At 46.6% G+C, this 69,975-nt stretch overlaps 2 protein-coding genes across 4 annotated transcripts; both read left to right on the top strand.

Annotated features, from left to right (window-relative positions):
• Positions 1 to 8,411: 8,411 nt before the first annotated feature.
• Positions 8,412 to 25,989, top strand: C3H20orf96 (chromosome 3 C20orf96 homolog). Of its 2 annotated transcripts, none has more exons than XM_087928795.1 (11): positions 8,412 to 8,554; positions 9,626 to 9,753; positions 11,486 to 11,615; positions 13,324 to 13,439; positions 14,588 to 14,746; positions 16,579 to 16,678; positions 18,949 to 19,106; positions 19,255 to 19,356; positions 20,692 to 20,778; positions 23,797 to 23,915; positions 25,722 to 25,989. In XM_087928795.1, exons 2-11 carry the CDS (start codon positions 9,694 to 9,696, stop codon positions 25,780 to 25,782), a joined length of 1,092 nt encoding a protein of 363 aa, XP_087784921.1. In that variant the 5' UTR covers positions 8,412 to 8,554; positions 9,626 to 9,693; the 3' UTR covers positions 25,783 to 25,989. The 2 variants fall into 2 exon arrangements, with proteins under 2 accessions (XP_087784921.1, XP_087784922.1); XM_087928796.1 differs by lacking the exon at positions 8,412 to 8,554 and adding an exon at positions 8,576 to 8,674 and having other exon boundaries at positions 9,686 to 9,753.
• A 5,253-nt stretch (positions 25,990 to 31,242) lies between these two features.
• REM1 (RRAD and GEM like GTPase 1) lies at positions 31,243 to 50,799 on the top strand. Of its 2 annotated transcripts, none has more exons than XM_087928809.1 (5): positions 31,243 to 31,339; positions 38,668 to 39,076; positions 40,944 to 41,026; positions 44,396 to 44,606; positions 49,727 to 50,799. In XM_087928809.1, the coding sequence occupies exons 2-5, from the start codon at positions 38,746 to 38,748 to the stop codon at positions 50,002 to 50,004; spliced, it is 903 nt and encodes a 300-aa protein (XP_087784935.1). In that variant the 5' UTR covers positions 31,243 to 31,339; positions 38,668 to 38,745; the 3' UTR covers positions 50,005 to 50,799. The 2 variants fall into 2 exon arrangements, with proteins under 2 accessions (XP_087784935.1, XP_087784936.1); XM_087928810.1 differs by lacking the exon at positions 31,243 to 31,339 and adding an exon at positions 32,823 to 33,126.
• The last annotated feature ends 19,176 nt before the right edge of the window (positions 50,800 to 69,975 follow it).

Raw genomic sequence — 69,975 nt, 5'->3', positions numbered from 1 at the left:
CCCGGAGAAGGCCCTTCCTCTGGGTCCCACCAGATGGGCTTCCTTAAGAGAGGAGACCCATAACATTTATCTGCCTCCCGACTCGGCTGGGTCAGGGGGAGGTCACTGGGAAAAGAGGGTCCTTCAAAGAGCCACGGAGGGCTTTGAAGGTGACAACCAGCGACAGAATAACAGAAGGGACCACGGAGATCTTCTAGTCCAACCCTCTGCTCAGGCAGGAGAGGAGCCCCTGTACCATCGTGGACAAATAACTCTCCAATCTCTTCTTCAAAACCTCCAGGGATGAAGCATCCACAACTTCTGGTAGCAAGCAGTTCCACTGGTTAATTGTTGTCGCCGTCAGGAAATTTCTCCTTAGTTCTAGGTTGCGTCTCTCCTTGATCAGTTTCCATCCATTATTCCTTGTCTGGCCTTCAGGTGCTTTGGGACAACAAAGTTGACCCCCTCTTCTCAGTGGCACCCCTCAAATATTGGAAGACTGCTGTCATATTCTAACAGAATAACTGAAAAACATTGTTGGAAGGGACCTTGGAGGTCTTCTAGCCCAACCCTGCTCAAGCAGCAGACCCTATACCTTTTCAAACCAACGTTTTGTCACGTCTCTTCTTAGAAACCTCCAATGATGAAGCAGCCCTCACAACTTCTGAAGGCAAGCCCTTCCACTGAAGACACTGTTGTCTCTAGAACACAACAACAACAAGTTGCAGAAGTACAACTCAAAGGAGATTTACTCAGATGAACTATAAACCTTTAATACAATCTAGTTTCCTCCCCAGTTTTTTCATGCCCGTGCAGGGAAACCTGGAAAAACATGATATTTTTTAGTCTTTTGCTGTCTGGACCCCACTTTAAATCCACAAAAGATTCTCCGACATTCACCATCAGCCCATCTGGGTTTGCAGCCTTTCTGTTTCTTAATCGGCAGCCAGGGAGCGTCGGAAGGCGCTGAGCAGACAAGAAAAAGGGAAATTTCTCCCCTCCTTCCTATCTTTGTGCAACCCTGGGAGAAGCCGAGGGTTTTATTTATTTATTTCATTTATTTATGTTTCCTATTATCACACCGCCCACCTCCTTCCAAGGGGGAGATCTGGGCGACGCACAATGGAATAGAACCGATAAGTAAAACCAATGTAGAAAAATTAACATCAAAACTAAAAAATTAAATTAGAGTGAAACGTTTCACAATTGCAGGATAATGATAATTAAACATCCAAAAGGGAAAAATAGATATGCACATATTTGTTTTAAAAATTATTAATTGTAATTAATTTTTAATGTTTATTACCATTAATAAAGTTATTTATTGTTATATTTTACATATTTATAAATATGTTTTATTATATCTGTGCATACACATATATACATACACTATATACTAGTATATATATATATATACTATATACATACATATATACAGATATACATGTATATACACACATGTACACATACATACATACACACATGCGCACACAATACACACACACACACAAAATGTTAAATTAAAGCAATCTTTCTTTGGTTTTGGCTTAGAATGAAGACTGAATTCCACCTCAAAAAATATAAGATTTATTTAAGGTTTATTTTTTTTGCTACCAATCCAGGATTTGAAACCAGGGATGGTTTGTTGATGGTTTGCAAATCCTAGCTTATGTCAATTGTGGCTTTTAGGTAGATCTGAATCCTTGCTTATTCCTAGCTTATTACTGAACTATTTGTTCTGGATGTTAACAGAAGGAAAACAGAAATTATGAAAAAAATCTATTATTAATTTGTTCATCTGCAAAAGTGTTCTGAGTTATATATACAGCATATATACAATATACTCTCTGTATATAGATATACTATACACATGTATATAGATATATACACATGTATATAGATATACATGTGTGTGTGTGTGTATATAAATTACACTCAAATATAATGTATGTATGTACACACATAAATACACAAACACACACACATATATACTATATATATGTGCGTGTGTGCGTGTGCGTGTATATATATATATATATGTTATTCAGCTTTGTTCAGGTATTTTCCCATGTGATTGTACTTGTGCTTTTAAAGTTGTAGCAAGGTTTCGGCAGAATCTCATCTGCCATCATCAGGCTTCTGTATTGGGGAACCCTGTATACATATACGTATACATATACATATACATATACATATACATACACATACACATACACATACACACACACACACACACACACATATATATATATATATATACACACACACACAGAAGCCTAAATCTCATCTGCCATCATCAGGCTTCTGTATTGGGGAACCCAATATATATATACATACATACATACATACATACAGAAGCCTGATGATGGCAGATGAGATTCTGCTGAAACGTTGCTACTTTAAAACGTTGCTACTTTAAAAGCACAACTACAATGACATGGGAAAATACCCGAACAAAGCTGAATAACATACATGTAAGTACCCGCGAAAACTTAAGAAAACAAAGATGTATTTATGTATATACACTATATACATTATACAGATGTGTGTGTGTGTATATAGCACACACACACACACACACACACACACACACACACACACACAAAGATTATATAGTGTGTGTATTTTACACATACACACATCTGCAGAAGCAAATCCTCTTATGAAACGGGCCCAGCTGGCTGGCTGATGATCCAGCCAAGAGGCAGGGATTTTAATTTTAATTTTTTTTTTTTTACCCATCTCCAAAGGCATCTCTTCCCTTCCTCCCCCTCTCCTCCCCCTTCTCCCCCTGGCATCTCTCCTTTTGCCAAGGACCGCCTAGGCCCCCCCCTCCCTCTCCTTTACAACTCTTGTTGCCACGGAAACTGCCTCCGCAGGATGAGGTGCCAGGGCAACCCATCACTCAGCCCGCCAGCCAATCGGAAGCGCTTCTGCCCTGCCCTCCTCCCCGTCACCCGGGCGACCAATGAGCTTCTCACCTGTTCTGGGATGTGCTCAGTCACGCCGAGCAGCCAATCGGAGACTTCCTTGCCCCAGGAAGCTCCCAGTCGCTTTGGCAACATCAGCCGGGCATCAGGTTGGCCTTTCCTGCTTCTTGCCAGCTGGCTTGGATGCTCAGAAGGCATCGCCAGATTGGCTGAGGGGGCACCGCTGGGCACTTGGGATGGGCTCAGCATTCAAGTATTACAACAATTGCACAGGACGGAAAGCCACCCAATCACCTTGGATCCTCAACCCGTAAATTAAAATCCTCAATCTATAAAATAAAATCTCTTTTATAAAATTTAGCAAACGCTGAATCGCAATTTTACTGGGATTACAAATATTTTGTACACGCCACCCTGAGGGGGATGGGCAGTTAAGAAATGCAAAATGTAATTTATTTATTTTGCATAATTTTTATTGGCATCATCCTAATATACATGACAAATGCCCAGAAAGTTGAAGAGAGGGAAAAAAGGGGAAAAAGTATTAACTTCCAAGATTTTTTCAGCACCACAGTAGAAAAATAATTGTATATTTCTTATTTTATTTATTTTATTTGCAAGTAGTCCTAAAAAAATTAATCCAAGTATTTAAGGTATTGTTCAGGGATTAGAATAAAAATAATACATCAGCATTTATAAGAGTAATAAAGGTAGCCCTCAATTTACGAAGTTAATTGAGCCCGAAACATGTGTTGCTAAATGAGAAATTTCTTGAGTTTTGCCGCATTTTAGGACTTTTCTTGCCTTAAGTCAGAGTTCTCCAAACTTGGCAACTTTAAGATTTGTGGACTTCAACTCCCAGAAGGTCACAAAAGAGGATGATATGATCCCAGGATACTGTAACTGTCATAAATATGAACCGGTTGCCAGATGTTTGAATTTTGATCAAATGACTGTGGGAAGGCTGCAAAGATTGTAACTATGAAAACAGTCATAAATCATATTTTTTTCAGTGCCATTGTAACTTTGAACGGGCATTAAATGAACTGTGGGTCAAGGATTAGCTGTATAAAAATAAATGTTGAGTATTAATTTATTGTTCAGGGATTAGAATAATAATAATAATAGCAATAATACATTGTAAAAAGTATCTCAGCCACAGCAATATCAATAGATACAGATAAACTGATGAATTTCTTTTTTTTTTCTTTTTCCCTGAAATCGTGCAGGGTATTGCATGATTCTGAGAATGACAGGCTGGTGCTCAATTCATTTTCTTGCATACTAAGAAGAATTTTTGGATGCATGAATCCAATATATATGAACTGCCTTTAACTTTTTTTTTTTTTTGCAAGTGAGCTATAAACGTGGTTTAGGGTCATTAAGCAGGAAACAAGTAATTGATTTCATGAGACACATGTTATGGATTTTATCTGGATTTTTTTAACTGTTGAGAATTTTACTGTGCTGTTTTTTCCCACTGTATTCTCCCCACCCCTCACCCCCTTCTCTCCAGTAAATACTTTCTATTTAGGGAGATATATCTTTTATTCACTTAGGGAGGAAATTTGAAATGGTCACGATTTGCATAGCTGCCGTTGACTTAGGCTTCTAACCACAGTGGTACCAAAAATGACAATTTAACTTCAGCTTCTCTTTTCTGTTACCTTTTGCCGGCCTCTAGATATGGAATTCTGAACGTTTGCAGAGGTAGTCCTCAACTTATGACCACAGTTGAGCCCAGTGATGGAGTACCCACAACCTCCAGACACAAGCCATTCCATGGGTTAATTGTTCTCATTCTCAGGAAGTTTCTCCTTAGTTCTAGGTTGCTTCTCTCCTTGATTAGTGTAGTCTTAGTTTTATGGAAAAGGGGGAGGAGGAGGAGGAGGAGAAAAGGAGGAGGAGAAGAAGAAGAAATGAGAGGAGGAGAAGAGAGGAGGAGGAAAAGAGGAGGGGGGAGAGGAAAAGAAGAAGAAAGAAAAAAGAAGAAAGAAAGAAAGAAAGAAAGAAAGAAAGAAAGAAAGAAAGAAAGAAAGAAAGAAAGAAAGAAAGAAAGAAAGAAAGAAAGAAAGAAAGAAAGAGAAGGTAATTTATTCATCAAAATCTGATCTGCAAGATTCTTTTCTCAGAGCCAAACTCATCTTCTAACCTTCCTGTAGATCAGATTTTCTGGTCTGCTCTATCTCCTGGGCCTGTGATGTGAAGCTCCTCTTAGCTTTCGCTCCTGGGTGTATGTGTGGCATATAATGGGTGATGAGTGAGCAGACTTCTGCATCCTCCTATGGCTACCTTTGCTCTCTCTCTTCACCGAAGTTTTCTTTTCCACCCAAATAACCAGTTAGACTGACCCCCTCCACCCCAGCCCCAATCAGCAGGATCATCAACAGAAGGCCAAATTGATCTGCATAGCAATAGGGACCATCTGCGTTGGCTCCAGGCATGTTTGTAAGCAGATGGCTTAATGCTCCTGGCTTGCCCAAAAATCACCCTTAATATCTCAGTGCAAGGACCCCTCCTCAAACTCAAACTGCTTTAGGATCTCCAGTGCAAGGACCCTTCCTCTACTAAGGGGAATGGAGGCGAAACCATGTGACGAACAGTGGAAGGAATGGGGTCTGTCTAGTTTAATGAAGAGGAGTGCTAGGCTGACATCATAGCAGTGTTCCAATATTTGAGGGGCTGACCCAAAGAAGAGGGAGTCAAGCTACTCTCCAAACCACCAGACTGCAGCTGTCAGGATTTCAGTACTTAACCCCATTTAAATCATGAGTCTCCAGCCAAACTTCCAAACCTTACAAAGGATTCATTGGGAGTTAAAAGGTCCGGCACTACATGGGTGTAGCTGACTCTGAGACACATCATTCATTGTCACCCTTGACCCTGGTTTTCCCCCACCCTTCTGGGTGTATCATAATTCCTATTCTCCAATGGGACACATCCATAGCCCAGAGTCATCAATCATGCTCTCCAGTTAGAATTTTGCGCAGCAGAAACTTCGATCACCTAGTTACTATTTTTGAAAAGCTTTATGGAACACACTTTCGTTTTTGCAATGTTGAAAGGCTGGAAAATGCCTTTCTTTTGAGGATTCGGTTTTCCTGCTGGGAGGGCTCCAGTGCAAGGACACAGACAACTACTTGGAAGCGGGTTCCTTTAATTTTCAGGAAGGCAAGAGATAGCAAGAAGTCTGCGTTCCTGGGGCTAGCCATCTTTGTATAATAAACTCCTGATTTTTATACCTTTTCTCCTTTTGTGTGTGAGTGCTTGTGTTTGTATTTCTTAATGTTTTAAATCCTGTCAGGGGGTTGTCTTCATTTCCGCCAGAGGGTAAACTCTGCAGGGTGGTTTGATTGGATTATCAGTTTCATCCTAATGTTTTCTTATATTTGTTTGGTGGCAATCTCCTGTCTGCTATGGAATCTTTGCAATATATTTTGTCTATTTGTTTTGCTGATTTGGCATGACCTGTTGTTTGTAAGGGATTTCTTTTTCTTGTTTCCCTAGCTTTCTTAATTACTTGGCTTTTGTCTAGGGGGCTTCTTTCAATACCTTTTATTAAATCTCTTTTCCTATGCAAGTTTGTTTTATGGCTGGCCTGATGTTCCCTTTGGGCTTTTCCTGCTTGGGTATCACCACTGTCCTCATGAAGTTCCCTTTCCACAGCAAGCTGCTGCGCTGCTCCCTCCTCCCTTTCTGTTGACAACTCTAAAAAGACTAGAGAAATATTTAATGAGTTGACAGCAGGACAAGAAGCAATGGATGGAAACTAACCAGGGGGAGACCCAAACTTGAACTAAGGAGAAATTTTTTATGTGAACAATTAATCGATGGAACAGCTCTAGAAATTGTGGGTGCTCAATCACTGAAGGCTTTCAAGAAGAGACTGGACAGCCACTTGTCTGGAAGAGTGTAGTAGGATTTCCTGCTTTACCAGGGGCTGGACTAGAAGACCTCCAAGGTCCCTTCCAACTCTTATTATTCTATGTTCGTTAAAGCAAATGATTAAAAGGTTAAATCCTTTTCTTCCCATCTTATTTCCCATCTTTTCTTTATCACCGTAGGATCAATTTACCCTTCAATCATTCGAAAATTTCACATAAAACAGGATCACATTGTTACTTGAAATGTTAGGGTTCATTATTACTTAAAATTAAAGGATTACAGAATGGTAAAATGGGGATTTTTTTTAAAAAAAAAATCCTTTGAATAAAGGACATATTAGCATTTTAGCAAGTCATCCATGATTCTCTTATAAGTTCAGGAAATCGTGTTTTCTTTTTTTTTCAGCCAAAGGCATTTTCTCTCTTTAAATATGGAAAAACTAGCCTATTCATCAACTAAACAATGGGGGCTTAATTCTTGGGTCCTTCATAGATGTTAAAGAAAGAAGCCCAGATGGAAAAGGGAAAAATGGAAACTATTTTAAGTGTCTATATTTTCTTACACCTAATTGATGTATCTTAGTGTCTGATATGTTGCTTTCTAACTCAAAGCTTCTGCACCCTAAAGACTTATATTTTGCATGAATTATTTGGTGGTTTATATTGTGGTGTGGACGAATAAATCCCTTTGCAAAGGTGTCTCTTTCCAATTCAGTGATCCACCAGTCAGTGATGGGAGTTTGAAGTCAGTGAGCAAGGGATCATATAGGGCCTCCTGCTTGAGCAGGGGGTTGGACTAGAAGACCTCTGAGGTCCCTCCAAGCTCTATTCTGATTGATTGAAACTTAGTGGCTCCATGCCAAACTCAGGGGACATCTCAGCTTCAAGGCAAAAATTGGGGTTCCACTTTCGTTGATTTACTTAATTACTTACTGGTAATTAAGGGAGGGAGCAGGATGCACAGGTTTTTTTAAAAAAAGGATTTTCTCTTAATTCAGGAGTATCAAAATTTGATGACTTTAAGACTTGTGAACTTCAACTCCCAGAATTCCCCAGGCAACATTGCTGGCTGGGGAATTCTGGGAGTTGAAGTCCACAAGTCTTAAAATCACCAAGTTTGGAGACCCCTGTCTTAATTCATCAACCACCTCCACTTTTTTCCCAATATAAAGGTGAAGCTGGCGTTTTCCTTGATTCCAATGTGATGCTTGCTGATTCCATTTGGTTTTATTGGCAGCAGAAAATTTTTTTGTTCCTTTTTGAAAAGATTTCTGGACTTTGCACTCTGGATTTCCTCGTGGTCACCCGTCCAACTCTCTTTAGGTAGCTTCTTCACCCAAGATTGAGTAGATGTTGTTCCCTAAATGGGCCTTCTCTTTTTGGTAAATATATTATCCTATAACGGCAATCAATAATTCGGAAAACCACTGATAGGAAGCGCAAGTCAACTCATTTGGGGCGGGCGCCAGGTTGGCGATACAAACGGCGCGAGGCGGCAAGGATTGTCCCGCGAAAGATCGCCTGCGCACGCGCGGAAGCAGAGCCGGAAGTCGGGGCCTTCGCGGCATGGACGCAGCCAATAGAACGAAACGTTCGTTGAGGGTCGACCTCAAGGGGCGGGGACGACGACGATCAGCAGAGCGAAGGGAGGAGGTGCTTGAGCCTGCGAGGTTTCCGTAGGTTCTCCGAGTCGCCATGGAGATGAGGCGCGCGCTGCGTTGCTAGGAGACGAGAAGACACAACCGCGCGCGAGCGAAGCAGGTAAAGGAGACACCGGGGCCGGGTTGGCTCGTCTTAAATGGAGCCTCCAAGGACGGGCGCAGTCTATCCCTGGAAACCAAACGGCGGCGGTTTACGGGTTGTAGCTGCTGCGTCCCCCAGGTCCTAAGTGCGGGTGGGGGGGACCTAAATTGGGACCTACTCCTGGAATTATTTTATTTTATTATTTATTTGTTTTACTTATTTGTTTGTTTTACTTATTTATTTGTTTTATTTTTATTTTATTATTTATTTGTTTTATTTATTTGTTTGTTTTATTTTTATTTTATTATTTGTTTTATTTATTTGTTTGTTTTATTTATTTGTTTTATTTTTATTTTATTATTTGTTTTATTATTTGTTTTATTATATTTTATTATATTTTATTTTTATTTTATTTATTTTATTTTTATTATATTATATTTTATTATTTATTTGTTTTATTTTTATTTTATTTGTTTTATTTATTTGTTTTATTTATTTGTTTTATTTATTTTATTATTTGTTTTATTTATTTGTTTTATTATTATATTTTATTATATTTTTTAATTTTTAATTTTATTTATTTATTGCATTGCATTGCGTTTTATTATTTTATTTAGCGTATGGCATATCATACACGGACTAGCTAAGCATATTAACATTTCTTCTAGGTTAATGAAATAAATACAATAAAATGCTGGCTCACTTTTGTACTCCTGTCTTTCCCTTTGTGGGGGATGGTGGTGGCTTTTGCTTCCTCCCTTCCAAGGGTTTCTTAAATTTAAATGTAATGTCATTTATTTTAATTAGACATGACTTTGGGCAGCTTACAGAATCCATTCCTCACACACACACACACACACACACACTAAAATGAGCAGCGTACGAAAGGCAAAACCACATTTAATTTGCTATATTATTGAAAGCCTCTCTAAAGCTGGAAAGGCAGGGCAGCCTATAAATATTCCGTCACCAACAATATTAAGATAATAAAATAACTGTTTGAGGTCAGCAGGATATCTCACCCATTCCCAGAATATTACAGTATTTCAAATCATTTATTTTTCCTCTGAAAAATGTTTTGTTTTACAGACACACACAGTTCTTTGTCCCTCAAGGTGCTGACATTTCCTCTCGCACAGCTTTTCCTAGCTTCAAAAATGTGGTCCAAGAATCCAAGTTTGTTGCCCAAGAGTTTTATCAGTTCCTTAAACCAAACGGTGAGTTGCGCAAAGACTTATTTTGCAAAAGGAAACAGTATGGTTTAAAAGATCCAAATCGTACTTTTTGAATTCTTTACTGACCAGGTAATAAAATGGGACAGCTCTGCACGAATCCATATTATTATCGTTACATAAAAGGAAATATATGTATGTTTAAGCAGGAGATTGCTGGAGGGAATTGTGTTTCCAGGTCAAACTGAATATAGTATTTCCATGCTATGCTAGTATGTGGGAGGAGGACAAGGTTATTTTCACAGTTATTTTCAGAGATATAATAGGAATATAGACATGGGTGGTCCTTGGTGCTCTCTGAGCTTGGCTGTTTTCCTGCGGACATTTCACAACCCAACTAGGTAACATCATCAGTATTACTAGTTTGCGTAATCAAATGCCTGCTGCAAAAAAACAACCAAGCTCAGAGAACACCAAAGACCCCACATTCCTCCTCCTCTTCCTCCTCCTCCTCTTCTCCATAAACCACATTCCATTCTAGCACTGATGATATTCCCTAGTTGGGTCATGAAACGTCTGCAGGAAAACCACCAAGCTCAGAGAGCACCAAGGAGCCTTAATTTCAACCTTGAGCTAAAAATATTCTCCTTTATTAGGATAGACGTGATGTGGGCACATAATTGGGATCCTGATGGCATGTGTGTGTATAACAACATACTTTGTAGTGTGGGGGAAAGGTGTGGAGAAAGAGAGAGAGAAAGAGAAAGAGAGAGAGAGAGATGAAGTATCTAAAAATCAGTTGTCATTGTATAATTCTGAGTCAAATAGGGCGAAAAGATTTTAGTGGATGATGGTATTTTAGTAGGAGATGGGTCACATGGTGGCATGTATATGGGTTGGCACCTCCAGTTTTAAAAAGGCACTTTGGTCTGCTGGGTTAAGGGACCAGGTAGAAAGCAGGAGGCGGTGAGTTCTAGTCCCGCTTTAGGCATGAAAGCTAGCTGGGTGACTTTGGGCCAATCACCAGGAGACGGTGAGTTCTAGTCCCGCCTTAGGCATGAAAGACAGCTGGGTGACTTTGGACCAATCACCAGGAGACGGTGAGTTCTAGTCCCGCCTTAGGCATGAAAGAAGCTGGGTGACTTTGGGCCAATCACCAGGAGACAGTGAGTTCTAGTCCCGCTTTAGGCATGAAAGACAGCTGGGTAACTTGGGCCAATCACCAGGAGACGGTGAGTTCTAGTCCTGCCTTAGGCATGAAACCAAGCTGGGTGACCTTAGGCCAATCACCAGGAGACGGTGAGTTCTAGTCCCACCTTAGGCATGAAAGCCAGCTGGGTGACTTGGGCCAATCACCAGGAGACGGTGAGTTCTAGTCCTGCCTTAGGCATGAAACCAAGCTGGGTGACCTTAGGCCAATCACCAGGAGACGGTGAGTTCTAGTCCTGCCTTAGGCATGAAACCAAGCTGGGTGACCTTAGGCCAATCACCAGGAGACGGTGAGTTCTAGTCCTGCCTTAGGCATGAAACCAAGCTGGGTGACTTTGGGCCAACCCCACCAGGAGACTATGAGTTCTAATCCCGCTTTAGGCGTGAAACCAAGCTGGGTGACTTTGGGCCAATCCCACCAGGAGACAGTGAGCCAACTCCAAACCCATTGGGAAAATCAATATATGTCTGTCTCATTTGTTGTCTCTTCTCAAGTTTTCACCCCATTGTTTTAATGAAGATGCGTTGCTTGTCTGCCCTCTGGCCACTCCTCTCCTCTGTCCTTTAGGATTATAGCCAATGGGAAAGAGAAGAAGTGCCAAGAAGGCCCAAATTGCGACTGCTCCTGCCAGCTCCTGCGCCTCCTGGGATGAAAGAGGGAAAGAAATTCTCTCAGAAGATGCAACCCAAAAGACCAGGTGGGAAAAGAGATCGGCTGATGTAGTCTGGCCTCTGTGTGTCTGTGCGTGTGTGTGTTTGTTTGTGTGAGAATCATTTCCACGGTTTCCTTTTTAGTAGAATTTGTGTGGCTTAGTGAAAAAGAAGGCCACTCGGAGATACTCCCAAGAGACTGAAAGTCCAAAAAGAACTAGCAACGAGAGAATGTTCTGGGTACAAAGCATCTTCAAACTTTCCGAAGGAAGAAGGAAGAAAGGAAAGGAATGGGAAGCAAGGAGGAGAGGCTGAGAGAATGAATCCTCCTTCTAAGTAGGGGAAGTAGGGCCGCTTTTGGTTTGGTAGAAGAGAGGAACCTGAGTGCGAGTCCTGCCTTAAACCCCAAAGCCAGTTGGGTGGCTTCGGTCCAGTCGTTTTTTTCCTCACTTCAGAAAGAAGGGCAAGAGCCCCTGCACCCTTGACTCTCTACCTAGGAAACTGTGTGGCTTAATCCATATGCTTCTAAGCGGGAGAGAGGGAGAGGGAGAGAGAGAGAGAGAGAGAAAGGAGAGAAGAGAAGAGAGGGAAGGAAGGAAAAGAAAGATGGAGGAAGGAAGGAAAAAAAGAAAGAAAAATGGAAGGAAGGAAAAGAAAGAAGGAAGGTAGGGAGGAAAAGAAGGGAAGGAAGGAAGAGAAAGAGGTAGGAAAAAGAAAGGAAGGAAGGAAGGCAAAGAAAGAAAAAGAAAGTAAAGAAAGAAGGAAGAAAGAGATAGGAAGGAAAAGTAAGGAAGGAAGAAAGGAAAAGAGAAAAAGAAAGAAAAGAAAGAAGGAAGGAAGAGAAAGAAAAAGAAAGAAAGAAGGAAGGAAGAGAAAGAAAGAGGTAGGAAGGAAAAGAAAGGAAGGAAGGAAGGAAGGAAGGAAGGAAGGAAGGAAGGAAGGAAGGAAGGAAGGAAAAGAGAAAAGGAAAGAAGGAAGGAAGAGAAAGAAAGGTAGGAAGGAAAAGAAAGGAAGGACGGAAGGAAAAGAGAAAAGAAAGAAAAGGAAGAAGGAAGGAAGAGAAAGAAAGGGGTAGGAAGGAAAAGGAAGGAAGGAAAAGAAAGAAAAAGAAAGAAAAGAAGGAAGGAAGAGAAAGAAAGAGATAGGAAGGAAAAGAAAGGAAGGAAGGAAAAGAGAAAAAGAAAGAAGGAAGGAAGAGAAAGAAAGGTAGGAAGGAAAAGAAAGGAAGGAAGGAAGGAAAAGAGAAAAAGAAAGAAAAGAAAGAAGGAAGGAAGGAAGAGAAAGAAAGAGATAGGAAGGAAAAGAAAGGAAGGAAGGAAGGCAAAGAAAGAAAAAGAAAGAAAAGAAAGAAGGAAGGAGGAAGGAAGAGAAAGAAAGAGGTAGGAAGGAAAAGAAGGAAGGAAAAGGAAGAGAAGGAAGAAAGGAAGGAGGGAAGAGAGAAAGATGAAGGAAGGAGCGATGGAAGTAAGGAAGGGAGAGGGAGAGAAGGGGAGGAAGGAAAGGCAAGATGAAGAAGGAAGGAAAGGAAGGAAAGAAAAGGAAAGAAGAAGGAAGGAAAAAGACAGGCAGACAGAAACTACCTCGCGGTCTCCTGGTCAAAGTCACCCCCCTGGCCTCCAGACCCTAAAGCAGGACTAGAATCCCCCACCGCCTGGCTTCTAGCCCGGTGCCCTTCTCGGTCCAGCCTCTCCTGCGCCCACCTTCGTTGTCCGGCCGCCTCCGAGCCCCCCTGACCCCCCCTTGTTCTCTTTCCAGAGGAGCGGAAGGCCTGGAGCCTGGCCTTGAAGGCCACCCCCTCCCTGAGGCACAAGGTGGGGTGGCACCAGGCCCTGACGGAGGAGATGGCCAGGGCCAACGTCAAGATCCTGCAGGTACCGGAAGGGAAGGAGAGCCCCTGGGAAGCCAGGCCGGGGGGGGGGCCTCCCACGCCCCCCACCCACCCGGGTTTCCTGGCTGGGAGCCCCCGGATGAGATGGGCAGGTTGAGAAAAGGGAGGGAATGGGAGAAAGGAAAAGAAGGGAAGGTTGATCTTGAGGAAGGGAGGAAGGAAGGAAGGAGAAGAAGAAGGGAAGGAAAGGGGAAGGATTAGGGGAGAAAGAAGGAAGGAAGCTAGGTTGATCTTAAGGAAGGGAGGGAAAAAGGGGAGGGAGGAGGGAGAAGAAAGGGAGGGAGGGAAAGAGGAAGAAAAGAAAGAAGGGGAGGGACAAGGGGAGAAGGAAGCCAGGAAGGAAGGAGGAAACTAGGTAGGAAAGTTGATCTTCAGAAGGAGGAAGTAAGAAAGGAAAGAAGGAGAGAGAGGAGGGAAGGAAGGAAAGAAGGAAGGAAAAATAGATAAAATAGATAATAAGGAGGAGAGAGGAAAGAAGGCAGGCAGCCAGGAGGGAGGTGAAAAGGAAGGAAGGAAGGAAGGAAGGAAGGAAGGAAGGAAGGAAGGAAAAGTAGACAACCAGGAGGGAGAGAGGAAAGCAGGCAGGCAGGCAGCCAGGAGGGAGGGTGGGAGGTGAAAAGGAAGGAAGGAAGGAAGGAAGGAAGGAAGGAAGGAAAAGTAGATAAGCAGGAGGGAGAGAGGAAAGAAGGCAGCCAGGAGGGAGGGTGGGAGGTGAAAAGGAAGGAAGGAAGGAAGGAAGGAAGGAAGGAAGGAAAAGTAGATAAGCAGGAGGGAGAGAGGAAAGAAGGCAGCCAGGAGGGAGGGAGGGAGTGAAAAGGAAGGGAGGGAAGGAGGGAGGGAGGGAGGGAGGGAGGGAGGGAGGAAGGAAGGAAGGGAGGGATGGAGGGAGGGAGGAAAGAGGCAAGCCAGGTGGGATTGCACCATTTTAGGACTTGGGGGGTCTCCTTCCATCTGACTGCCAATCAGGACGGACTGGAGGCTTTCTTAACCTGGACAACATTTAAGGTGCCTGGATTCCCATTCCCAGATTCCCGGGAGTCGAAATCCAGGCATTTGTAAAGGGTCAGCGTCTCCCCCCACCCCCCCACCGCCCTTTTCCCCCACCCACCCCCCACCCCGAAAACCCCTTAGCGGCTTTCCAAGAGCAAGATGGCCAGCCTGGAAGAACTGAAGCGCCACTCCCTGGTCATCCTGGAGAAGAATAAGGACCTGATGGAGGCCATCCAGGCGACGGAAACCGACTCCGCCAACCAGGCCAGGGGCCTCCTGCAGCAGTACGACATGTTTGGGGTGAGGCGGCCTGGGAGGGGGCCGGTCGGGGCAGCAGAACCAGGCCTTGGGGCCGCGGCAACCCCCGCCCTTTGGGTCCACCCGAACTGTTTGTAGGTTGAGAAAAGGTGACCATTGGGCTGAAATGGTGTAGAGTCTCCTGCCTGAGCAGGGGGTTGGACTAGAAGACCTCCAAGGTCCCTTCCAAGCCTGTTATTCTGAAAGAGAGAGGGAGAGAAAGGAGGAGAGAGAGAGAGAGAGAGAGAGAAGGGGAAAGAAAGAAGAGGGAAAGAAAGAATGAGGGAGAGAGGACAAATGAAAGAAAGGAGGGAAGAAGAGAAAGAAAGAAAGAAAGAAAGAAAGAAAGAAAGAAAGAAAGAAAGAAAGAAAGAAAGAAAGAAAGAAAGAAAGAAAGAAAGAAAGGGAAGGAGAGAAAGAGGGAAAAGAAAGAAAAGAAAGAGGGAAGGAGAGAAAGAATGAGAGAGAGAACAAAAGAAAGAGAAAGAAATAGGGAAGGAAAGAAAGAAAGGAGGGAAAGAGAAAGAAAGGAAGAAAGAAAGGAGAGAGAAAAAGGAGAGAAAGAAAAAGGGAAAAGAAAAAGAAAGGGGGAAGGAGAGAAAGAGAGAAAGAAAAAGAAATGAGGGAAGAAGAGAGAATGAGAGAAAAAATGAAAGAAAGGAAGAAAGGAGAGAAAGGAGGGAAGAAAGAAAGAAAAAGAAAAAAGGGAAGATGAAAAAGAAAGTATGAGAGAGAAAGAAAGAGGAGGGAAAGAGAGAAAGAAAGAGAAAGAAGGAAAGAAAGAGAAAAAAGAAAGAAAAAGGAGAGAAGAAAAGAAAGTATGAGAGAGAGAAAGAAAGGAGGGAAGGAGAGGAAAGAAAGGGAAGGAAAGAAAGAGAAAAAGAAAGAAAAAGAAAGGAGGAGGAGGGAAAGAGAGAAAGAAAGAAAGAAGGAAAGGAAAGAAGGAAAGAAAAAGAGAGAGAGAAAAAGAAAGAAAAAGGAGGGAAGAAGAGAAAGAAAGTATGAGAGAGAGAAAAAGGAAGGAGGGAAGGAAAGAAAGAGAGAAAAAGAAAAAGGAAGAGGAGGGAAAGAGAGGAAGAAAGAATGAAAGGAAAGAAAGAAAGTAAGGGAGAGAGAGAGAAAGAAAGGAGGGAAGGAGCGGAAAGAAAAGAGGGAAGGAAGGAAAGAGAAAAAGAAAAAGAAAGGAGGAGGAGGGAAAGAAAGAAAGAAGGAAAGGAAAGAAGGAAAGAAAGAAAGAGTAAGGGAGAGAGAGAGAGAAAGAAAGAAGGAAAGAAAGAAAAAGAAAGAAAGAGGTCTCCAACCTTTCTGGCTGGGTGGACTGGCGGGGGGGGGGGAAGAGGGGATGGGCTGTGTGAGGGGCAGGTGCGTGCGTGGACATGCACAGCGTCATTTGCGCAAGCCCGCCCCTCACCCAAACGGAGCTTCGTGCCTGCTGCGAGCACAAGTTACATCTGCGTGCAGCGGTCATAAATACGAATCAGCTGCCAAACAATCTGAACTACGATCACACGATCACACGGGGCACGCTCTAAAGGTCGTAACTCTGAAACGTGGTCAGGAGTCTCATTTTCCGGCTGCCGTTGTAACTTTGAACGGTCACTCAATGAACTGTTGTAAGTCGAGGGCTACCCGTACAGAGTACCAGAATGGGAAGGGACCCTGGAGATCTTCTAGTCCAACCCCCCCCCTGCTCAAGCAAGGAAACCCTAGGCCAGTTCAGACAGGGGGCCCATCCGGTCCCTTCCTCAAAACCTCCAGGGATGGAGCAACCCCTAACTTCTGGTGGCAGGCGGTTCCGCTGGCTAACCGTACCCCGTTGCTTTCCAATCCCACAGCGGATCATCGCCACCCTCCGAGACTCCAATCAGAACCAAGTTGGCATCGCCAAAGCAGAGCTCAGCGTCGTGGAGAAGAAAGTGGAGAAGAAAATGGCAAGTAAGCTGTGCCTACCTGGCCTCCTCACCTGGGTGGGCGTGGAGTGGGTGGGTGGGCGTGGGGTGGGCAGAGGAGAGCGCCACGCTTTTCACCTCCCCAAGGAAGGAAGGAGCAGCGCCTTGTGGCAAGGTGGCTTATCAGGGAACCCCCCCCCCCCGCTCTCAACCTACAGGTAAGATGGACAGGTAACCCTTTCATTTAGCAACCGTTTGGAGTTACAGCCACGTTGGAAAAAGGGGGCCGCGACTGGTCCTTGCAATCGTTCATTCGTTCATTCATCCGTTCCTTCCTTCTTTCATTTGTTGATTCGTTCCTTCGTTCCCTCCTTCGTTCCTTCATTGATGGGGCAGGTAGTCGCGTGATCACAGTCCAGGCGCTTGGAAAGGGGCAGAGCTTGGTTGGTACCTTTCAGTGGCTTTTGCTTAACGCTGCTTAACGCTGACCCTGCAGCTGCTCACCTCAGGGCCCCCACAGCCCGGCCATCCATACGCCCCCCCCCCACCTCGTGGCCACGGCCCCACCACACCACCTCAGCATCCTCCGCGGGCAAACGGAACTGGACTCCAGCTGCACAGGGCTGCTGGTGCCGGTCGGTCTGTCTGTCTATCCATCCATCCATCCATCCATCCATCCCTATCTATCTTTCTATCTATCCAACTATCCATCTATCTATCTGTTTATTTATCTGTCTATCTCTGTCTATCTGTCTGTCTGTCCGTCCATTTGTCCATCCACCTCTATCTTTCTATCTATCCAACTATCCATCTATCTATCCATCCATCCATCTATCCATCTTTATCTATCTATCCATCCATCCATCCATCCATCCATCTATCCATCCATCCATCCATCCATCTATCCATCCATCTATCCATCTCTAGCTATCTAGCTATCTTTATCTATCTGTTCATCCATCCATCTATCCATCTCTATCCATCCATCTATCCATCTATCCAACTCTATCTATCTATCTATCTATCTATCTATCTATCCATATCTGTTCATCCATTCATCCATCTATCTATCCATCTATCCATCTCTATTCATCCATCCATCTATCCATATCTATCTATCTATCTTATCTATCCATCCATCCATCTATCTATCCATCCATCCATCTATCTATACATCCATCCATCTATATCCATCTCTATCCATCTATCTTTATCTATCTATCCATCCATATCTATCTATCCATCCATATCTATCTATCTATCTATCTATCTATCTATCTATCTATCTATCTATCTATCTACCTAGCTACGGACCTACCTACCTATCTATTCATTTGATCGGTATATTAATCCATCTATCTATCTATCTATCTATCTATCTATCTATCTATCTATCTATCCATTCATCCATCCATCCATATCTATCTATCCGTCTATCCATCTATCTTTATCTATCCATCCATCTCTATCCATCCATCCATCCATCTATATCCACCTCTATCTATCTATCCATTTTTATCTATCTACCTATCTATCTATTCATCCATCCATCTATCTATCCATCTCTATCTATCTATCTATCTATCTATCTATCTATCTATCTATCTATCTATCTATCTATCTATCTATCTATCCATTCATCCATCCATCCATATCTATCTATCCGTCTATCCATCTATCTTTATCTATCCATCCATCTCTATCCATCCATCCATCCATCTATCTATATCCACCTCTATCTATCTATCCATCTATTTTTATCTATCTACCTATCTATCTATTCATCCATCCATCTATCTATCCATCTCTATCTATCTATCTATCTATCTATCTATCTATCTATCTATCTATCTATCTATCTATCCATTCATCCATCCATATCTATCTATCCATCTATCCATCTATCTTTATCTATCCATCCATCTCTATCCATCCATCCACCCATCCACCCATCCATATCTGCCTGTCCATCTGCCTGCCTGCCTGCCTGTCTACTTTATATGCAGTATTGTAGGCTAACTAACCGGCTCCGGGTCGACTCAGCCTTCCGTCCTTCCCAGGTCGGTAAAACGAGGACCCAGATGGTCGGGGGGGCAAATAAGGCTGACTCTGTCAACCGCTTAGAGAGGGCTGGAAAAGCACCGCGAAAGCGGCATATAAGTCTGATGGCTGTTGCCGTTCTATACCTTTCTTTTCTCTTTTGAGAGCGGGCATCAGAATCCCGCTGTTCTCCCACCTGCTCCCGTGTGTTTCCCAGGACGACCCCCGCCCCCAAAAAAAGAGGTGACCCTCCAGGTTCTCTTCTTCCCCTTTCAGAGATGGACCAGGAGCTGAAACGGGTCGGCGCCCGAGTGCACACCTTGCAGGAAGAGGTCAACGTCTTGCGGACCTACATGGACAAGGAGTATCCGCTCAAAGCGGTCCAGATCGCTTCCCTTCTGCGCAGCATCCGGAACCTGAACGAGGAGCAACGGGTGGGCAGAAGCAGAAGGGGGAGGGGGTCCTTCCCAGCCCTCCCCCCCATCTCAAGAGAGCGGTGGGGGCAGGTGGGGGGGGGTCCTCCATGCAGAGCCGCCTTTAAAGACCTCTCCCCTCTCCCCACCCGCCGCCTTCCACCTCCAGTACGAATTGGAAGACACCGAAGATCTGGCCAAGCGCTTCCTGGACACCTTAGCCGGGAAAGCCAGGGACGAGCAGGAACGCATTCTGCAATCTGTGGCCGATGTGAGTGGAATTCAACACAGGGAATCAGAGTGGGAAGGGATCTTATAGGTCATCTAGTCCAACCCGCCGCCCAAGTAGGAGACCTGACACTATTTCTGACCGATGGCAGCCCGGCCATCTTCTTGAAAAGCCTCCAGGGATGAAGCTCCCACAACTTCTGAATAAGAGAATAATAATAAGAGTGGGAAGGGACCCTGCAGGTCATCTAGTCCAACCCCTCCCACCCAACCAGGAGACCGGACACCATTTCCGACCGAGGACCTTGAAAACCTCCAGGGATGAAGCTCCCACAACTTCCGAGGGCAAATTCTGTTCCATGGGTGGATTGTTTCTCACGGTCTGTAAATTCCTCGTTATTTCCAGGTTGAATCTCTCCTGGATCAGTTTTTACCCCCCCTAAAAAAAGCCAACTGGTTTGTTTGTTTTTTTCTCCTTTGAAAACATTTTGCTTCTCACCCCAAGAAGCTTCTTCAGTTCTAGCTGACTGGTGGGGAGAGATTGGATAGCCATTTATCCAGAATGCTATAGGGTCTTCTGACCGATCGGAGGGTTGGACTAGAAGACCTTAAAAGTCCCTTCTATCTCTATTCTGGCTGATTGATTGAGCAGAGGCTTGGACCAACAGATAATCAGAGTTGGAAGGGACCTTGTAGGTCATCTAGTCCAACCCCCTGCCCAAGCCGGAGACCTGACACCATTTCTGACAGATGGGAGTCCAGTCTCTTCTTGAAAGCCTCCAGGGATGAAGCTCCCACAACTTCTGAAGGCCACTTTCATGTTCCATGAGTTGATTGTTCTCACCGTCAGAAAGTTTCTCTTTATTTCTAAGTTGAATCTCTCCTTGTTCAGTTTCCATCCATTATTCCTTGTCTGGCCTTCAAAGGGGCTTTAGAAAATAGCTTGACCCCCTTCCTCCTCTCTGTGGTAGCCTCTCAAATATTGGAAGATGCTCTCCTGTCTCCCCTGGTCCTTCTCTTCCCTAGACTAGCCAGGCCCAGTTCCTGCAACCGTTCTTCATATGTTTTAGCCTCCAGTCCCCTCATCATCCTGGTTGCTCTTCTCTGCACTCTTTCTAGAGTCTCAACATCTTTTTTGTAGTGTAGTGACCAAAACTGGATGTAGGACTCTAGGTGTGATTTTACTAAGGCTTTATAGAGTGGTATTAGTACCTCCCTTGATCTCGATTGTATCCCTCCATTAATGCAACCTAGGATTGCATTGGCTTTTTGGGCTGCCGCCGCTCACTGCCGGCTCCTATTTGGCTGGTTGTCCACTCAGACTCCGAGATCCCCCTCCCACAGCCCTAATTTTGTCGATCTTTTTTGGTCGTTCTAGAAGACGCTGCTGCAGTATCAGGATGGCCTGGAGCAGATGCACCGGAACAACAAGGAACTGAGGAGGCAGATAGACGTGCAAAAGGAGGCAAGAATATCTGGGAGTTGCAGCCAGTTGACTTGGCCGAGAACTGAGCTCGTGTTAGGGTTGGTTAGAAGTGTCTTCTCTTGATCACCTGGTGGCTCCCTATCCCACAGCAGGGTAACTTTCACGGAGGTTTCGTGGCTGCTAGAAACTGTTAACCTATCGACGACAAAAGGGAAATCCTGAGATGAGGTCTTTGCTAGACAAACAGTCCTCGATTTAGTGACTGTTCATTTAGTGACCATTCAAAGTTGCTGTCATGGTCCACCGGCAGCCTGTGGAGCTGGCCGCTGAGTCGGTCAGTGGGGAGGAACAGGGGCCAGTCCTGGAGTCTGGGGAGGGCTCAGACGAGGGATCTGCGTCCGACACAGAGATGGGGCCAGGGCCATCTGAGAGTTATGTGCCGACTCTGGAGCCTCCAGAATCTGACAGCAGTGAGGCAGAGGAACAGCGGGAGCCTGTTCCCAGTGTGCGCTTGCACAGAGCTGCCAGAAGGCAAGAGCAGTTAAGACAAAAGGGGTGACTTGAGAGTAAGGCTTGGGGATGATTGGCCCCTCCCATAAGACACCAAGGAGGAGCCAAGGGACGTGAGCCTTTGCAGGAAGCAACTTCGTTCGTTCTGGTCAGTTGAAACTCTGAAGCTCCATGTTGATTTAGTCTTGTACAGCTAATTGGCAATTGCCGACTTCAGAATCTGACAGCAGTGAGGCGGAGGAACAGCGGGAGCCTTGTTCCCAGTGCGCATGTGCGCAGAGCTGCCAGAAGGCAACAGCAGTTAAGACAAAAGGGGCGACTTGAGAGTAAGGCTTGGAGATGATTGGCCCCTCCCGTAAGGCATCAAGGAGGAGCCAAGGGACGTGAGCCTTTGCAGGAAGCAACTTTGTTCATTCTGGTCGGTTTAAACTCTGAAGCTCTGTGTTGACTTTGTGCTCCGTTTGGCCTCGTGTAGCTAATGGGCAATTTAGTCATTGGCAGCATTTCCAGGGAAATAAAGGTGGGTGCTTATCTCGAGGGACTTTTTGGGACTGCTTACCGGCTGGGAATGAATATAATTCCCAGCTATTGAAATAAAAAGAGGGTTGTTTGGACTAAGAGTGTGCTTATTTACGGTCTCAGGAAGCCTTGGTCAGAACATTTGCAACGGCACAGAAAAAAGCGACTTACGACCATTGCAAGATCCCCCACGGTCACATGGTCAAAATTCGGACGCTGAGCAACTGACTCGTATTTATGACGGTCACCGTGTCCCGGCGGGGGGGGGGGAGGGAGTTCACACGATCCCCTTTTGCGACCGTTGGACCAGCCAAGTCAAGGGGGAACCCAGCTTCACTTCACCGTCGGACGAACTTTTAACGACCGCAGTAATTCCTTTAACAACGGTCAGAAGAACGGCCATTAAAAAAAAACACACGCCAACCCTCCTGAATATGAGTCAGTTGCCCAGGGGCTGAATTGTCGATCAGGTGACCACGGGGTTGCTACCTAAGTCGTTTCTTTTTTTTCAGCGCCATTGTACCTTTGGGTCATTCAACTAACTGTTGTAAGTCGAGGACTACTTGAAATAGAGGTCCCGGACGCCCATCGTGTTGAAAAGTCCCTTGGGAGTAGATGGGAGGTCCAACAAGGAGTATCTGTTCCCCCCCAAAATAAGACCCTGCCTTCTTATTTTTTGCCACACACACACACGAAAAAAAGGCACCGGGTCTTATTTTCGGGGGACGCCATCCACCGACTAACCTCACTTACGTGCGTCGACCCTGGCCTCTTTTTCGCTGTCAGAGGCCTTCAGGGACTTTTTCTTCTTCTGCGGACGGCAACGCTTTCCTGAAGGCTTCTGCAGCTGATAGGATCGATCCAGAGCTTTGTGACCCGCTCCAGAGGCCTTCAGAAAAACCACGTCGGCTGCTGAAGAAACGGGCCGGCCAGGCGGGTGTCGGGGTGGGTGGGTTGTGAGGCCTGGCTACAACTGTCCAAAGGGAAGTAGTAAGGCAGCTCGATTTCTCCCTCCAGCCCCCGATCCCTACCCTAACTTAATTTTTACCCATCCACTCTGGGCTTATTAGGGCTTATTTTTTGGGGGGGGGGTAGGGCTTTTATTGGGTGCATGTATGTAAAAATCAATCTAGGTGTCAGGGCTTCAACAAATCCGCCCCCCATTCAAATCATAAGTCTTTAGCCGCATCTCTCAAAGAAAATAAAATGGATTTATTAGGTGTGGTCACGTTAGCGTTACCTGGATGCAGCCGACACTAAAATACATCATTCATGTCCCTCTTGACCCTGGTCTTCTCCCCCCACCCCGACTCCCTGGATGTATATTCTCCAATGGGACACATCCATAGCCAAGAGTCATCCATCATGCTCTCCAGTAATACTCTTGCGTGCCAACAGCTTCGACTGAGAAGACGATGATCTGAGGCATTTAAGGAATGCACTGCTCTGCCCCCCAACTTCCTTTCTGCTGGCAAATAAAAGACCAAAGAGGTTTTTGGTTTTTGTTTCTTTTAAAGTTGACACTAGGACTTACTTTCAGGGTAGGTCGTATTTTTGGGGGAACCGGGGTAGGAGCTGTTCAGAGCCGTGAAAGGTCTGGCTTTTTTTTTTTTTAAGCAAATTGTATTGATTTTAACAACAAAGACACAAAACAAAACATCATGAAACATTAAAAGCATAAAACCTCTTTCCATTATAAATCTTTACAAGGCAGGTAACCCATTATTTTATATCCCATTCTTCTAATTTATCCCATTTTCCGTATAAACACGTAAATTCCCTTTCACAAATTTCACATGATTTCTCTTTACTCTTATTCAGTAACCTTTCTTTTCTAATCCATCTGCTATTCAATCATTGCATTTATATTTTCCTCTGGCTCGTTTATAGTTATTCTCACCTGGCCTTCCTCCGAGAGTTTAATAATTCTGAATTAAACACGCGCACACATATAAAACACAAAAAAACCCATAAAACTTCCTTGTAGAAAGTAACTTGGCCCCAGATTGGCTTTGTTTCTCTTTTCAGGTGATCGACGATCTGGTGAAAGAAGTTCAGGACCTGCACAAGAGCATTGTCATCCTACATCACTCCCTGGGGGATCCCTACAACACCATTTTCCCGGACGTCCTTCTTCGCCAGCCCAAGTATTTGTCCTCCCTGTTCACCTTCACGTCCCGTCTCGCGCAGCACGGACGAAACGGCAAACCCGGGAGGGTGTAGGGGGGGTTGGTCCTCGGCTTACGCCCCGGCTGCTTAGCAAAGTTACGGCGGATCGGAAAGGGTGCCGTCAGTGGCAACCTGGGATTTAAAAGGCGGGAATGTCAGGCGTAAAGCGTGGAGCGGTGCGGCGGCTTAGAGGCGGAGCTGTCACCTCCCAATCAGGAAGCTGTGTGTTCAATCCTAGGTAGAGCTCTGGGAACAGTGAGAATTTATCTGCCGAACAAAACTCCCCATTGGCAACGGGCAAGGCATCCGGCCAGTAAATACTCAGCTCCCTTTAGTTGCTCAGACTGAAGCCCACACGGGATTATGGGGGTCCTTAAAAGGAGAGGATGCTGAATATAACGTATAAGCATCCCATAATGCTTTTGCAGCGTGATGACGTGATCAAAATTCAGCCGCTTGGGCAGCTGACTCAATTTTTAGGACGGTCGCGGTGTTCCCGGGGTCACGCGATCTCCTTTTGCAACCTTCACGTCACCCCTCTCTCTCACTTAGCGGCAGAACTTTTGGGCTCAGTTGTGGTTGTAAGTCGAGGACAATCTGTTCTTACGACCTGGGTTCATCGTTCCGATGGCTGCCCTCCAGCCCTGCATGGTCTTGTGATGGCATTTTAGGGGCTCGGCACTTGTTCACCTCTCCTCCTTTTCCTAGTGTGGGTCAGCCAATCAATTAGAATAGCGCTGGAAGGGACCGCCGAGGCCATTTAGTCCAACCCCGTTTCATACTGCACCATTTCAGAGAAGTGGCTGTCCAGTCTCCTCCTTAAAGACCTCCGATGTTGGAGCACCTACAACTTACTGGTGGCAAGCAGTTCCACTGGTTAATCGTCCTCCCTCTTAGGAAGTTTCTCCTTCATTCCAGATTGCTTCTTGTTAGAGTTTGCAGCATAAATTTGAGTCCAGAAAACGTGCAGATGACTAATTCAGCCGGATCGCTAACTTCTTTATAAACATCATCATACGAGTAAAGTTTACAATACCAAGCGTAGATTCTTTCCATGTAACATAAGCATAAGGCTCCATGGGGTCATGCAGGGGCAACTCTGTAGGTTGTCTTTTGAGTCCCAGGCTTGGTTGAGCCTTTGCTGGATGATGATGTAATGAAAGGGATTTGGGCAATTTGCTATTATGGCTCTACCCGGAGTAGATCTTTGTTATGTAAAATAGACTGGCCCAGGCTAGAGTAATGGCCCATTAGCAAAGGTAAAGGCGGGGTAAGTTTCTCCCTCTCTGAGTTTCTACTTTTTTCTTTTTAAGGGAAATATCCTGCCTTTTTAAGCATATTCTAAAATATTTCATTTTCCTAGGAGTGGTGTGGATTTTAACTTCCAACAGGCCAAACCGAAATCCTGCAAACCCACCCCGCTTCATATATTTTAGTCTCTACGCCTTTAATCCTCCTAGTTGCTCTTCTCTGCACTTTTTTTTCCAAAGTCTCAACCTCTTTTTTTTTTATTTTTTTGTAGTATGGTGACCAAAACTGGATGCAGGATTCCGGGTGTGGCCTTACTAAGGCTTTACAAAGTGGCACTAATACTTCCCGTAATCTTGATCCTATGCGTCTGTTTACGAGGATCGTATTCGCTTTTTTGGCGGCGGCGGCTGCTGCACCCGGCTGGCTCATAGTTAACCGAGGTCCCTCTCAACAGTCACTGTTTTTGAGCCAGGTTTGGCCTAAATCTCTACTTGTCACCCCATGTCTGCTTCTCTCTTTCACCCCCCCCCCAGATGCACCCCAGACATGGAGGTCGTTCTGAACATCCCAACGGATGAAGATTTCCCCTTGTAGTCGCCGGAGAGGAAGCAGGAAGGAGACGCTTCGACTGCCAAAACCTGCTTGGAATCGTTTGTGGGTTGGGTTTGGCTGGGTTTGGCCCAGTTTGGGTGCCGCGTCCCGGCCAGAACCTTTAAACTTGCTAAATCTTACAGCCGCCTTTCAATTTCCTCGGTTAAATACATCGGGGTTTTTCCTCTATTAAAGGCAGACCTTATCTGACTCCATGGTGTTGGGTTTATGGTTGGAGCACCCTGAAAATCGATGCGTTTGTTTTTGTTCTGACAAAAACTACGGCTTCCGAGACCGTAATTACGCGCATGCTTCTTTTAAACACAATTTGTCAAGCCTGTGTTAGATAACAGATATAAATATAAATGTGATTATTCATACATGAAACAGATAAGAATCAAAGCGAACATTAGGACGGGAGGCACATTGGTGCGCTTATGCGTGCTTTTTAAGAATGGGGTGAGGTCAACAGTTGACGGTCCGAAGTTAAAAGTTTTTGGGGGGTTTGGGGAAGAAACCACAGAGTCAGGGAGTGCATACCAGGCCTTGACTACCCTGTGGCACATTGGTGCGCTTATGCACGCCCCCTACAGACCTCTTAGGAAAGGGGTGAGGTCAATAGGAGACAGTCTAAGGTAAAAGTTTTTGGGGTTCGGGGAAGAAACCACAGAGTCAGGTCAAGTATTCCAGACATCGACCCCTCGGTTGCTGAAGTCGTATTTCCTGCAATCGAATTTGGAGCAGTTTACCCTGAGTTTGTATCTTGTTATTGTGCGCTCTTGTATTGTGGTCGAAGGTGAAGTAGTCTGTCAGTGTGTGCTCCCTTCAAAATCCAAGAAAGAAATACCCAGACTCCATGGATCAGAGCAAAGTTATTCTTTTACAATGGATTCTTTTACTCCATTGACAGGCGTGACATTGCAGTAGATAATTTTATGTACTACACTTAGGTCGGACCGAAGGCAGCGTAGTTCCAAGTTATCTAAGCCTAAAATTTCCAATTATGGTGGCATAAGGTATTCTGTTGCGAGTGGAGGAGTGGAGGACTCGTCTCGTGAAATATTTCTGGACTCTCTCGATTGCATGAATGTCCGATATGCAATGCGGGTTCCAGACGGGTGAGCTGTATTCAAGTATTGGTCTAGCAAAGGTTTTGTATGCTCTAGTTCGTAGTACAATATTACCGGAGAAAAAGCTACGCAGGATTAAGTTAACAACTCTTCATGCCTCCATCCCTTCCAATTCTGTTATTTCCGTTGCTAAGCAAGACCGTTGTTAAATTAGTTTTGCCCCACGTTACGACGTCCCTTGTGAGTTTTGTTAAGTGAACGACCGTGTTGTTAAAGTGAGCAACGCATCGGTGTGAGGGAGAAAGAACGCCTCCAGGTGTTTTTCACGGCAGCCTCCGAATCCACCACTAGGTGGAGACAGACGGCGTTTTAAGTGATGATGTCACAGCTCCGACCTTACATTTCAGTGTAATGCATAACTATCCAATTTTGGTCACCACATTCGAAAAACAAGATGTCGAGACTTTTTTGGGGGAAAAAAATGCGCAGAGAAGAGCAACTAAGAAGATCAAAGGCTTGGAGACTAAAACACACAAGAACAACACTGCAATATTTGGCTTCGGCTAGTCGACAGAAAAGAAGATTTAGGAGTGACGCGATAGCAGGATTCCAGTATTTGAGGGGCCGCCCCGAAGAAGAGGAAGTTGACTTATTTTCTAAAATGCCAGAAGGCTTAAAAAAAGAAACAACAAGTCATGGAGTAGAGAAACAACCTAAAACTTAAGGAGAAATTTCCTGACGGGAGAATTAGCCAGCGGAACTGCTTGCCACTAGAAATCGTGGGCATCCCTGGAAGGTTTTAAGAGGAGGCCAGACAGTCACTTATCTGAAATAGTATAGGTCCTCCTGCTGGAGCAAGGGGCTGGACTAGAAGACCTCTAAGGTCCCTTCCAGCTCATTCATTCTATTCTATTCCATTTACATCACAGCAGCTACGGTCATTTATTCAGGATGTTCAGATCATGACATACAGAAATCTTCAAGACGGTCGTGAAGCTTTTCGTCTGAAACGGTGCAGAATAGAAGAGAAATGCAGAGGAAGAGGGAAAAAATTGGAGCAAATACAAACTTTTCATATCTTTGGGCAGCTCTGGGGCTGTGCAGCGCAGACTTCACAAGCGTTCATTTAGTGACCGTTCAACGTTAACACTGGTGGCAAGGCAGGTCATCAAATGAAGCAGAGCTCGCCGTGCAACTGTCTTGTTTAGCAACGGGAATGTTGAGCGCAATTGTGGTCGTACGTTGAGGAATATCTACCGCGTGAGTTGTTGATAAAAAAACAAACAAACCCAATAAAGTCAAGTAGTAAACAAATATAAATAAATATAAATACAGATAGCCGTTGTCAGCTTTGGTCGTAAGTCACAGTTTACCTGCTGTGTTCTTTGGCCTAGCACAGTGGTCACCAACCAGTAGGCCAGGGACCACGGGTGGTCCGTAGGAAAATTTTGGTGGTCCGCAGAGAAAGTTCCCCCCCCAAAAGCAATTAATCCAGGCTGCACAGGAACACAAGGCTTGCGTTGCTTGCATTGCGAACACGAGGTAGTGAGAGGAAGGGGGAAAAGGTGGAGGGGGGAACTTGTCCCACGCACCCCACACGCCTGGCCTGGCCACCGGGTTGTTCCTTTCCGCTTCTGCTTTTGGCTGCATGCAAGGAAAGCAGCCGAAGTCTTTCTTTCTCTCCCCCAAACTCCGCCAGAAATGAGTCTTGGGGACCCTGCAAGGCCTCCTGCTCCAAGAGGCTGCGCCGGCAAAGACTCATTTCTGGCGGAGTTTGGGGGAGAGAAAGAAAGACTTCTGCGGCTTCTGCTGCTTTCCTTGCATGAAGCCCAAAGTCTCTCCCTCCCTCTCTCTCTTCTTTCTTTCTCTCCCCCTGAGAACGGAGCTGGAGACAGTATCCTGCGATCCCAAATAAAGAACCATCGATCGGTAGGAAAACGGGGTGGGGGATTTTCCTGCAGACATTTTTTTTTGGGAGATTTTCCCAGGGTCTCTGGTCCGCGGGGTTTAAAATGAGGACTTTGGCGGTCCCTGAGGTCCAACAGGTTGGCGACCCCCCTGGCCTAAGCACACCCAGGGAGAGGGCTTGATTCAAGAATCGCCTTGTTCTTCTGATTGGACTTGGAATAAAAGGAGACGGGGAGGTACGTCTCTCCTTTTTTAAAAAATAAATAAATAAAAGAAATGCACATTTTCTGAGAAATTCCACGTTGGGATTTGGGACGGAAAGTCCTGGCAAAGCATCCCCATTGCCATGGAGGGGCTGAGCCTGAGCATCTGCTCCTCTCGTTAAACGCTTTCTCACAGCTCCGCCTCGGTCTCTTGCGGTCCTGTGAACGGCCCCAGGGAGCCATCTGGATCCCAAATACGGAATAAGGAAGTTTGGGAGACATGACAGCAGCCTTCCAGTATTTGAGGGGCTGCCCCCAGAGAGGAGGAAAGGGGGTCAACTTATTTTCCAGAGCACCCGAAGGCCAGACAAGGAATCACGATCGGAAACCGAACGAGGTTCAGAGGTTCAACTTGGAAATAAGGAGGAATTTCCTGGCAACCCATCAGTGGAACTACTTGCCACCAGAACTTTTAGGTGCTCCAAGACTGGAGGCTTGGACGGATCATTTGTCCAGAATTGTCTAGGTTAACAGACTCAACGTTGGAAGGGACCCTGGAGGTCTTCTAGTCCAGCCCTCTGCTCAAGGGAGAAGAACCTTTGCAGTTCTGGACAAATGGCTGTCGAATCTTTTCTTGAAGGCCTCCAGTATCGGTCCGTCTGCTTGAGCAGAGGATTGGTCTGGAACAGGGGTTGCCAACCGGCGGGCCGGGGACCACGGGTGGCCCATGAGAAAATTTTGGAGGTCCGCAGAAAAATGTCATCCACCCCAAAGCAATTAATCCAGGCTGCGCAGGAACACAAGGCTGTGCCGCCCACGTGGCCTGCGGGAACACAAAGCTTGCGTCGCTTGCATTGCGCACAACATGAGATAGTGAGAGGAGGGGAGAAAGGGCGGGGGGGGGAACTTGCCCCACTCGCCCCACACGCCTGGCCTGGCTACCGGGCTGCTTCTTTCCGCTTCTTTCTTCTTCTGCTTTTGGCTGCATGTAAGGAAAGCAGCCAAAGTCTCTCTTTCTCTTCCCCAAACTCCGCCAGGAATGAGTCTTTGGGACCCTGCGAGGCTGCGCTGGCAAAGACTCCTTTCTGGCAGAGTTTTTGGAGAGAAAGAAAGACTTCTGCGGCTTCTGCTGCTTTCCTTGCATGAAGACAAAGTCTCTCTTTCTCTCTCTCTCTCTCTCTCCTCCTCCCTCCCTCTCTTTCTCTCCCTCTTTCTCTCCTTTTCTCTCTCTCTCTCTCTCTCCTCTCCCTCCCTCCCTCTTTCTCTCTCTCTCTCCCTCCCTCTTTCTCCCTCTTTATCTCTCTCCTTTTCTCTCCCTCCCTCCCTCTCTCCCTTTCTCTCTCTCCTTTTCTCTCCCCCTCCCTCCCTCCCTCCCTCTTTCTCTCTCTCTCTCCCTCCCTCTTTCTCTCTCTCCTTTTCTCTCTCTCTCCCTCCCTCCCTCTTTCTCTCCCTTTCTCTCTCTCCTTTTCTCTCTCCCTCCCTCCCTCCCTCTTTCTCTCCCTCTCCTCTTTCTCTCTCTCTTTTCTCTCTCTCTCTCCCTCCCTCCCTCCTCTTTCTCTCCTCTCCCTCTCTCTCTCTCCTCTCTCTCTCTCTCCTCTCTCCCTCCCTCTTTCTCTCCTCTTTCTCTCTCCTTTTCTCTCTCTCTCCCTCCCTCCCTCCCTCTTTCTCTCCCTCTCCCTCTTTCTCTCCTTTTCTCTCTCTCTCTCTCCCAAGGTCTCTGCTCCGCGGGATTTAAAATGAGGAGTTTGGTGGTCCCTGAGCTCCAAAAGTTTGGCGACCCCTGGACTAGATGACCTCCGAGGCCCCCTTCCCATCCTTGCCATTCTGTAAGGGTCTCCAGCTCGAGCAGGCCGTTGGACTAGAAGACCTCTAAGGGTCCCTCCCCCAACGTTCTTAGTCGGATCTCTTTATCCCCTCTTCCCAAAGGAATGGGAGCTTCCAAGGAAAACCAGCTTGGCAGCGCCAGGCTGAGACCCGGTGCCAGCCCGGATCTTCTCCAGGGCAGACGGGGGAGGGGCGGGGGGCTGGTATCCCCAAACTTGCGTCCGATCCCCGCCGGGGCATCGATTCGCGGTTCTTAGGGCCCGCGCAGCGCCCAACCCTGCAGGGCTCGGCTCCCATCCAGGGCAAGAGACTCCTGCCCGGCCGTCTGGATGACCTCAGAGACCCCCCCTTCTCGTCCTGGTTGGGAAGGGCGGCGGCGGCGGGGAAGGGGGTGGGGGGGAGGTCCATCTGGGCCGCAGGGGGTGTGTCCCGCCTCCGCTCCGCTTCAAAAGTCCCCTCCCGCCCTGCCCCGGGCGGCGCTGGGCCATGAAGCCGGACAGGCTGGGTTGGGGGGGCGGCGGCCGGAGGATCCCCGGGAGCGGAGCCGTCGAGCTGGTAAGCGTGGGGAGGTCTCGTCCACTTGGGGAGGGGGTGGAATAGCGCGCCTTCCCCCCCCACCCCGCGACTTTTAGAACCCCTGCAAATGCGGGCGAGGGGACGTCCCCCCCGAGGCCGTGCAGACTGCCCCCGGAAAGCTTTCCACCCACCGCGGTTCGCTTTTCGCCAAGTTTCTCGCGGGTGGGGAGTGGGGGAGAGGGAGGGAGAAGGATTCCGGACCTTTCCCCAGTAAAGAGGGGAAAAGCAGGGAGCTCTCCCACTTTTGGGGGTGCGCTTTGGAAGACAATCAAGCGACGGAACAGAAGTGGCCTTAAGTGGGAAGTTTTGTGGGAGCTTCGTCGCGGGAGGTTTTCAAAAAGAGACCGGACTGGCCCTCGGTGCAGGGTCTCCTTGCTTGGGCGGGAAGGGGTTGGGCTAGATGACCTCCAAGGTCCCTTGCCAACTCTTGTTATTCTGTTAACTGGGAAGACTCCGGACTCCCAACTTCCAGAATTCTAGAAGTTGGCAGCCGCAACTTTTGGATGCCTCTAGATTAGAGACCCCCAAAATCGAAGCGCCCCCCCCCCGCCTCCACTGTAGGAATAACCCCCCCTGGGAAAGCAGGGCGATTTGCGCTTTGCACATGCTCAGGTGCACTTTCGCCCGACCCATACTGGGGCCAGGGCTGCCGGAGGCGTCCGATGGCCCACCGTTTGCGGAAGGCGGGTGTAACTTTACGCCTCGGGAGACAATCGGAAACCGCGTTCCTTTTTGAATTTTTAACCGTGTTTTGGAAGTTGGGAGCTGGCAAAACCAGGCTGTCCCGGCGTTGGGTTACTGGTGCCCTGGCAAGAAACCAGAGCTGGATTGCAACCCGCCGAGAGAGGGGGGGGGAGAGAGATGAGGAGGAGGAGGAGGGAGGGGAGGGAGAGAGAAAAAGAGCCAAAAAGAAAGAGAAAGGGAGCGAGAGAAAGAGGGAGAGAGAGGAGAGAGAGAGAAAGAAAGAGAGAAAGAGAGAGGAGAGAGAGAAGAGGGAAGAAAGAAAGAGATAGAAAGAAAGAGAGAGAGGGGAGAGAGGGAGAGAAAGAAAGAAAAGAAAGAAAGAAAGAAAGAAAGAGAAAGGGAGAGAGGTAGAAAGAGGGAGAGAAAGGGAGAGAGAGAAAGAAAAAAGAGAGAGAGAGGGAGAGAGAGAAAGAAAGGGAGAGAGAGAAAGAGGGAGACGAGAGAAAGAGAGCCAAAAAGAAAGAGAAAGGGAGAGAGAGAGAGAAAGAGGGAGAGAGGAAGAGAGGAGGGAGAGAGGAAGAGCAGGAGAGGGAGAGAACGAGGGAGAGATAGAAAGAGGGAGAGAGAGAGAAAGAGAGAAGAAAGAAAGAAAGGAGAGAGAGAGAAAAAAGGAGAGAGAGAGAGAGAGAAGAGAGAGGTAGAAAGAGGGAGAGAAAGGGAGAGAGAGAGAGAAGAGAGAGAGAGGAGAGAAAGAGAGCCAAAAAGAAAAGAAAGGGAGAGAGGGAGGGAGGGAGAGGGAGAGAAGAGAAAGAAAGGGAGAGAGAGAGAAAGAGGGAGAGGGAGAGAAAGAGAGCCAAAAGAAAGAGAAAGGGAGAGAGAGAGGGAGGAGAGGGAGAGAAAGAAAGAAAGGGAGAGAGAGAAAGAGGGAGAGGGAGAGAAAGAGAGCCAAAAACAAAGAGAAAGGGAGAGAGAGAGAGAGAAAGCGCCCTCAAGAATGCAAAAGGACGATGGGCTTGGTGATACTTTTATTTCACTTATGGGCTGAGGTGCTTCCTCTTCACCTGGCCCAAAAGAGGCTCCAGGTAGCGAAATTAAATTGAAATTAAAACCAGAGGTAGCGGAGCAGCCACGAATGCCAAGGAAATGAGTTTGAACAAGGAATCGGTGGATTAATTGACTAACCTCGCCTGCAGAAGTGGTGGACGCGCTTCATCCCTGGAGGTTTCTCAGAAGAGATGGGACAGGTATTGGTCCACGATGGGACAGGGGCTCCTCTCCTCTCCTCTCTGAGCAGAGGGTTGGTCTAGAAGACCTCTGTGGCCCCTTCCAACTCTTGTTACTCTGAATTATTTGTAGCTCAGGGTTGAACCGAAGGATCCTTGGTGCTCTCTGAGCTTGGTTATTTTCTTGCAAGCATTTCATTACCTAAGCGAGGTAACCGCCTCATCGGTGCTAATGTCAGTTGATGGCCTGGTGTTGTTGCCACAAAGAATTATTCTCCAAGGCCCCCAATTAGGGGGCTGCCCCAAAGAAGAGGCAGTCAATCTATTCTCCAAGGGCCCCAAAGGCCGGACAAGAAGCAACGGATGGAAACGAAACAAGGAGAGAAGCAACCTGGAAGTAAGGAGATCCTAACAGGGAGGACCATTGCCCAGTGGAACTGCTTGCCACCAGAATTTGTGGGCGTTCCACCCCTGGAGGTATTTAAGAAGAGACCGGACAAACCTTTGTCTGAAATGGTATAGAGTCAATTGCTTGAGCAGGGGGCTGGACTAGAAGACCTCTAAGGTCCCTTCCAGTTCCTATTCTGTTCTGTTCTATATTTTATTTTATATATTCTCCTTCTAAAGGAGCCTCTGTGGCGCAGTGGTGAGAGTACAGTACTGCCGGCTCCTTCTGCTGACTGCCAGCTGACTGCAATTTGGCAGTTTGAATCCCACCAGGCTCAAGGTTGACTCGGCCTTCCCTCCTTCCGAGGTGGGTCAAACGAGGACCCAGATTGTTGGGGGGCAAGAGGCGGACTCTGTAAACTGCTTAGAGAGGACACTAAAGCATTGGGAAGCGGCATATAAGGCTAAGCGCTATTGCTATTTTACTCTATTCTGATTCTATTCAATTCGATTCCATTTTAACCTGTTCTGTTTTATTCTATTCTATATTCTACTCTACTCTGATTGTATTCTATTTTTATTTCTGTTTCTGTTCGTGTTTCTATTTCCATTTCCATTCCATTCCATATTTTCTATTCTATTCTATTCCATTCCATTCCATTCCATTCTTTATTCTATTCCATTCCATTCTTTATTCCATTCCATTCTTTATTCTATTCCATTCAATTCTCCTATTCTATTCTATTCTCTTCTGTTCTGTTCTGTTCTGTTCTGTTCTGTTCCGTTCCATTCCATTCTTTATTCTATTCCATTCTCTATTCTATTCTATTCTATTCTATCCTATCCTATCCTATCCTATCCTATCCTATCCCATCCCATCCCATTCCATTCCATTCCATTCTTTATTCCATTCCATTCCATTCCATTCTCTATCCTATCCTATCCTATCCTATCCTATCCTATCCTATTCCATTCCATTCCATTCTTTATTCCATTCCATTCTCTATTCTATTCTATTCTATTCTATTCCATTCCATTCCATTCCATTCTGAATTCTGTTCCATTCTTTCTCTCACTTTCTCTTTCTCTCATTTTCTTTCTCTCTCTCTCTTCCTTTCTCTGTCTTTCTCATTCTTTCTCTTTTACTCTTTCTCTTCCTCTCTCCCCCTCTTTCTCTTTCCCTCTCCCTCTTTGTCGCTCTCTCTCTGCCTTTTTCTCATTTTTCTCTCTCTTCCTCTCTTTTTCTCTCTTTCTCTTTCTCTCTTTGTCTTTTTTCTCTCATTTTCTTTCCTTTCTTTCTCTTCCTCTCTCCATCCCTTTCTCTCTCTCCCTCCCTCTGTGTCTTTCTCTCCTCCTCCTCTTCTTCTTCTTCTTCTTCTTCTTCTTCTTCTTCTTCTTCTTCTTCTTCTTCTTCTTCTTCTCTCTCCTTCTCTCTCCCTCTCTTTTCTTCTTTCTCTCTCTTTCTTCTCTCTCTTTCTTCTTCTCTCTCTCTCCCCTCTCTCTCTTCTTCTCTCTCCCTCTGTCCTCCTCCTCCTCCTCCTCTCTTCTCTCTTCTCTCTTCTCTCTCTCTCTTTGATTTAGATTCTGAACCCTTTTGTGACAAAGGACAAAAACAAAGACCTTCAACTTGATCAGTGAGACCTGCACAATTCTTTGAGTCGCAAAAATACTTAGTGCTCTTTTGCCCCAACTGAGCTTAGCGTGCTGCAGAAGTCGAATGCTGTTTCGTTTGCAACTGTCCCCTTTTAACATGTTCTGGGAATTCAGTCACGGGCCCCAAAAACGGAGGCGAGAAAACCAGGATTTCATTTTTGTTTTTAACAAACTTTTATTACTGGGTTGCCGTCAGAGAAGTTGTAGCTAGAATTGAAAGCAGGAGGAGGAACGGAGCTTTGAACTGAATGGTTCGTAGTTCTTCTGCAGAACAAATCCACTTCCAGAGGGCTTAAGCTGTGAATAATTTAGGCAGAGAAATGTGGGCTCCTTTTTAGTCAAGATAGTATCGTATCATATAGTAAATACAGGGTCATAAATGGTTGACTAGCCATGAAGATTTGTGGATTGAGGTTGAATGGTGGATTTACATATAAACAAACCTCCTCCTCTTTGAGCACTGATGATGTTCCCTAGTTGGGTCATGAAAGGTCTGCAAGAAAACTGCCCAGCTCAGAGAGCACCAAGGAACCCATAATCCTCCTCCTCCTCCTCCTCCCCATCCTCCTTCTCCTCCTCCCCCTCCTCCTCCTCTTCCTCCTCCTCCCCTCCTCCTCCCCCTCCTTCTCTTCCTCCTCCTTCTCCTCCTTCCCCTCCTCCTCTTCCTCCTCCTCCCCCTCCTCCTCCTCCTCCTCCTCTTCCTCCCCCTCCTCCTCCCATCTTCTTCCTCTTCCTCCTCTCCACAAAACCCACTCTCTTCTAGCACTGATGATGTTACATAGTTGGGTCATGAAATATCTGTAAGAAAACAACTATTCTTTGAGAGCACAAGAACCTCACAGCCTCCTCCTCCTCCTCCTCCTTCCTCTTCCTGAATTTTCACCTTGTGACCAGGGAGATGCTGCAATGGACATAATTGTGAAAAATAGTCATAACTCACTTTTTTCAGGGTCCTAGCAACTTTAACCAGTCACGAAAGTCAAGGATTACCTGTTGTAAGTCAAGGATTACCTGTAACATTTCGGACAAATGCTTGTCCAGTCTCTTCTTAAAAAATTCCAGTGTTGGAGCATCCACAATTTCTGGTGGCCAGCAGTTCCACTGGTTCATTGTCTTCGCTGTTTGGAAATGTCTCCTGAGTTCCAGGTTGCTTCTCTCCTTGATTAGTTTCCATCTATTGCTTCTTGTCCTGCCCTCAGGTGCTTTGGAGAATAGCTTGACTCCCTCTTCTTTGGGGCAGCCCCTCAAATATTGGAAGGCTGCTATCATGTCTCCCCTGGTCCTTCTTTTCATTAAACCTACCCAATTCCAGCAACTGTTCTTACTATATTTTAGCCTCCAGTCCAGTCCTCTGTTTCTCATTGTTAGGAAATTTCTAGGTTACTTCTCTGATTGGAAAACAGAACAGAACAGAGTTGGAAGGGACCTTAGAGGTCTTCTAGTCCAACCCCTGCTTGGGCAGGAGATTGTGCACCATTCTGAACAAATGACTGTCTAGTCCAGGGGTGTCCAACCTTGGCAACTTTAAGACTTGTGGACTTCAACTTGGACACCCCTGGTCTAGTCTCTTCTTAAAAAGTTCCAATGACGGAGCACTGTAACTTCTAGTGGCAAGCAGTTCCATTGTTTAATTGTCTGTAAATTTCTCCTTAATTCCAAGTTGCTTCTCTCTCTTTTTCTTTGTAAAAAGTTTTTTTTATTTTTTTCACATTTCAAAAACATCTCTTTTTTTAGTGAACAGCATGAGTCCAGGTTTTCACATTTCCATACAAACATGACTTTGGTTACATATTCATCTTTCACATTTAGTTTCATATCCTATCATTTCTTTGCATATTTTCTATTAATTTTCTCAAGTACTTTTCCCAAACTTATTTGATGTATTTTCTATTCATTTCGTAACCTCTTTCTTTTATCTTTACATAATTCTCATAACTTCACATTTATTGTGCTTTATACTTTTATCTGTCAGGTTTGCAATTTCATCGCACATTTTTACTTCATCATTTCAAAAAGTTCTTCTCAATTCAAACGTTTCAAAAAAGTTTTCCCCACATTCACCAATTAGAGTGTACCACCCCTATACCTTATATATCATTTGGTTAACTCCTCTTTAATTCCCAATAATCATTTAACTTTTTAATTATCACCTTAGAGATTAATAACAATAATCTCTTAGCAATTACGTATCACATATACATTTTAAGTCAGACTCCACATCTGGCACTTTCCCTTTCAATTACATCAAATCATTTATAACTTCAAAATAAAAAGAAAAAGAAAATTGGTCTATTCAATTAATCATAAAAACTGATATTAATCTCATTACAGCAATCCTCATAATTCATTTCAACTATATTCTTGAAGTCATTGAACATAGTTAATAAACTTATCATGGTTTCTGTTTTTCACATTTATCCTTTACTAGTTTCCTTGCTTGCTTGCTTGCTTGCTTGCTTGCTTGCTTGCTTGCTTGCTTGCTTGCTTATTTATTTATTTATTTATTTATTTATTTATTTATTTATTTATTTATTTATTTATATTTTTCTCAATTGCTTACAAGATAATAGGTATAAGGATAAACACAGTTATGAATACAAGAAACGGATACATATGAGAAAAATAAAAGAAACAATGGGACAGGGACGATAGGCACATTGGTGCGCTTATGCACGCCCCCTACAGACCTCTTAGGAAAGGGGTGAGGTCAATAGGAGACAGTCCAAGGTTAAAGTTTTTGGGGTTTGGGGAAGAAACCACAGAGTCAGATAGAGTATTCCAGACATTGACCACCTCTGTTGCTGAAGTCGTATATTCTGCAATCGAGTTTGGTGCGGTTAACCTTGAGTTTGTATCTATTGTTTGATCTTGTATTGTTATGGTTGAAGCTGAAGTATTCATTGACAGGTAGGACATTGCAATGTATGATTTTATATACTATACTTAGATCGGACCGAAGGCGGCGTAATTCTAGATTTTCTAGGTCTAGAATTTCGAGTCTGGTGGTATAAGGTCTTCTGCAACGCGTAGAGGAGTGGAGAACTCTTCTTGTGAAATATTTCTGGACTTTCTCAACTGTGCTAATATCAGATACGTAATGTGGCTTCCAGACTGATGAGCTGTATTCGAGTATTGGTCTGGCAAATGTTTTGTATGCTCTAGTTAGTAGTGTAATATTACCAGAGAAAAAGCAACGTAAGGTTAGGTTAACAACTCTTAAGGCCTTTTTGGCTGTGTAGTTACAGTGGGATCTAGCACTTAGGTCATTTGAGATGAGAACTCCAAGGTCCTTGACGGAGTTTGGATCATCAACATGGTCTTGACTCTTCAACCTGTCCTGCTTCTTCTCCTTGCCTTCAGGTGCTTCGGAGAACAGGTGGACCCCCTCATTCCCCAGAGCATCCAAGCTAACCGTGGGCCGCTTCTCTCAGGCAGAAGATGACGCTGAACCTCCCACGGAGAAGCCCCGGGGATCCCTGCCAGCGACGGGCCAGCACCCCGCTTCCAGCGTCTCACCGGGAGAGGCTGAACCCCGGGAGCAGGAGGACTGAGCTCTGCCACCCCCCGTTGGGACAGTCTTTATCCTGCGAGCCTGGAGGGCGCCTCCCGGAGCCCTGCAGGAGCTGGCGGTCAGAATCCTCCAGCTCGGGAGAATCTGGTGGATCCCTCTACCACGTGGTGCTGCTCGGCGATCCCGGGGTGGGGAAGAGCAGTCTGGTGTGCCTCTTTGCTGGGGTGCAAGAAAAGGACTCGCTGGAGCAGCAGAGAGGTAGGTGGGGGGAGGGGGCGGACGGAGGCGAGAGACCCAGAATTTGGCTAAACTTTTTGGCGGGGAGGAGGGTAGGCAGAAAATGAAGTGGGCCCAATCTCCCTTTTGGCTCCTACCTCCAGGGGTGGGATTCAATTTTTTTTAACCACCGGTTCTGTGGGTGTGGCTTAGTTGGTGGGCGTGGCTTGGTGGTCCTGTGACTGGGTGGACGTGGCTCGGGGGGGTCATGTGATTGGCTGGGCGTGGCCAACTCAACATCACTCCCATCGAGGCACGCATCTCCTCGCCTGGCCTCTCGTGACTGGGGGGGATGCTGCAACAGTCGTAAGTGTGAAAAACGGTCATAAGAAGTCACTTTTTTCACTGCCACTGTAACTTTGAAGGGTCACTCGACACAAGCAAAGTACCAGCAAAGGAGGGGAAAAAAACTCCAGAGAAGTTCCTGAGACATAAAGTCTAGTCCTGCCAAGAATGTAAATAAGGGTTAACAAAGAGGCAGTTTCTATAAGCAACACCAGAATGTTTCCTTCCTGCCTTCCTTACAGGATTAGCCCTGTAATTTCTTCTAACAACCGGTTCTCCAAACTGCTTAGAAGGTTAACAACCGGTTCTAGCGAATAGGGGCGAACCGGTAGAATCCCACCCCTGCGCTACCTCGTGAGCCCCCGAACCCCGTGGTCATAGGAGGCCAAACCCATTATGAGGTGCAGTGAATCCTCGATTAGAGACAACTCCAATACTTAAGCAAGTGGAAGGGTTAGCCCAGTGGTGGCTAACCTTTTGGGGCTCCTGTGCCGAAAATTGCGTGTGCGCTTGCTCGTGTGCCAGCACCCAAAGGGCAATGCACCGGAGGGGGCACACCCCCTGCGCATGCATGCGCGATTCCCCCCCCACTGCCCCCTTACCTGCATTGCACATGTGAATGCCTCCCAGCTGATTTTTCAGGTGTTTTTCAGCCTCCCAGAGTCTCGAGGGAAGCCTCTGCAGCCTTTGGAGGCTGAAAAATGGGGCCTTTTGGTCACAGCTGGTATTTCCGGAAATATAGAAAGTGACTAAACGGGCCTTGTTTTTCGGCCTCCAAAGACTGCAGAGGCTTCCCTCGACCCTCTGGGAGGCCCCAAAAAAATGGTCCGAAAATCAGCTGGGAGGCGCAGACATGCGCAGTGAGGTAAGTTTGCCTGGGGTCCGTGTGCCGGCACCATTTGTGCAGGCACACGGACCCCAGGTAAACTTACCTCACTGCGCATGTCAAATGGGCAGTCAACTGGTTGTTAACCTTCTAAGCAGTTGGGAGAACCGGTTGTTAGAAGAAATTACTGGGCTAATCCTGTAAGGAAGGCAGGAAGGAAACATTCTGGTGTCGCTTACAGAAACTGCCTCTCCGTTAACCCTTATTACCTTCTTGGCAGGAGCCATTTGCTCTGTGTGCCAACTGTGAGACAAAAGGCAAACAAACTCAGAGAGCATCAATGACCTCCCCCCCAGTCATTCTCCTCCTCCTCCTCTCCTCTTCCTCCCCGTTTCTACAACACCTCCCCTTCCTTCTAGCACTGACGATGTTCCTTAGTTGGGTCCCAAAATGTCTGCAAGAAAATCACCAAGCTCAGAGAGCACCAAATTGTCCTGACTTGCTGGAACTTGACGCACTAAGGTTGGTGACTTTCAGCACCTCTGCTGTCTGATTTCAACCACTTGCCCACCCCCTCACCCCCCACCCCCCATGTCTGCAATGGCTGCTCCCCCGACAGGCTCCGTCCATTTTTCCGGACTGCAGGACAGTTGCAATGCTCTTCGTCTCGTCTCTTTGTTGCTAAACCTGAAGCGATGAATCGCCACTGGAGCTGGTTCTGCTTCCGCTTTCTTCCAGACGACACCTTTGAGCGCACCTTGTCCGTGGATGGAGAAGAGACCACGCTGGTGGTGATCGACACCTGGGAAGCCGGAAAGCGGGTAGGTGTGAATGTTCTGAGCCAGAAACCCAGAGATTTTCTCAAACAGGTAAGGGAGCTGGCATCTTTTTCGGTCTGGACGAAATTTGCCAAGAGCTCTTGCTGAACTGGTGGAAAAAAAAATCATTTCTTTGTTTGCATCCAGCTGTTGATATTTTTGCAAAGCGCTCAAGGCAGTGAATATATTTCCGCTCAGAATAACTTTCATTGTCGCTTTAAATGTACGCGAATCGGCCTACATTGCAATTAAATGTCATTGCATACGGCTCACCATCTCCAATATATCCAAGTCAACTTTCTCCTCTTATTCCCCACATTCTCCAACAACGACAACCCTTTGAGGTGGGCTGGGCTGAGAAAGACTGTTCCACCTGTCTTAAAGTTGTCGCGATTGAGAAACAATAATGTAGACATTGTCAAACTTTAGAGAAGGATGTTGTTTTGGTCTGTTGGTTAAGGAACCAGGCTAGAAAGCTGGGGACCCTGAGTTCTAGTTCTGCCTTAGCCATGAAAGCCGGCTAGGTGACTTTGAGCCACGGGGTCGTCAAACTTGGCAAGTTTAAGACTTTGTGGACTTCAACTCCCAGAATTCCTGAGCTAACATGGACTGGAGGAGGAATTCTGGGAGTTGAAGTCCACAAGTCTTAAAGCTGTCAAGTCTGCTCTGAACCAATCACTAGGAGACGGTGAGTTCTAGTCCTGCCTTACGCATGAAAGACAGCTGGGTGACTTTGGGCCAATCACTAGGAGACGGTGAGTTCTAGTCCCGCCTTAGGCATGAAAGCCAGCTGGGTGACTTTGGGCCAATCACCAGGAGTTGGTGAGTTCTAGTCCCGCCTTAGGCATGAAAGCCAGCTGGATGAGTTTGAGCCAATCACCAGGGGACGGTGAGTTCTAGTCCCATCTTAAGCATAAAAGCTGATTGGGTGACTTTGAGCCAATCACTAGGAGGCAATGAATTCTAGTCCCGCCTTAGGCATGAAAGCTAACTGGGTGACTCTGGGCCAATCACCAGGAGACGGTGAGTTCTAGTTCTACTTTAGGCGTGAAAGCTGGCTGAATTACTTTGGACCAGTCCATGTCTCTCACCCCTTCTCACCTCACCAGGTTCTTGTGTGGAAAACAGGAGGAGGAGGAGGAGGAGGAGGAGGAGGAGGAGGAGGAGGAGGAGGAGGAGGAGGAAGGCACGTTGGACATGTTCACGTCCTTGAGTTATTTCTAAAAGAATAATCATAAAGACAGGATACAAATAAATGAACTCGATTCCATTAATTCTTAGAGCTTCAATTCAGAGCAGTGGCTGCTGCCTTCCTAGGAAATCACCTGTACTCAGGTAATGAAGCGATGGGTATCTTTGGGTCCTGTCCTCACCTGCCTGCTTGCCCAAACTCATCCCCTCTGGGATGGGATGCTCCAACCATAGGTACTCCTTGACTTACAGCCACAATTGAGCCAAAAATTTCCATGCCTAAACGAGACAGTTGTTGAGTGGCCCATTTTACAATCTTTCTTGCCGCCGTTGTTCAATGAATCCCTTCCCTTGTTAAATTAGTCACACGGTCGTTAAATGAATCCGGCTTCCCCAGGGGGAGTTTGCGTCTTGGCAGGTCGCAAAAGGGGATCGCCTGGGACCAAGGAACAGTCATAAATAGGAGTCCGTTGCCAAGCGTCTCCATTTTGATCACGTGACTGTGGGGAGGCTGCAGCGGACGCAAGTGCGAAAACAGATGCAAGTCCCTTTTTTCAGGGCCGTTGTAACTCCAAACGGTCACTGAACCAAAAAGTTGGTGAGTTGCGGGCTACCTGCACTTTATGCTAGCAAGAAAAGGATCGTCCTCAACTCCTTTTAATGACCCCATAATCCCTTACCAGGGCAACTAAATGGAGCTGAGTCTTTACTGTCTGGATGCCCTTCCTGTCACCAGTGCGGAGTTTTGTTCAGCAGATATCATGCCCAGAGAGAAAAAAACTGTTGTGGCCCGCCAACGGCTAGTGAAGCTGGCGGCAGACTCGGACAGTGAGGAGGTTGGGGAGGAACCTGGGCCAGTCCTGGAGGCTGAGGAAGGCTCGGACGAGGGCTCTGCGTCGGAGGCAGAGATGGGGCCAGGGTTATCCGACAGTTATCAGCTGCTTTCGAAGTTGGAGATCAGTGAGGAAGAAGAATAGCTGGAGCCTGTTCCCAGTGTGCGCATGCACAGAGCTGCCAGATGAAGGGAACAGCTAAGGAACAAGGGCTGACTCCGGAGTAAAGGCACAAGTGGACAATGAATGGCCCCTCCCATAGGGATTAAAAGAGGAGCAAAAGGGGAGAGGGCTTTTTTTCAATAAAAAATTTCTATTGTGCTTTCCACCAATACAAATCATATTCGCAGTTTCAGCAGCGTTTTGACATCTTATAAATCCTTATATATATTTATATACACCAATCAATAACTGCTATCTCTATAATTAATTCTGTTATATACTTATTTAATTTACATATCTACACATCATTTTCTTAAGGTCTCTTATCGTTAATCTCCTCTTGTTATTTCTTATATCTATTCTCTAACCATTCGTACCATCTATGCCAAGTTGAGTAGTATTCAGAATCCTCCTTCTCTTTCATTTCGAATGTAAGCATGTCCATTTCTGCACGTTAAATTATTTTGTGTAGGACTAAGTCCTCTGTGGGGAGGGTGTTGGGTCCTTTCCACATTTGTGCAAAAGCTATCCTGGCTGCTGTTGGAATATGTAAGATGATATATTTTATTTCTTTTGGATATTGATCTTTAATTATTTCTAATAAGGAAGAGTTCTGGAAAGGAAACAGTTAAGGAACAAGGGTCAATGTGGGAGTAAGGCCACAGGTGGATAGTGAATGAGGATTAAAATAGCAAAACGGGAGGGGGCTCTTGCAGGAAACAATTCGTTCGTTGCAGCACGGTGAAGATCTGTCTGTGCATCTCAGAGACTGTGCTGAGTCCTTCCTTGTCAGCACTGCATTTGGAAATATTTACTTGGTAGCTCTCCAGGCTAGATAAGGTCTGTGCTCCTAATTACACCCTTTGAAAGACTGTTTGCCCGGCCTTTGGTTGCGTGTGAATGCAAGAAATTCACCTTCGTTTAATAAAAGGGGCTTTGCTGGGAGAAAGAGTCTGCTTAGGGCTTTCGGGGGAACCCTAGATCAGAAATCTGCCTCTACCTAGCATCGAACTCACAGCCTCCTGATTGTGAGGCAAGAACGCCACCTCTAGGCCACCGCTAGCAAAGGGGCCAAGATGGATTCCTCTCACTTTGGGCTCCAAACGCTAGGGCGCGGGATCAGGGTGGGGTGTGGGGCAAAGGAAGCCCCTGTCCCTTCTTGAGAGACCCCTCCCTCTTCCTGCAGTCGTCGGAAGAAGACCACTGGCTGCACAACCACTGCATGCAGGTGGGCGACGCCTATGTGATCGTCTACTCCATCACCGACCGGGGCAGCTTCGAGAGCGCCTCGGAGCTCCGCATCCAGCTTCGGAGGACCCGGCAGGCAGAGAACCTGCCCATCATCCTGGTGGGGAACAAGACGGACCTGGTGCGCTCCCGAGAGGTCTCGGTGGAAGGTGGGTCCAGAAAGGGCTTAAGCCCAAGTCAATCTTTTTTTTTTAACAACCGGTTCTGTGAGCGTGGCTAAGTGGGCATGGCTGTTGCTCCTCCTCCTCCTCCTCCTCCTCCTCCTCCTCCTCCTCCTCCTCCTCCTCCTCCTCCTCCTCCTCCTCCAAACCCCACTCCCTTCTAGCCCTGGTGATGTTACCTAGTTGGGTAATGAAATGTCTGCTAGAAAACAACCAAAGTCTAAGACTACCAAGGACACTACAGTCCTCCTCCTCCTCCTCCTCCTCCTCCTCCTCCTCCTCCTCCTCCTCCTCCCTCTCCCCAAACCCCATTCCTAGTCAGACCATGAAACATCTGCAAGAAATTTATTTTATTTTATTTATTTATTTTTGTCAATTGCTTACAACATAATAGGTATAAGTAGAAACATAGTTATGAATAGATGGATACATATAAGAAAAATAAAAAATAAAAGAAGCAATAGGACAGGGACGATAGGCACGTTGGTGCGCTTATGCAGGCCCCCTACACACCTCTTAGGAAAGGGGTGAGGTCAATAGTAGACAGTCTAAGGTTCAAGTTTTTGGGGTTTGGGGAAGAAGCCACAGAGCCAGGTAGAGGATTCCAAACATTGACCCCTCGGTTGCTGAAGTCGTATTTCCTACAATCAAGTTTGGTGCGGTTAACCTTGAGTTTGTATCTATTGTTTGCTCTTGTGTTGTTATGGTTGAAGCTGAAGTATTCATTGACAGGTAGAACATTGCAACGTATGATTTTATATACTATACTTAGATCGGACCGAAGGCGGCGTAGTTCTAGGTTTTCTAGGTCTAGAATTTCGCGTCTGGTGGCATAAGGTCTTCTTGCAATGAGTAGAGGAGCGGAGAACTCTTCTTGTGAAATATTTCTGGACTTTCTCAACTGTGCTAATATCAGATACGTAATGTGGGTTCCAGACTGATGATCTGTATTCGAGTATTGGTCTAGCAAATGTTTTGTATGCTCTAGTTAGTAGTGTGATATTACTGGAAATCAACGAAGCTCAGGGACCACCAAGACCTCACTCACTGTCTGTCTGTCTGTCTGTCTCTGTCTGTCTGTCTGTCTGTCTGTCTGTCTGTCTGTCTATCTATCTATCTATCTATCTATCTATCTATCTATCCATCCATCCATCCATCCATCCATCCATCCATCTATCTATTTTCTTAAGTTTTCGTGGGTACTTACATGTATGGCATTCAGCTTTGTTCGGGTATTTTCCCACGCCATTGTAGTTGTGCTTTTAAAGTTGTAGCAACGTTTCAGCAGAATCTCATCTGCCATCATCAGGCTTCTGTATAATCAATCTATCTATCTATCTATCTATCTATCTATCTATCTATCTAATGTCTATCTCGATATCTATCTATCTATCTATCTATCTATCTATCTATCTATCTATCTAATGTCTATCTCGATATCTATCTATCTATCTATCTATCTATCTATCTATCTATCTATCTATCTATCTATCTATGTGTGTATCTATCATCTATCACAAGGGTCTTCAAACTTGGCAAGTCTAAGGCTTGTGGACTTCAACTCCCAGAATCCCTGAGCTAATATAACTGGAGGAGGAATTCTGGGAGTTGAAGTCCGCAATTCTTCAAGCTGTCAAGTTTGAAGACCCCTGGACTAAACTGATTAATATTTTTTTTTTTCACAGATAGGAAATCTCCTGAATTCTAAGTTGCTTCTCTCCTTGATAAGCTTCCATCCACTGTTTCTTGTCCTGCTTTCAGATGCTTTGGAGAATAGCTCGACCCCACCTCTTCTCTGTGGCAGCCCTTCAAATATTGGAAGACTGCTATCATGTCACACCTAGTTCTTGTGTCTCAAGGGTGCTTTTCCAAGAGGGAACTGGACTTCCTTGGTTTTTTTCTTTTCCCTTGAAGACATGTCCCTTCTCATCCAAGAAGCTTCTTCAGTTCATCCAGCAGTATGCTACAGCTACCCCAAAAGGCCGATGGAATCTTAGGCTGCATTAACCGAGGGATGGAATCAAGACCAGGAGAAGTCATGATTTTATAAGGCCTGGGTAAGGCCACATTTGCAATATTGCATCCACCATATTATAAAAAAGATGTTGAGACTTTGGAAGGAGTGCAGAGCACAGCAGGAAAGAGGATGAGGGGGACTGGAGGCTAAAACATACGATGGGCGGTTGCAGAAATTGAATAAGTCTAATCTTACGAAGAGGTGGACTTGGGGTGACGCGATAGCGGTCTTCCAAAGATTGAGGGGCTGGTATAAAGAAGAGGGAGTCGAGCTATTCTCCAAAGCCCCTGAGGGCAGGACAAGAAGCAACGAATGGAAACTAAGCAAGGAGAGAAGGAACCTGGAACTCAGGAGGAATTTCCTGGTAGTGAGAAACAAGTCAACCAGTGGAACATCACGCCACCAGAAGTTGTGAATGCTCCCTCACTGGAGGCTTCTAAGAAGAGACTGCACAACGATTTGTCTGAAATGGTCTAGACTCCAGAAACACACAACACACACACATACACACACACATACATATTCACATAGATATATGTGCATATGAGAGAGACACAGAGAGAGAGAGAGAGAGAGAGAGAGACAGAGAGAGAGGAAAGAAAGATGAGAGAGACAAATAGATGAGTGAGAGAGGAGAGAGAGGAGAGAGAGACAGATGAGAGAGCGATATGAGAGAGAGAGAGAAAGAGAGATGAGAGAAAGAGAGATGAGAGACAGAGAAAGCGATATGAGAGAAAGCGAGATGAGAGATGAAGATGAGATGAGAGAGACAGATGAGATGAGAGAGATGAGAGAGAGAGATGAGAGAGAGAGATAGATGAGTGAGAGATGAGAGACAGATGAGAGAGAGTGAGAGAGACAGATAGATGAGTGAGAGATGAGAGATACAGATGAGAGAGAGATGAGAGCAAGACAGAGAAGAGAGAGGGATGAGAGAGAGATAGAGATCAGAGAGAGATGATGACTGAGATGAGAGAGAAAGAGACAGATGAGAGAGATGAAGAGAGATGAGAGAGAGAGATGAGAGAGACAGAGGAGAGAGATGAGAGAGAGATGAGAGAGAGAGACAGATGAGAGATATGAGAGACAGAAAAGATATGAGAGAGAGAGAGATGAGAGAGGTACAGATGAGAGAGAGAGAGAAGATGAGATGAGAGACAGATGAGGAGAGAGAGAGGAGAGAGAGAGAGAGAGATACAGATGAGAGAGAGATGAAGAGATGAGAGAGACAGATAAGATGAGAGAGAGAGAGAGAGAGCTGAGAGATATGAGACAGAGATGTGTGTGTGTGAGAGAGATGATAGAGAGACAGATGAGAGACAGATGAGATATGAGACAGAGACAGAGATGTGAGAAACAGATGAGAGACAGAGATGTGAGAAACAGATGAGAGAGAGAGAGGAGAGAGAGAGGAGATCATAGTTATAGATGATATAGGGTTTCCCGCTTAAGCAGATGGTTGGACTAGAAGACCCCCAAGGTCCCTTCAAACTCTGTAATTCTGTTCTGTTTTATGGGCCGGGTCTCTCCTCATCTTGCGCTGCTTCTTTGACTTTTCTGGTGCTTCTGGTTGGTGTCAGCTTTGACGGTATCCAGCCACCGAGTTCTTTGGCAGCCTGGCTTCCTTTTACCGCTAACTCTTCCAACGACAATTGCTTTCCCCTTGTAGGATAGGGCCAAAGTGAGTGAGATGCAGTTTTGGCATTCTTGCCTTCCAGTGTCATGCTTGCGGTTATGCGCTCCATGCTTCCTTGTTGGTCCCCTCGGCTGTCCAAGGAACACGCAGGCGCCTTCTCCAGCACCCCAGCTCAGACGAGTTGGTTCTTTTTTTTCCCCGTTTTGCTTTCTCGAGGTCCAACTTTCACAAGAACCACAACCAGCGGTAGCTATGGGGAGCATAGGAAGCTACGTCCCCCACACATAGCTGCACCTTACTGTGCAAATAAACAAAATTAAAATGCACAACGGCCAAGGAAGGTCCCCGTAATGACAGCAGTTGTTGGCACAGCCAATTTAACGGCTGACACTTCCCAACATAATGGCTTTCTCCGGTCGATTTGTCACATAAAATGGCCATGGTGTGCAAGATTTACTTTCCTGATTTTGTCTTGCACATCCGATGTTACGCACTGCAATAACTTGCTCGTAAGTTGCTTTTATTTATGTATGTATATCACTACATATAGGTGTAGCCAAGGTTTCCCTTCTCTTTCTCTCTCTCTCTCTCTCTCTCTCCTTCTCCATCTCTGTGTCTCCATTTCTCTCCCTCTCTCTTTCCCTTTCCCTCCCTCCGTCTCTCACCACTCTCTTTCTCTCTCTCACCACTCTCCCTCTCCCTCTCCATTGCTCTCTCTCTTTCTCTCTCCATCGGTTTCCATTTCTCTCCATCTCTCTCTCTTTCTCCCTCCCTCCTTCCCTCCCTCTCTCTCTCTCTCAGTAGGTTTTCAAACTCGGACACTTTAAGGCTTCTGGACTTCAACTCCCAGAATTCCTAGCCAGCAGAACTCCCCCAGCCAATTCAGTGGCGCTGAAGTCCACAACTCTTAAAAGTTGCCCTTTTTGGGAGACCTGGCTGAAGAATTCTGGGAGTTGAAGTCCACAAGTCTTAAAATGGTCAAGGTTTAAGAGACCACCCACTGCTTCCAAAGATGCCAGAGACGTCAATCAACCTCTTGCCTGGCAGGTTCTCACAATCCTGATGTCAGGGCTCCAACACGCACCCCCATTCAAATCACAAGTCCCTTGCCTCATCTCTCAGAGCAAAAAAGGTTGATTTATTAGTTGACCTGTCGGCATTATCTGGGTGCAGCTGACTCTGAGATACATCATTCATTTCCCCCTTGACCCTAGCCTTCCCACCCACCCCCTAGATGTATATTCTCCAATGGGACAACTCCATAGCCAAGAGTCATCAATCATCCTCTCCAGTAATAATCTTGCGCGCCAACAGCTTCGGCTGCCAAGGCGATTATCTGAGGCATTTAAGGAATGCACTGCTTTCCCCCTCACTCCCTTTCTGCTGGCAACTAAAAAGACCATAGAAGTATTTTTTAGTTGACACCTGATACTGGCATTTTTCCCCCCCTTGCAGAAGGCCGGGCCTGTGCCGTAGTTTTCGACTGCAAGTTCATCGAGACGTCCGCTGCCCTCCAGCACAACGTGGACGAACTTTTCGAAGGGGTCGTGCGGCAGATCCGGCTGCGCCAGGACAGCAAGGAGGCCAACAAACGGCGCAGGTCACTCTACAAGCGCAAGGAAAGCCTGACCAAGAAAGTGCGGCGTTTCCTGGACCGGCTGGTGGCGCGCAACAACCAGAAAGTTGCGCTGAAGGTCCGTTCCAAGTCTTGCCATGATCTTTCCGTGCTGTGAGAGACCATCGGGTGGGTGGGTGGGTGAGTGTGTCCTCGTTCACTTGCCCCCCCTTCCTGTACCACCCTGGGCCTGGCCTCGGTCTTCCTTTCGGTGCCTAGCACGGCTTTGCAAATACCCGTCACTGCGAAAGGGAGCTTGGAGTCCCAGTGGACAATCATTTAAATAGGAGCCAGCGTTGTGTCGCAGCCGCCAAAAAAAGCCAACACAATCCTAGGCTGCATCAACAGAGGGATGGAATCAAGATCCCGTGAAGTGTTAATCCCGCTTTATAAGGCCTTGGTAAGGCCACACTTGGAGTATTTGCATTCAGTTTTGGTCGCCACGATGTAAAAAAAAAAAGATGTTGAGATTCTAGAAAAAGTGCAGAGAAGAGCAACAAAGAGGATTAGGGGACTGGAGGCTAAAACATACGAAGAATGGTTGCTGGAATTGGATATCTTTTGTCTATTTGAAATAAGGATTTAGGGGTGACATGACAGCTGTCAACTCAAAAATATTTATCTGGTCTTTTAGAGTTGCCAGCGGAAAGGGAGTTGGGAGAAAGCAGTGCATTCCTTAAATGCTTCAGATAATTGTTAGGTGACCGAAGCTGTTGGCACTCAAGATTATTGCTGGAGAGCATGATGGATGACTCTTGGCTATGGATGGGTCCCATTGGAGAATAGACATCCAGGGGGTGGGAGGAAGACCAGGGTCAAAGGGGGAAATGAATGATGTGTCTCAGAGTCGGCTGCACCCAGATAATGCCGACATGGTCACTCCTAATAAATCCATTTTTTTTTAAAACTCTGAGAGATGCGGCTAGAGACTTATGATTTGAATGGGGGTGGATTTGTCGGAGCCCTGACAACAGCAGTCTTTTGATATTTAAAGGGCTGCCCCAAAGAAGAGGGAGGGGGGGTCAATCTATTCTCCAAAGCCCCAGAAGGCAGGAGAAGAAAGAAGAGAAAGAAACTCATCCAGAAGAGAAGCAACCTGGAACTATGGAGAAACTTCTCGATCGTGAGAATGATGAATTGGGGGGAACTGGAGGCTAAAGCATAGGAAGAACGAAGAAAGGTTGCAGGAATTGGGGGTGCCCAGTTTGAGGACAAGAAGGACTAGGGGTGACATGATAGCAGTCTTCTAATATTTTAGGAGCCTCGGTGGCGCAGTGGCGAGAGTGCAGTACTGCAAGCTACTTCTGCTGACTGCCGGCTGCCTGCAATTTGGCAGTTCAAATCCCACCAGGCTCCAGGTTGACTCAGCCTTCCCTCCTTCTGAGGTGGGTCAAATGAGGACCCAGATTGTTGGGGGGCAAGAGGCGGACTTTGTAAACCGCTTAAGAGAGGGCTGTAAAATGTGAAGTGGTATATAAGTCTAAGTGCTATTGCTACCTTCCTTCCTATCACCTTCCTTCCTTCCTTCCTTCCTTCCTTCCTTCCTTCCTTCCTTCCTTCCTTTCTTCCTTCCTAGGTTGACTCAGCCTTCCATCCCTCCTTTGTTGGGGCAAGAGGCTGACTCTGTAAACCCTCCTCTTCCTTCCTTCCTTCCTTCCTTCCTTCCTTCCTTCCTTCCTTCCTTCCTTCCTATCTTCCTACCTCCCTCCTTCTCTCTCCTTCCTTCCTTCCTTCCTTCCTTTCTTCCTTCCTTCCTATCTTCCTACCTTCCTACCTCCCTCCCTCCCTCTCCTTCCTTCCTTCCTTCCTTCCTTCCTTCCTTCCTTCCTTCCTTCCTATCTTCCTATCTTCCTACCTTCCTACCTCCCTCCTTCTCTCTCCTTCCTTCCTTCCTTCCTTCCTTCCTTCCTTCCTTCCTCCCTCCCTCCCTCCCTCTCCTTCCTTCCTTCCTTCCTTCCTTCCTTCCTTCCTTCCTTCCTTCCTCTTTCTCTTTCCTTCCTTCTTTCCTTCCTTCCATCCATCCATCCTTCCTAAGGTTGACTCAGCCTTCCATCCTTCCAAGGTGGGTAAAAAGAGGACCCAAATTGTTGGGGGCAAGAGGCTGACTCTGTAAACCGCTTAGAGAGGACTTCTTCCTTCCTTCCTTCCTTCCTTCCTTCCTTCCTTCCTTCCTTCCTTCCTATCTTCCTTCCTTCCTCCCTCCCTCCCTCCTCCCTCTCCTTCCTTCCTTCCTTCCTTCCTTCCTTCCTTCCTTCCTTCCTTCCTTCCTATCTTCCTACCTCCCTCCTTCTCTCTCCTTCCTTCCTTCCTTCCTTCCTTTCTTCCTTCCTTCCTATCTTCCTACCTTCCTACCTCCCTCCTTCTCTCTCCTTCCTTCCTTCCTTCCTTCCTTCCTTCCTTCCTCCCTCCCTCCCTCCCTCCCTCCCTCTCCTTCCTTCCTTCCTTCCTTCCTTCCTTCCTTCCTTCCTTCCTTCCTATCTTCTATCTTCCTACCTTCCTACCTCCCTCCTTCTCTCTCCTTCCTTCCTTCCTTCCTTTCTTCCTTCCTTCCTTCCTTCCTCCCTCCCTCCCTCCTCCTCCTTCCTTCCTTCCTTCCTTCCTTCCTTCCTTCCTTCCTTCCTTCCTTCCTTCCTCTTTCTCTTTCCTTCCTTCTTTCCTTCCTTCCATCCATCCATCCTTCCTAAGGTTGACTCAGCCTTCCATCCTTCCAAGGTGGGTAAAGAGGACCCAAATTGTTGGGGCAAGAGGCTGACTCTGTAAACCGCTTAGAGAGGACTTCTTCCTTCCTTCTTCCTTCCTTCCTTCCTTCCTTCCTTCCTTCCTTCCTCCCTCCCTCCTCCCTCCCTCCCTCTCCTTCCTTTCCTTCCTTCCTTCCTTCCTTCCTTCCTTCCTTCCTTCCTTCCTTCCTTTCTCTTTCCTTCCTTCTTTCCTTCCTTCCTTCCATCCATCCATCCATCCATCCTTCCTAAGGTTGACTCAGCCTTCCATCCTTCCAAGGTGGGTAAAAAGAGGACCCAAATTGTTTACAGGCCAACTCTGTAAACCGCTTAGAGAGGGCTGTGAAGCACTATAAAGTGGTACATGAGTCTTATTGCTATTTCTATGGCTGTTTGAGGGGCTGCCCCAAAGAAGAGGGAGTCAAGCTATTCTCCAAAGCCCCAAAAGGCAGAACAAGAAGCAACGGATGGAAACGAACCCAGGACAGAAGCAACTTGGAACTAGGGAGAAACTTCCTAACAGGGAGGACAATGAACCAGTGGAACTGCTTGCCACCAGAAGCTGTGGGCGCTCCATCCCTGGAGGTTTTAAAAAAAGAGACTGGACAGCCACTTGTCTGAAATGGTATAGGGCCTCCTGCCTGAGCAGGGGGTTGGACTAGAAGACCTCCAAGGTCCCCTCTGTCGTAAAAACAATTCAGGAAAATTGGAACACAGGCCAACCGCAGGCAATAAATCTTACTTTGAGATCAGAGGTTTACTTCATGAGCTATTTGGAACACGAACAGCCATCATAACATAACAACACTGCAGTAACACTTACAAACCACCCATTGCAATGCGATGTCCAGAGATACTATCTAGGTTCAGCAAGGAGCAGCTACCCACAGTGGCGATGATCTGAGATAATAATCCTTCTTATGTAGTCTGTTTTCTACATCTCTTCCGTTTCTCTGGAAGATTACCAGGGTTAGTGTCCTCATTCACTGTGCCATCTTGGTGCTTGGCACTGATTTGAAAAGCTCTCGTCCTCTGCACTTTTCGGTTCCGTTTTCTTGTAATGTCCCAGACAAGTTATATCCAAAAGAGCCCCCAAAACTGAGCTAATTGCAACTGTTAGTTTTACACAATTTCTGATTACAAATTTCCCTTAGTTTGCGTCTTTTACCAAGTTAGTGCTTTAATACAGTGGTCCCCAACCTCTTTTGTACCAGGGACCATGTGGAAACACTTTTTCAAGGACCAGGTAAGGGGCGTGAAGGTTCCCATAACAAAAACCTTATTGTTATGACTCCCCTTCAAAATTCAAACAAACAAAACAGAAAGCAGCCGTTTCAAAATTAAATCCAACGGAAAGAAGTCTTACAAGATAACGGCTGGCAGAAACCTCACAGGATAAATCTTTACTCTGTCCGGCAAACCAGTCCTGGCAATAAATCTCCAGTCTCAGAGCTTCTTGCTGTAACGTCCTCACTCAAATAAGTCACTTTGTTCCTGGCAAATTTTACCAGCCCAGCTGTGTCCTTTTATACTCATTGAGGCAACGTGCTAATTTACTGACTCGCCCTCCTCCTTCGTCCCAGCTGAGTTTGCCTTCTCAACCATCTTCTGTTCCTTACATTTAACCACAAATTTTCCAAGTTCTCATCTCCACTAGAAGACTCTCTCAAAACTTCCCTGTCAGCCATTCCCGGCTGTTGATCAGATAAGGAACCAGAGGAGGTCAAAGGTCCTGACAATTCTAATACATCAGGTCTGTCGTCCTTTGTCACGTCCATCTCCTCATCCTGGTTACCAGTCCAATCACTGAGCCATGCCGGCTCATATTTTTCTCCCATGTCCTCCTCACTTGAACTCATATCAGTCACAGGAGCTGAATCCAAGCCCGGAGCCACAACACTTATCAAACAAAAACCTTTTTGCAGGCAGTCTGTGACCTTTCTGCTATCTCAACGTTGTCTCGTTTACCCTGATGCAGGATAAATACGCGCCAAAGAGTCAAGCGCGGAAGTTAGGTGAGGGCGGAAGTGGCCGTCTTTCAAAATAAGACACCCGGAAGCCAAAACGTATTTATATATATATATATATTTAATCACGATTATTCATTCTTTGCGGCTCGGTACAAAATGATCCACGGACTGGTACCGGTCCGGGGCCTGGTGGTTGGGGACCCCTGCTTTAATATATATCATATAAGAAGTAACGAGAGCCAGGTTCAAACTAGGAAGCATACACACAGGTAGAGAGTTAAGGGTCTCACCTCACCCTTCCAACTCTTTTATTCTGTCCTTCTGGGCGATAAGTTGGCAACGCCTTCTGGCAGTAAAAGAACGGCGGGCAGTAGGGTGGAATGGCCGAGAAGGAGTCTGACCTGAGCTGATTTGTTCAGGCTCAACTGTCTGGTTTGGCATATCTGAGAAAGGTGCAAGGAGGTGGGGTTGGACTAGAAGATCTCCCAGGTCCCTTCCAACTCCGTTACTCTCTTCTAAATTCAGGCTTTTCCGGCTTAAATTTGGTGCACGGAATGAGACCACGATGTAGACTTCTACCCCCCGCACCCACTTGGTTCCCCGAGGTTTGTGATTTTTTGCCCTTGTCGCTCCGAAGGGCTGCCTGCTATCTTTGAGATTCAGGCCAGTGGCTTCGTGCCAGCCTGGGTCAGGAATGGAACCGGCTGCTTGGCAGATGCCAGTCGCCGAGCCCTGGCGAGCACAGATAAGCAGAAAGAAAGAAGAGGGGGAAGAAAAAAAAATGCAATTCGGTGGGAAAGTTTTCTGAAAGACGGTCTGGTCTCGCGGCGTAATGAGCTTCTTGCAAACGGTATTTCCAGCGTTAAGACTGAAGTTGCCGGTTGACCCCTTGACCACAGTGACCCATCGTTTCTTTTTTCCGTTGCTAAGCAGGACGGTTGGAAGCTTTGAGAGTTTAGAAAGAGCACTTTGGGAGAACGAGAGTTGGACAGAAGGGATGAGGACGGGGTTCAGAAATGGTCCTGAGCTTTTTTCTTTTTTTTTTGAAAACAATTTTATTAGTTTTTCAAAACAAACGAACAAACAAAACATAAAAACATCCAGCTTTCTTTCATAAATATACAAACAGTGTGTCGGCTGGTTTACCAGTTTTTGTGCATTCATTTCGTAGTCTCAATTACAGTTACATTACATAATAAACTCATATTATCAATCAGAAATTATATACCCTAGTATCACTATCAAACAAACATTTGACTATGATTTTATTCATTCATACTTTACGAGATAACTATAATTTACTTAATTTATTTTATAACAAACCATATAATCATACCAAATCTATCCTGAAGACATTTTATAAATGTCCTGAGCTTTTTTTTTTGGCGCTCTTCACTGGATTCACTTCAACTTGATTTTCAACTTGGGCATTTGAAAATTGGTGGACTTCAGTTCCCACAATGCCCCAGTCAGCCATGATTGTTAAGCGGAAAGGAAGGTAGCTGTTTCCTAATCTGGCATTTCTTAACTTTAAGATAGGTGGACTCCAACGCCCAGAATTCCCTAGACAACATGCTTTAAGATTGGTGGACTTCAATTCCCAGAATTCCTCAGCTGGCATGCTTTAAGATGGGGGAGGACTCCAACTCCCAGAATTCCCCAGGCAGCAGGCTTTGAGGTGGATGGACTTCAACCCCCCAGAACTCCCTAGGCCACGTGCTTGAAGATGCTGCTTTATTTAAGATGGATAGACTCCAACTCCCAGAATCCCCCAGCCGGCCTGTTTTTAAGATGGGTGAACTCCAACTCCCTAGGGCTGGCTGGGGAATTCTGGGAGTTGGAGTCCACCCATCTTATGGCGGCCAAGTTGGAAAACTCCGGATTCGAGAGCATCCGCCAGCTATTACGGTAGCTCCCGAAGGGCTTCATTAATGCCACGAGGATGATGAAGAGGAAGGTGATGAGGATGAAGGAGAAATCGTCTCCGGGTGGCCTGGAATGGCAGAGGGGGGCTTCCTGACTAGAGAGCCCAATCCTTGCTGGGAAACCCACCCGCCGTCCCTGGGCTGCCTGGCCTGCCAGGGTCTCCTCTGCGCCTCGCACAGCGGTCAACGAAACCGATGGCACAGCCAACCGGGCGCATCTACAGGCGCTTCCCTCGGAAGGCCAGAATGGAAGGGAGCAGGGAAGGGCCGAACCGGGGATGGCTGGGCCCGCCGCCAGCTCTGACTTCAGCGCCGGGAGCTGCTCCTTCTTGAGGGTCAGGTTAAAAGTTTCCGTAGCTGCTGGGAGCTGCCAGGGTTGTTTTAAGGAGGAGGGGGAGGACGGGGAGGGGAGGGCCCTCAGCCCCTGGGCTTTGGAGGATTAATTTGGTCAGCAGCGGCAGTGGAGGGGAGGAGGAGGAGGAGGAGGAAAAAGAGGAGGGGGAGGAGGAAGAGGAAGGCTTAGCTCAATCGCTCTGCAGAATGAATTCTATCCGAAGGAGGAGCAGGAAGAGAGGGAGGGGAAGAGGAGGAGGAGGAAGAGGAATGGGAAGAGGGATGAAGAGGGGGAGGGGAAAGCGAGGGGGAAGAAGAGAAGGAGGAAAGGAGGAGGGGAAGAGGGAGGAAGAGAGCAGGAGAAAGGGAAGGGGGCAGAAGGGAGGAAGAGGAAGGGAAAGAGGAGGAAGAGAGGTGGGGAAGAAAGAGGAGGGGGAGGAAAGGGAAGGGGAGGAAGAGTGGGAGGAGAAAGAGGGGAGGAGAAAGGGAAGGGGGCAGGGAGGAGGGGGAAGAGAAGGAGGAACAGGGGGTGGGGAAAAGGAAAGGGAGGGAAGGAAGAGGAGAAGAATGAGGAAGGGAGGAAGGGATGGGGAAGAAAGGAGGGGTGGGGAAACGGAAGGGGAGGAAGAGGAGAAGAAGGAAGAGAAGGAGGAGGAAGAGAGGAGAAAGGGAAGGGGGCAGAAGAGGAGGAAGAGAAGGAGGAAGAGGGCGAGGGAAGGAAGACGAAGAGAAGGAAGAGGTGGAGGAGGAAGAGGAGGAAGAGGGGGAGGGGGAAAGGAGGAGGGAGGAAGGGAAGGGGAGGAAGAGGAGGAAGAGGGGAGGAGGAAGGGGTGGGGAAGAAAGAAGCGGTGGGGAGGAAGAGGAGAAGAAGGAAGAGGGGAGGGGAGAGGAGGAAGAGGGGAGGGGGAAAGGAGGAGGGAGGAAGGGAAGGAGAGGAAGAGGAGAGGGGGAGGAGGAAGAGGGAGGAAGGGGTGGGGAAGAAAGAAGGGTGGGAGGAAGAGGAGAAGAAGAGGGAGGGAGGAGGAGAGGGGGAGGGGGAAGGAGGAGAGAGGAAGGGGAAGGGGAGGAAGAGGAGAAGAGGGGAGGAGGAAGAGGAGGAGGAAGGAAGAGGAGAAGAGGGAAGGGGGAAAGAGAGAGGAAGAGAAGGAGGAAGAGGGCGAGGAAAGGAAGATGAAGAGAAGGAAGAGGTGGAGGAGGAAGAGGGAGGGAAGGAAGAGGAGGAAGAGGGGGAGGGGGAAAGGAGGAGGGATGAGGGAAGGGGAGGAAGAGGAGGAAGAGGGGAGGGGAAGGGTGGGAAGAAAGAAGGGGGGAGGGAGGAAGAAGGAGGGAGGGAGAGGAGGAGAGGGGGAGGGGAAGGAGGAGGAGGAAGGGAAGGAGAGGAAGAGGAGAAAGAGGGGGAGGAGGAAGGGGTGGGGAAGAAAGAAGCGGTGGGGAGGAAGAGGAGAAGAAGGAAGAGGGGGAGGGGAGAGGAGGAAGAGGGGGAGGGGGAAAGGAGGAGGGAGGAAGGGAAGGGGAGGAAGAGGAGAAAGAGGGAGGAGGAAGGGAGGAAGGGTGGGGAAGAAAGAAGCGGTGGGGAGGAAGAGGAGAAGAAGGAAGAGGGGAGGGAGAGGGAGGAAGAGGGGAGGGGAAAGGAGGAGAGAGAGAGGAAGGGGAGGGAGGAAGAGGAGAAAGAGGGGGAGGAGGAAGAGGGAGGGGAAGGAAGAGGAGGAAGAGGGGAGGGGGGAAAGGAGAGAGGAAGAGAAGGAGGAAGAGGGCGAGGAAAGGAAGATGAAGAGAAGGAAGAGGTGGAGGAGGAAGAAGGAGGGGAAGGAAGAGGAGGAAGAGGGGCAGGGGAAAGGAGGAGGGAGGAAGGGGAGGGGAGGAAGAGGAGGAAGAGGGGGAGGAAGCAGAGGAGGAGGAAGAGAAAGAGGAGGAAGGGGTGGGGAAGTAAGGAGGGAGGAGAAAGGGAAGGAGGCAGAAGACGAGGAGGAAGAGAAGGAGGAAGAAGGCGAGGGGAAGGAAGAGGGGAAGGGGAAAGGAAGGGAAGGAATAGAAGAAGGAGGAAGGAGGGGAGGGGAAGGAGGAGGAAAGGATCCTCCCAGCAGATTCCACCTTCCCCGTTGCCTCCTGAGGGAAACCAGCGGTTGGGGCCGGCTTGGCTTGCACCCAGACCCAAGAGGCCGGCCTGGGAAGAGGCTGGGAGCCCTTTCCCCCACTTGGCCAGGCTCCAGGGAGGGACTCAGGGGGGCCTTTCCCTCCTTGCACCCAGGCGGAAGTTTCCCAGAGGTTCCAGATGTTTGGAACGGACGTCCCTCCGGCCGGCTCGGGTTTCACAAAACATGACAGGCCCAGAAATCTGCCCAGGGCAACCTGTGGTATCACCCCACCCCTCCGTCAGGGAGGCCGGCTTAATAGTTCACATGTATTTTATGCATTTCTTTACATCCCATCCTTATTGATTTTATCAATTATTCAAAGTGAGGGACATATCCAGCCTATTTTTTTCCTTCTCTTTTCCACAACAACCCTGTGAGGTGAGTTGGGCTAAAAGAGAGGCACTGGCCCAAAGTCACATAGACAGCTTTCATGCCTAAGGCGGGACTAGAACTCCCCAACACCTGGGGATTGGCCCAAAGTCACCAACTGGCTATCATGCCTAAGGCGGGACTATAACTCACCGTCTCCTGGTGATTGGCCAAAAGTCACCCAGTTGGCTTTCATGCCTAAGGCGGGACTAGAACTCACTGTCTCCTGGTGATTGGCCCAAAGTCACCCAGCTGGCTTTCATACCTAAGGCAGGACTAGAACTCACCATCTCCTGGTGATTGGCCCAAAGTCACCAACTGGCTTTCATGCTAAGGCGGACTGGAACTCACCGTCTCCTGGTGATTGCCAAAAGTCACCCAGTTGGCTTTCATGCTAAGGCGGGACTAGAACTCACTGTCTCCTGGTGATTGGCCCAAAGTCACCCAGCTGGCTTTCATACCTAAGGCGGGACTAGAACTCACCATCTCCTGGTGATTGGCCAAAAGTCACCCAGTTGGCTTTCATGCCTAAGGCAGGACTAGAACTCACCGTCTCCTGGTGATTGGCCCAAAGTCACCAACTGGCTTTCATGCCTAAGGCGGTACTGGAAGTCACCGTCTCCTGGTGATTGGCCAAAAGTCACCCAGTTGGCTTTCATACCTAAGGCGGGACTAGAACTCACCGACTCTTGGTGATTGGCCCAAAGTCACCCAGCTGGCTTTCATACCTAAGGCGGGACTAGAACTCACCGTCTCCTGGTGATTGGCCCAAAGTCACCCAGCTGTCTTTCATGCCTAAGGCGGGACTAGAACTCACCGACTCCTGGTGATTGGCCCAAAGTCACCCAGCTGTCTTTCATGCCTAAGGCGGGACTAGAACTCACCGACTCCGGGTGATTGGCCCAAAGTCACCAACTGGCTTTCATGCCTAAGGCGGGACTGGAACTCACCGTCTCCTGGTGATTGGCCAAAAGTCACCCAGTTGGCTTTCATGCCTAAGGCGGGACTAGAACTCACTGTCTCCTGGTGATTGGCCCAAAGTCACCCAGCTGGCTTTCATACCTAAGGCGGGACTAGAACTCACCGTCTCCTGGTGATTGGCCCAAAGTCACCCAGCTGTCTTTCATGCCTAAGGCAGGACTAGAACTCACCGTCTCTTGGGGATTGGCCCAAAGTCACCAACTGTCTTTCATGCCTAAGGCGGATCTCACCGACTCATTGGCCCAAAGTCATCCAATTGGCTTTCATGGTTAAGGCGGGACTTCACCGACTCTTGGTGATTGGCCCAAAGTCACCCAGTTGGCTTTCATGTCTAAGGCGGAACTAGAACCCACCGTCTCCTGGGGATTGGCCCAAAGTCACCCAGCTGTCTTTCATGCCTAAGGCAGGACTAGAACTCACCGTCTCCTGGGGATTGGCCCAAAGTCACCAACTGTCTTTCATGCCTAAGGCGGGACTAGAACTCACCGACTCCTGGTGATTGGCCCAAAGTCACCAACTGGCTTTCATGCCTAAGGCGGTACTAGAACTCACCGTCTCCTGGTGATTGGCCCAAAGTCACCCAGTTGGCTTTCATGTCTAAGGCGGGACTAGAACCCACCGTCTCCTGGGGATTGGCCTAAAGTCACCCAGCTGTCTTTCATGCCTAAGGCGGGACTAGAACTCACCGTCTCCTGGTGATTGGCCCAAAGTCACCCAGCTGGCTTTCATGCCTAAGGCGGGACTAGAACTCACCGTCTCCTGGGGATTGGCCCAAAGTCACCAACTGGCTTTCATGCCTAAGGCGGGACTAGAACTCAGAATATTGATGATTGGCCCACAGTCACTCAGTCATCTTTTGTGCCTACAGCAGGACTAGAACTCACAGTATCCCACCTGGTTTCTAAGCCAGCACTTAAGCCAGTCCATCAAACTGGCTCTCCGTTATTGGATCGCTGTGCAATATTATTGCCCCTAAAACAGTCCCAAAATGAGATTTAGAGCTGCCCCACCTTCCCGATCCCATGGAAAGTGGGGGCCGTTGGCACTCTGCTTGCGACTGAATTGCCCCTCCCTCATTAAGCAGAGCCCCTCGTTAATGCAACCCGTTGCTCAAGTGCTTTGCAACTGTTAGCAAAGCTTGCGTTTGCCTTCTGAGGAGGAACACGCTTGCCAAAGGAAAAGGGGATTTCCTGCAAGGAATTTGCACGTTCCCTGAATATTCCCCCTGCCACCGCAATCCTAGCCCCCTCCCAGATTTCAGCTCAGTGGACCTGATGCAGGCAAGGACCCCTCCCCTACTCTCCACATCCCCCCCCACACCCCACCTCTCAGGCTACCTCCGTCCCACTCCCGCCCTGCCAAAAAAAAATATCCACGTGGTCATTCAGCGAGAGGCAGCGAAAAAGATAGAAGGGAAAATGGAAGGGCGGGGGGAGAGAAAGCGGAGCTGCGGATGGAATCTTGGCAAGAGGAGGAATGGAAACTGTGAGATCCAACACAAAAAATGCAGGGCACAAATACAGGAAGTTGTGGGGAGGGAGATAACAACCACATCTGGGCAGGGATTAGAAGCAGCCGAAGGGCTACAACGGCTTGAGGCGAAACACAGAGGAATCTAAGAGCCTCTGGGGCCTCCAATATTGGCCCCTTTAAGACTTGTGGACTTCAACTCCCAGAATTCCCCAGCCAGCACGTCTAAAAACTTGGGCCCTTTAAGAGTTGTGTACTTCAACTCCCAGAATTCCCCACTCAGCAGGACCCCAATCTTGGCCACTTTTAAGACTCCTGGACTTCAACTCCCAGAATTCCCCAGTCAGCAGGACTCCAAACTTGGCCACTTGGACTTCAACTCCCAGAATTCCCCAGTCAGCAGGACTCCAAACTTGGCCACTTTAAGACTCCTGGACTTCAACTCCCAGAAATCCCAGTCAGCAGGACTCCAAACTTGGCCACTTTAAGACTCCTGGAGTTCAACTCCCAGAATTCCCCAGGTACCAGGTCTAAAAACTTGGTCCCTTTCAAATTGTGGACTTCAACTCCCAGAATTCCCCAGTCAGCAGGACTCCAAACTTGGCCCCTTTAAGAGTTGTGGACTTCAACTCCCAGAATTCCCCAGTCAGCAGGACTCCAAACTTGGCCCTTTTAAGACTCCTGGACTTCAACTCCCAGAATTCCCCAGTCAGCAGGACTCCAAACTTGGCCCTTTTAAGACTCCTGGACTTCAACTCCCAGAATTCCCCAGTCAGCAGGACTCCAAACTTGGCCCTTTTAAGACTCCTGGACTTCAACTCCCAGAATTCCCCAGGTACCAGGTCTAAAAACTTGGTCCCTTTCAGAATTGTGGACTTCAACTCCCAGAATTCCCCAGTCAGCAGGACTCCAAACTTGGCCCTTTTAAGACTCCTGGACTTCAACTCCCAGAAATCCCCAGCCAGCAGATCTCCGAACTTGGCATGTGCTGGCTGGGGAATTCTGGGAGTTGAAGTCCACAAGTCTTAAAAGTGACACGTTTGGGTAAACTGGAATCGAACCAGTAGCTAATTGTATGGACAGTTCAGCAAACCAGCAACTCCCACCCCTGGCTGGCCCCTCCCACCCCTCCCCACCCCGGAGTCCCCACATGGGCAGTTTTGGATGCCAGGTAAGTACAGGGCCAGAAATGGGCCTTGTGGAGGCTCCAGAAGGCCAGAAACGGGCCTGTTTCCGGCCTCCATGAAGCCTCCGAAGCCTGGGAGGCCGTTTTCGCCCTTCCGGAGGCTTGAGGAAAGCCTCCAGAGCCTGGGGAGAACAAAAACAACCCCCCACACCATGCTGCAGGAGGCCGACTAGGCCACGCCCATCTAGCACCTGGGCAGAGAACCGGTTGTTAAAAAAAATTGATGCCCGCCCCTGGACTCAGGTAGCCGATTGCAGAAAGATAGATCTCTGAGTGAATCTGTGATTCTGTGAGCAACTCAATCTGCCTGCCTGCTTTGTCTGATTTTGGGTAAAAGTTGCTCTTTTTTTATATATATATAAAAAATGCAGTATTTACATACAATGGTGTGTTGTGAGTTAATTTTGTGAGTTTGCTTGCTGGCAAATTTTATGAGTTTGCTGGTAAGCAAATTTTATGTGACAGACTCAGGTAGCCGATGGCAGAAAGATAGATCTCTGAGTGAATTTGTGATTCTGTCAGCAACTCAATCTGCCTGCCTGCTTTTGGGTAAAAGTTGCCTTTTTTAATTTAAAAAAATAAATCAATATTTTCATAAATATTTATAATATTTACATACAAGCCATGCCTACCCAGTCACTTGACCAAGCCACACCCACAAATTAGGCCACACCCACAGAACTGGTTGTAAGAAATTTGAATCCCACCCCTGCAATCATCGCTCCACCAAAGAACAGGTGAAATCTGAGGTACGTGTGACATGACAACAGCCGGCAGTGCCCATTTTACAAATCATTTTAAGCCATTTAAAAAATGCATTTTTTAATCCAAAAGATATTTATATGTTTTACTAATTGTTTTCTTTTCCTCTCCTAGCCATATTTTATCTAATTCTTGTGGGGTCATATTAAAGCCAAATTGTTCTCTATCTTTTTTATAATGGGTTTATATTTGTGCAAAGGGCCACCATGCTATCTCCTTTCCTTGAATTTGTATTTGGTTCCTATTTTTAAACTCTCCAGTATCATATAATAAATCTTTATACCTGACAATATTTTCATAATCCAATAGATTTGGATATGTGACTGCTTCCAATGTAGATAACCACAATGGAACCTTTGGGTAGTGTTTTTTTTTAAATCTTTCCCCAGATATTGAATAACACATTTCTTACATGGTGCCTTTGGAAATATGAATGTTGTTTAAAAGAAACAATCACAGAACCTATGATAACTTGGGCTAAAAACGTGGGTCATGGTATTGAATTAGATAAGCGGGAACACATCTGGCAAACAAATTACAAATTAACCATGTCAGTCTCGTATAAAGAAAACCTATATAAAATGGTTCATCGCTGGCACCGGCCTCCTGCGAGACTGGCTAAGATGATCCCCAACCTACCACTCAACTGTTGGAAATGTAACTACGCACAAGGAAAATATTTTCACATGTGGTGGACTTGCCCACGTGCTCAGAAGTTTTGGAGAAATATTAGAAATTGGATTTTAAATATAACAAAACAAAATTTAAAACTTGAACCCGAAACCTTTCTGCTAAGTATGATAGATTTAAACATGGAGAAAAAATATCAATATTTAATTTTGCACATCATAACTGCGGCCAGAAAAACCTATGCACAAAACTGGAAACTGTCTTTCATTCCTTCAGAGGATATGGTAATTAAAAAAATACATTTATGTGCTGAGATGGATAGCCTAACCAAATTGTTAAAAAAAATAAACAAGATAGTGACTATTATGAAATATGGAACATTTGATATGATTGGTTAAGGAAAAGGTGATATTTTATATTTGGATAAGTTATGGAAATGACAGAAGACATGCATTTAATTATAAACTATGTAGTGGGTAGTGATGCAGCTGCAGTGCAGCTTCTGGTCCATGGTCGTGTCTCATCTTCTGAGTGGGTGTGAATCTGTTTTCTACATGGAAGTGTGGTGGTGGCATCAGAACACAGCCAACCCCCCAACCAATCAGAACACACAGCCAAACCCCCTACCAATGAGAACACACCCCCACCCAATCAGAACACAGCCAAGCCCCCACCCAGTCAAGTCCCACCCCCACTAGCAGTTAAAAGGAAGAAGCAGCTGCAATCTCACATTACTCTGAGAAGCAAGAGCCGAAGACAGAAGCCTGAAGATGATGAATGAGACTTCATCGAAACGTTGCCTAGATACTTCGAATCTTACGCGGGAGAAAACCCGAACAACCAAAGATCCACATACAAATACCCGCGAGAACCTCAGAAAACACACACACACACACACACACACACACACACACATATATATATATATATATATACACACACACACATACATACATACATACACACACACACATACTTCTCTGTTTTAAATGTATGTCAAATAAATGTTTTTTTCTAGAATATTTTTTTTAAAAAAAATAAAAAATGCATTTTTTCCCCCACCCAAGACATCCCAAATTTTTGGCTCTTGAATTTATGCCTCTGGGGGACCCAATCCTCGGACGGTGGAATATATACACATACACAGTCATGTCTAATGCCTGGCAACTGGAGTTTTCCCTGCACAACCTCACTGCAGCTCGTTAATCATGAGTTTCTGATTTTTATCTTCTGTTTAACGGCCTCCCCGAGATTTCAAAAATAGAAAATGGTGCAGTGAGAGGTGGGTGGGAGGTAAATTGACAGGCATCTGGCCAGTTTTAAGACATCCCTGGAGGTTGATTGGGCCTCTCATAAATCGTTGGGTCTGGGGTGTGTTAACTCCTATTTTAATTTCGTGCCTCTCTTAACCCCTTTTGGGAGGAGGACTGGCCCGGGGCCATTCACTGAGCTAACAAAACAACAGAAAAGGCTTTGTTGTCACAGAATATATAGAGTTGTAGGTCTGGAAGGGACCTCGGAGATCTTCTAGTCCACCTCCTGTCCGAGGTCAGTCAAATCCAGTCTGTTTTTGGAAACCTCCAGTGATGAAGCACCTACAATTCCTGGAAGCAATCTACTGCACTGAAGGGACTTTGAAGGTCTTCTAGTCCAACCTCCTGCTCAAGCCCTGCTGCTGCTGACTGACTCTTGTTGCGCGTCTTTGCGCTGCTTCTTTGAATTTTACGAAGCTCCGGCTGGTGTCAGCTTTGACAGTGTCCAGCCACCGAGTTGGAGGGCTGGTTTACTTTTACTGCTAACCCTTCTAAACACAATAGTTTTCTCCAGTGCATCACATGGCCAAAATAAGTGAAGTCATGGTTTTGTGATTTTTGTCTTCCAGTGACATGTCTGGTGTTATCCTGCATTTTATAATGGTTGCATTATTTGGAACCTGACAGCTTAAGCTAGAGATCCTATACTATTATACTATGCTATGCTATGCTATACTATATTCTATATACTACTGTATATACTATATATTATACTATACTATACAGTGCAACAACAATACAGGAGCACACAACAGATACAATCTCAATATAAACCGCTCCAAACTTGATTGCAGAAATTACGACTTCAGCCACAGAGTGGTCAATGTCTGAAATGCACGACCTAACTCTGTTGTTGCATCCTCTAACCCTGACTCCTTTAACCTCAAACTATCCACTATTGACCTCATCTCATTCCTAAGTGGTCTGTAAAAGGGGTGTGCATAAATGCACCATCGTGCCTAAGTTGATTGTTAATTGTTAATCACCCTGGTTAATTGTTCTCCCTCTCAGGAAAATCCTCCTTAGTTCTAGGTTGCTTCACTCCTTGGTTAGTTTCCATCCGTTGCTTCTCGCTCAGATACTTTGAAGACAGGTCAGTGGTGGCTAATCTTTTGGGGCTCCTGCACCCAAAATTGTGCGTGGACTTGCACTACTTGCGCTCACGTGCCAGCAGCCAGAAGGCAATGCACCCCCCCATGCCCCCTACGCATGCTCACACAAAGCATCCCCGTGCCCCCTTATCTGCACTGTGCCTCATAGCTTGATTTTCAGCCAGTTTGAGGCCTTTTTCGGTTTGAGGCTTGAGGAAGGTTTCTGCAGGCTTCTGTAGGGCTTTGTAGGCCGAAAACTAGGCCCGTTTCGTCACTTCCAGTATTTCCAGAAAAAACAGGAAGTGATGACATGGGCCTAGTTTTCAGCCTGCAAAACCTGCAGAAGCCCCAAAAGGCCTCAAACCGGCCAAAAATCAGCTATGAGGTGCGCACATGCGTAGTGAGGTAAGTTTGCCTGCAGCTCGCGTGCCCACACAAACGGCTCCACGTTCCACCTGTGGCATGCATGCCATAGGTTGGCTATCACAGAGATAGGTTGACCCCCTCTTCTTTGTGGCAGACCCTCAAATATTGGAAGATAGCTATCATGTCACCCCTACTTCCTTTTTTTCCTTTAAAGCAGACCTGCCCAATTCCTACAACTTTTCTTTATATGTTTCAGCCTTCAGTCTCCTAATCGTCTTTGTTGCTCTTCTCTGCCCTTCTAGTCCAACCCCCTACTCAAGCAGGAGACCGCATACAATTCCAGACAAACGGCTTTCCAATCTCTTCTTGGAGACCTCCAGTGATGGAACAACTTCTGGACGGAAGCCGTTGACTGGTTAATGACCATCCCTGTTAGAAAGTTTCTCCTTAGTTCCAGGTTTGCTTCTCTCCTGGTTAGTTTCCATCCATTGTTTCTTTGTCTTGCCTTCTGGTGCTTCCAAGAACAGGTGGAGTCCCTCTTCTCTGTGGCAGCCCCTCAAGTCCCGGAAGATAATGATCACGTCCTTCCCAATCTTTCCCTTCGTTAGACCAGACGTTTCTAGTCCCCTCAACCATCCACTGTACAATTTAGCACCGAGATTCTTTGTTATCTTTTGTTGGGAGAAATATCCATCTGGTTCAGCTCCAAACTGGGAGAAAGACATTGGAAACATAGAGCCTGGTTGGAAAGTTGGTTTAATGATGAAACAGAACCACAAGGGTCCTGGGTAGCTGACCACATGGAGGTGAGAGTGAGGGCTATTTACACCTTCTCTTGGGCCTTGCACTGGAGCTTCCTGTTCCTGTGCAAGAACATGTCTTCTATTGGCTGTTGTATAGGGGGCATAGCTGGCTCTGTGGGTTGTCTGAGCTCCCAAGCTTGGACTCTGGCGCAATGTCCTTAGGAGATTGTGCCATGTAGTAAGCTTCCTGTTCCTGTGCAAGAACATGTATGTTATTGGCTATTGTAGGGGTTATGTAGGGGTCATAGCTGGCTCTATAGGTTGGCTGAGCTAAGCTTGGTTGAAGTTTGGTGGGTGGTGGAATATCCTTAGGAGATTGTGCCATGTAGTAAGCTCTGCTGCTAAAGGGTAGAGGGATAATCCTATTATGTCCTGGAGGGTCATGTCCAGGGCTGGGATTTGAATAACTTAACTGGTTCTCTGGCTGGGTAGGCATGGCCAATTGGTCATAGGACTGGGTGGGTGACATCACTCCTCGCACCCAGCTCCGCCTCAAAGGCAGAGGTAGGATTCAGCCAGTTGGGCCTAATCCACCACCCACTGGCTCCGCCTCGCCCATTTTTTTGGCCTGTTTTTTGGCAGTTTGGGGGTGTTTTCAGGCCGTTTTTGGCCTGCCCCCCCAAACAGCCCGAAAAACAGCCCCCAAAACAAGCAGGGGCAGAGCGAGCCAGTGGTGGGATTTGCCCGTTTGCCAAACTCTGCAGAAGCTTAACTACCTGTTCGCCCAAACCAGTGTGAACCATCTGCAGCCTACCTCTGGCCATGTCTTTTTTTAAAAAAAAGTTTTTTATTTTAACAACAAACAAAACAACATAAGACATACAATATACAACATAAAAACATCATCCTTCTTCATAAATTTACAAACACTTTTTTTTGTGCATCCATTTCCTAAACGCTAATATAATTATATTACATAATAACTCGTATTATCAATCAATAATTGTATAACCCAATATCATCACTAAGAAATCATTTATCTATAATTTTATTAACTCATATTTTAACTATAACTATAACTTTAACTATAACTATAATTTACTTAATTTATTTTGCAATGAATCGTAAGATCATACCAAATCTATCTTAATAAAGTTTTATAAAAATAATATCAAAAATATATATATATCCTGTCTAAATGTTCTATTATTATGTTTTATTATCTAACCATTGATAAAAAAGATCCTAAACTTCATAAAATTGTTTATCTTCTTGTCCTCTAATTTCAAATGTCAATTTACTCATTTCAGCACAATCCAATATTTTCTTAATAATTTCTTCCTCTGATGGAATTTTCTCACTCTTCCAGTTTTTAGCAAATACAATCCTAGCCGCCGTTAATACATTTACAATCAAATACTTCAAATTTTTATTATATGTATCAGGTAAGATTCCCAATAAAAAAAATTCTCTGGTTTCAAGTCTATATGTGTCTTTATCCTTTTTTCCAACCATATGCGAATCTTAGTCCAATATTTTCTAGCGTCCTCACAAGTCCACCACATATGGTAGTATGAGCCAGGTATCTGATGACATTTCCAGCACTTTTCAGATTTGTTCTTGAACATTCTTGCAATTCTTGTCGGGGGAAAATGCCACCTGTAAAACATCTTATACAAGTTTTCTTTATAAGCTGTTGACATTGTCATTTTATAATTTTGAGACCACAATTTTCCCCATTTCTCCAACCTCTGGCCATGTCTTAATCCCATCATCCTGGAGCCGAAGGTCTTCTGTCTTGTAGATCAGATGTCCCAGTCTTTCTTAATGGGCACCAAAATATCTGCTGGGGGGCTATTAAGAAAGGTGGAGGGGACTGTCTCTTTCTGTCTCCAAGAGCACGTTTCTCCGTTCCTCCTTAAGGGAAAATATAACATTCTGCCTTTTTAATATTTCTCAAAATATTTCATTCTTCTAGGAGAAGTGGGTGTTTCTTCCCTCACTTTGTAGTTCTTCTCTGCACACTTTCTAGGGTCTTGCCAATCCTTCTAACAAGTTACACACAGCAGACTGCACCCTCAATCCACCGCAACGTTGC

The sequence above is a fragment of the Pseudonaja textilis genome, chromosome 3 (assembly GCF_049901715.1).
Source record: "Pseudonaja textilis isolate UNSWEBS1 chromosome 3, rPseTex1.2, whole genome shotgun sequence".
Classification (NCBI taxonomy): domain Eukaryota; kingdom Metazoa; phylum Chordata; class Lepidosauria; order Squamata; family Elapidae; genus Pseudonaja; species Pseudonaja textilis.
Note: the sequence above shows the minus strand (reverse complement) of the source record. Positions and strands in the feature narration are given on the sequence as shown.

Excerpts from the sequence above, each read along its gene's own strand:
- C3H20orf96 (XM_087928795.1), top strand. The coding sequence starts at position 9,694 with ATGTGGTCCAAGAATCCAAGTTTGTTGCCCAAGAGTTTTATCAGTTCC. Across the intron at positions 20,779-23,796 it reads AGATAGACGTGCAAAAGGAG|GTGATCGACGATCTGGTGAA; the intron begins GCAAGAATATCT and ends TTCTCTTTTCAG. Across the intron at positions 23,916-25,721 it reads GTCCTTCTTCGCCAGCCCAA|ATGCACCCCAGACATGGAGG; the intron begins GTATTTGTCCTC and ends CCCCCCCCCCAG.
- REM1 (XM_087928809.1), top strand. The coding sequence starts at position 38,746 with ATGACGCTGAACCTCCCACGGAGAAGCCCCGGGGATCCCTGCCAGCGA. Across the intron at positions 39,077-40,943 it reads CTCGCTGGAGCAGCAGAGAG|ACGACACCTTTGAGCGCACC; the intron begins GTAGGTGGGGGG and ends GCTTTCTTCCAG. Across the intron at positions 41,027-44,395 it reads CCTGGGAAGCCGGAAAGCGG|TCGTCGGAAGAAGACCACTG; the intron begins GTAGGTGTGAAT and ends CTCTTCCTGCAG.